The 55,554-nt window shown below is 46.0% G+C and overlaps 1 protein-coding gene and 1 pseudogene across 1 annotated transcript; one reads left to right on the top strand and one right to left on the bottom strand.

Moving 5' to 3' along the window:
* The first annotated feature begins 15,283 nt into the window (after positions 1 to 15,283).
* On the top strand, positions 15,284 to 25,661 carry LOC120694335 (annotated as a pseudogene).
* A 6,254-nt stretch (positions 25,662 to 31,915) lies between these two features.
* On the bottom strand, positions 31,916 to 35,769 carry LOC120694334. Its single transcript, XM_039977474.1, has 2 exons — positions 32,587 to 35,769; positions 31,916 to 32,475 (listed from the first exon to the last, which is right to left on the bottom strand). The coding sequence occupies exons 1-2, from the start codon at positions 35,514 to 35,516 to the stop codon at positions 32,472 to 32,474; spliced, it is 2,934 nt and encodes a 977-aa protein (XP_039833408.1). The 5' UTR covers positions 35,517 to 35,769; the 3' UTR covers positions 31,916 to 32,471.
* Positions 35,770 to 55,554: the final 19,785 nt, after the last annotated feature.

Here is a 55,554-nt window from a genome sequence, read left to right on the forward strand (position 1 = left end):
CAAGATGCTCGACTACATGAAGAAGGGATAATGGATCCCGCAACCCAACTTCGGCTACGGGCAAGGCAGACCTCAATTTAATGTAAGCTCTTCCATTCAAAACTCGGTTGCCTCTTCGTATACAATTGAAGGAGTTCATGGAGGAGCAAGGCAAGATCAACAATGACACCATCACCAAGTTCAAGGCTATGGACAAGATCTTGGAGAACATTGATGGCAAGGTGACGAAGGTCGGGAGCTCTAACCTTCAAGTACTCAACATGATGAAGATGACTAGAAACGCAAGTAGCCCAGCTCGTCGGACGCTTATCTAGCAACGAAGGAAAATTGCCCGAGCAACCTCAAGGTCCAGAGACAGCAAAGGCAATTCAAACTCGCTCGGGAAAGGAGACCGAAGAACCCGAACATGCGGCGGGAGCAAGGAAGCCTAAGCCAAGAGTTGAAGTGGAGACCATCATCAAGGAGAAGGCGCCTACTCCTACGCCAGAGATAGTCACCGAAGAACCAGAGTTTGAAATAGATGGTATAGACACTAAGATTCGACCGCCAAGGCCACGATACTGCAAAGGTAAACATGAAGATGAGCAATTCAACAAATTTGTTGACATGGTACACAGGTTGAGCATCAACATGCTGCTCTTGGACGCTCTACAAGTTCCAACATATTCTCGCTACTTCAAAGACATCATGGGAAACAAAGCGCGAGATACCACCAAGCACCGTCAAGCTAACCGAGGAGTGTAGCGCGGCAATCGCTAATGAAGCTCCTGAGAAGAAGAGGGACCCCCGATGTCCTACCATCCCGTGTTCCATTGGATCTCTTATATTCGAAAGAGCACTTTGTGATCTCGGCGCAAGTGTGAGCATCATGCCAAAGAACGTGTACAAAAAGCTAAGCTTACCGGAGCCGGAACCCACCGCCATGTGCCTAGAGTTAGCGGACAATTCCGTTCGCTATCCTTTGGGAATCGCCAAAGATGTGCCCGTGAAGATTGGAGAACACTTAGTCCCCGTTGACTTTGTGATTCTCGATATGGGAGAAGGGAGCAAGGCGCCTCTCATACTTGGGAGGCCTTTCCTCAAGACCGTAAGGGCGAACATCGACGTTAGCAAGGGAGAGATCAAGTTCAACATCAATGGCACCACAAGCGAGTTCAAGTTTCGTCCACGCCTCGAGGTATGCAACATGATCAATGTCAAATATGTTCCGCCTCACCGCCGTGTCACAGAGGAGAAGCTGAAGAAAGAAGAGGAGCCGAACAAGAAGGAAGCGAAGAAGGAGAAAGAAGTCATCGCGTCCATCGCGACAAAGAAGATCGCTGCACCCATCAAGATAAAAGCTAGAAGCACACCTGTGAAGACCAAAAAGATGACTAACTTGGAAGACAAACCCGCACCAAGGATTGTGCGGAAGTGGGTACCCAAGACTGCAGCGCCATCACCAAGCGTTGGTCCGAAGTGAAGAAGAAGAAAGTCTAGCTATAGACTATAAACGAAGCGCTTTGCGGGAGGCAACCCGTTCGTCGAGTCAATAATAAAGCTGCCGGGAGTTCAACCCATTCGTCGAGTCAAGAATAAGCTGCCGGGAGGACAACCCGCGAGAGATTTGGGTAAGTGAGTCAAGAATTTTGCTACGCAAGAACATGATAAACTTTTGAACAACTGGTCATTCGGTCAAACAATTCGATTTGGATTTTATTCACTCGGTCATTTCGATGTTGTTTCTTATTTTAAACCAATGACATGAGCCATCCTATGATTTATTTGCCTCTTCTTGAGAAAGCCACATCCAAAATTCCATACCTATTTTTGGTGACCGTCCTCTCCATGACGGCCGGACCAAGTTGAGATAAAAGACAAGAGTAGAGCCGCGCTATGTTTATATTATTTAAATTCTTGATGCGTAGGCTCGCTCAAACATAGAGAGAATTTTCAGTTTCATAGGACTAGAATTTTCCTAACTTTAATTGTTCCCTTTTTCAAAAATTTCTCTCTCATTTTGGCAAAAATTAGAACCTACATCCAAGACTCACGGTTGAATTCGAGATTGTTCGCTATCAATTCATGAAAGTGAATGGTTTCGGTGCAACCAAAATTAATGTAGTCAGAAAATAGTTTTCGACTTACAAATGTAAAGATGTTTCGATTCCCCTCTGATTATTCATTTAAGCTCATTGCATGCTTTGAGTTAATTCTGAAATTTCGAAGTTAGAGGAGGATTCAACATCTAAGCATGATTTGGGGAGGGTTTATGTGCTTGATTAACATCTATTGATCAAAGTGAGTTCACGGGAAGGAATTGTGCTCTCTACCTACCACCACATGCAAATGATCCAAAGATGGGAGCAGCCATGCATGGGAAGGACATGAAATTTTTAGCAAAGATGGCACCATGTGATGAATGATGAAGTATGGGACAAAGTGAATGACACAAAGTGAAGAAATAATGTTGCAAGCGAACAACAAGGACAAGGAAGGAGTGGTGTACGGGTTTTGGACGGTGCAAAGCATAAAAGATGTACTGGACAGAGGCAAGAAATTGCGCCAGGAAGTCACCAGAGAAAGATGAAGTGGAGGAGGGCCAGGAACACCCTAGGCCGGCCGGCCTGGCCTCTTTTTAAGTCCCCTGGTGCTCCCCTTTCACAGGTATGCTCCTCACTCAATTCCTTGTTCGTGTTCTTCAAGTTCTTCACCCAGAAACATAAGTTACAGCTTTGAAAAATTTGTCCACCAAAATCAACTCCAAAAATCTCAGAAAATTCACCACAAATCCTAGTTTGCTCCACTCTTCGATATATTGCTCTTCAACTGGCAAGAAACCCCCGGTGTGTTTATTTTTGAGTGTGTGCAGCAAAGAGTCACCATGAGTGGCTTCATGAAGTTCGTTACTAGGAGGAGAAGGACGCGTTCATCAACACCCGACGCATCGGCAAGTTCTTTGCGGAGGCACTCGGTCTCCGGGTCTCCGCGGAGCATGGAGGAAGAGAACCCCGCACCGAGGAGCGACATGTTGCTCCTTGGTGGGATGAGAGACCCAAGAAGCTCCTCCATGAGATTCACCGAAGGGATGCCACCTCCTCCACGGCGTTCGACAAGGTCATCCGCACCACCGCCATACAAGCCCAAGCATTCCGAATATGGGTTTACCATCTTGTCAATAGAAGAAGAAGAAAGGCTCAAGATCATGAAGGGAAGGCTGCGAGCAAACTATGATTTTGATGATGAAGCATTGGAGAAGTTGGGATTCCATCATGACATCTACAAGCTCATGGAGAACATCGGTTGGAAGTTATTTTCCGACGGTGTTACAGTAGACATGCAAGAAGAAGTGGCTTTGGAGATGTTCATGACACTAGAGAAAATAACAGAGGTGGTGGATGATGAAGAAGTGCCATGTCTAAAATTTTGGCTCAAGAATGAAGAAAAAGTCATCACCTATGGAGAAATAGGGAGTTTGCTCGGGTTCAAAAGCAATGCAAATGAAATGGTGGAAGTCGAAGATGGAGAGCTCGATGAGTTTTGGACGAAGATAGCAAAAGATGTCAATCACCAAAGGAAGAATATAAGTAATGTGATCCTCCAAATATTCCACTCTTGGGTGAGCAAAAGAATTCTCGGGAGGATGAGAGAATCAAAGGTCACCGACCAAGAATTGAATTGGATGTATGCAGCATTGGTGAAGAAGCAAGTGATTGATCCCACCTACATCATGGTTGAAAGATGGATTTGTGAAGCATCATCCGGTATGGGAGAAGTTGGTTCGGGGTGTTATCTTACACTAATAGCCCGAGCCATGAATCCGGGGTTAGCGATGATCCAAAAATATTATATCCCGGGAAGAGATATAGGGATTGAACATTTGAGGCAAGGCCATTATATCGGAGGGGATGAAAAGAAGGGATTCACTATTTCCGAGATGGATATTTCCCTCCCCGATCAAAGGCTTAAATTATTCGCAAAAGGAGGACCGATTGGCGAGTTGAAAACATTGGAGCAAGGGTGAAGAAAACAAAAAGAGGAAGGTTGATTGAAGAAACATCAGCGTCGGCACAACAAGAAAATTTAGAAGTAAAGCTTCCACCACCAAGTTCCGCTTATTGGAGGAATAAATTTCAAGGTGCATCAAGTGGACAAGGACACCCGCAAGGATGGACGAGTCAATGGGAAGGAAACCAAGATCAAGCATGGGGGTATGGTGTGGCGGCGCCCCCACCATTTAGCAACTATGGCTACCCACCCCCATCATACCAAGGAGAGATGCCCGACCCGTCATTTAGAGCACAATTTTTTTGACCTCCCTCAACCGGAACAAGGAATGAGAATCATGGGTGCCTATGCAAGAAGAAACATAGAAGACACAGACGCCATCCGGAGGCACACAAGCCAACTAGAAGATGGAACCGCGGGAATTGCACATCAAATGAGACTTCTAGGCCTAGCGCCACCGGAACAATTTGATGGAGGAGCATTTCAACAATATTATGACCAAGGATACAACGCAAGAGGCAATCAAGAAGAATGATCGAAGACAAGACCATGAATAAAATGCTGCACGTGTGGTTTGATTTTTTTCTATTTCTTTTTATTTATTTTCAGCATGTGTGCAAGCTTGTGTGTGAGTAGCAATTTTCTGTTTTATTTTTTTCAGCATGTGTGCAATTTGCTTTCTTTCGCTTTCATCACCATGATAAATAAATGCACCACCCACGCTTTAATGTTATGGTTAGTAATGATGATAGAAAGTTTGTGCCATGTTAAAATATGATGATCGTTGCCTCCTTGTCTACTTTCTTGTTCTTGGTTTGTGCATGTTTAAACTAATGCTCTCCCTAACATGAACTGAAAAATTAATTAAATGCTGGCTAATTCAATTGTGGAGGTTATGATAAATTAAGACCCACATCTTTCTATTCTTGCTCTCTTACTTAAGTTTGTCAAGGAAAATTTAATTCAGATTTAATTTTGAGCTAACCTTGTCAATTATACCTTTTGCAATTGCTCTACCCTTCTAAAAGCCTAAATGTTATATCAGGACAAACCATAGAGCAAGATTTATTTTCAGGTGAATTAATTCAAGATTTATCTTCTTTGGTACGGGACTAAGAAGCTGACCATTCTGTATTTTTGTGTACCTCTCTTTTGCTAGCCATTCTATCCATGCATTGTGAGTTTCTATACCGGAAACATCGCTGGATATCCACCCTTAACCAAAAACATCTCTTTGTGAAACACCTCCTTGACCACAACCTATATATTGAGTATATATTTTTATTTCGACAGCAAAACAATGGAATCAAGAGCAAAATTCAGTAAAACATAAGCTTGGAAGCATCAAAGAGTTCGCAGCAGAAAAATCTGAAGAAGTGGCGGCCTACAAGCAGTAGGCCGGCCGGCCCAACAACCCTAGGCCGGCCGAACTGAGCCTTTTCCTCCTCTGTTGGCTTCAATCTTTTATGAGGAGATGCCCCATTGAATTCCAAAGTTAGGTCCAGAGAATTGATACGAGTTTTGTGCACTTACTCCACTAGATTATCATCACTTCATTGCTTGAGGACAAGCAAACATTCAAGCATGGGGGGAGGTGGAGTAAGTGCATTGTGTTGCCAACGGTTCTTAGGAGCAAAAATAAAGAAAAGAAAAGGAAAAAAAGAGAAAATAAAAAAAATGATGATGAAAAGCTCCTCGGTTCCGTTTGCTTCATTAAACTCCAAGTACTTTGAAGATTATTCTATACTCAATTATTCCAACCATGTGCAATCCGATAACAAGGACTTCAGTTGTGCCTTGGGATCAACCGTTGCCATTTGCACATGTCCAGCATCTAAAGTGTGTGTTCCATTCTCTCCCTCTCCACAAAGAAATTATTTTCCAATGGTCTTTTTGACGAGTCTCAGTAAATCCATAAGAAGTATTTCTTGTTTTGATAATATCTTGATTAAAATATCTTTTGTTAGAACTAACCTTTCCAGAGCTCCAGATAAAGCCTCACACATATATATGAGAGAAAGAAGGGAGAAAGTTCTAGCAAGTTTGAGAGACAAGATGAGCTGAGAGTTTCCATGAGCAAATTGCAATGAGGTTTAAATTATTGATCTTGGTTTAGCATTATTTATGGAACTTACTTTCTTAATTCTGAGACTTGTTTAATTTTGAGAGCATGTGTTTAATAATTGTGGTGAAGCATTTAACTTGTATCTACCTTCCACATTGAAAAAGCTGGTTACAACTTGAACTATTAACTGCAAAATATTTTTGGGAGCATTGTGTTTTCTCATGTATGATCAAGTGCAGGGATTGGACCCCGAAAGGCAATACTGATTTTTATCAAAGACTTACTCGAGGACGAGCAAGGTTTAAGCATGGGGGGAATGTTGGCGCTCCTTAAGTATCCATTTTATCCCCTGTTTAACTTTGATAATGGCATGAATTTAATATCAAAATCACTAACCATCCTAACCTCGGCCCGATTATTGGTCGTTTTCACATTTGCACATATATTTTGGAGGTACTTCGTTTTTGCAGGTTTTTGACCAATTTTGGAGCATGAAATGACGAGGCCCATGATCACGCAATAACACGAAGAAAGATGAAGGCCAAAGCCCAAACAAAGGACCAAAGGCCATGACGACTAGAAGCCCGTTCATGCACATCCACCCTCCAATGAAGCCCAAAGGACAAAGCCCACAAGATGAGATCGACATACTTCGGGGCTAAGCAAAGAAAATAGAGATTTAAGGAAGGATTCTCCGTCCTATCCTTTCCCTCGAAGAAATCTCGAAGATAACGACGTCCAACTGGGTGCAATCGTGAAGGGTATAAACTCCAGAAGACTCCAGAAGACTTGGGGAGAAAGGAGGACGCGAGGCGGCGAGAAAATGGGCCAGGCCGGCCTCCACTTCGACCTAGGGTTTCCTGAGGCTATTTAAAGACCCCTCCCCCAGGCTCACGCAGAAGATCATTCGGGAGACGACGCCAAGGAGCAGAGAAGATAGAGGGACACCTCTCGGAGAGCCGAGGGTCGTGCTAGTTGTCTAGGGGCTTCCCTAGCCGACGTGGGAACCTTGCAATGAAGACCACGTCGGAGTTCTAGAGCTAGGATTATCAAGATCAAGGTAGGGCCCCGGTTGTGACCTTGTGATGTACAATCATTCATGGTGAAGTTACTTGTGATTCCAAATTTTTAGCGACCATGTTCTCTCTTTCGATTTCGTTCTTTTCTTTGGGTTTGCTTCATCCTAGATCTATTATCGAGATAGATCGCTTAGCATGATCTTGTAGTCATGGTGGCTAGAGGTTCATGGCGGAACTACCAAAGGGGGTTCGACTTGCTTCAGGGTGCTTTCGTTCAAAGGGGGGCGTCGTGACAGGGCGTTGCTTTAGTAGATGGGGTATCGAAGGTTCGGATTAGAGATTTTGGGTTTAAAGATGCTTTTCATTGAGATTCACATCTGTCTTGCTTCGCTACATCTGGCTTGAACTACAACATATGCATGATTTAGGTGATCTAGATTGGTTATCTCTAACTTTCTCTTGCTACCTTCGGTGTTTGCTATTTTTGGTAGATTAGATTCATTTTACACCATCTCAACACAAAGGATTCTCTATGTTAGTAGATTGTTTCTTGTATCTTTGGTTCTATGGATTGATAAACCTTGGAGGAATACTCTAAGGGAAAAGCTACGCGATCACGTGTGCTTGCAGTATGTAAATTGGGGCGCTAAGGAGCGTCAACAATCCCGCCGCGCAGACCCGTCACCGCCATGGCGCGCACCGTTCCAAGCCCTGCAGAACCCCACTAACCCCCAGGTGGATTACGCACGTCGCGTACTCCACCCACGACCAAACCACAGGCCGAACCGAGCCCTGGAGCGCTGGATTAGCAAACTCCGGCGACCCGCTGCCGTGCGCCGCCGCGCGCAAGCGCTTCCGCCGCCGCTCCCGCACCCAACCTTTCCTGGCCGCGCGATCTAGATCGAACGGCACAAAACAGATCTAGTCCAAGCCAACTCAGGCAGATAACAGTCAGCGCCAGCCCCTTTTGCAAAAGAACCCCTGCAGTTTCCAGTAATCAAGCCGCGGTCCTAGACAGTTCAGAAGTAATTACAGTTAGGCCCAGTTTTTAGCGTTTAGGCCCCTGACCTTTCCAGAAATAGAACCCGCCATCCAGTCCCTATAGTTTTGCGAGTTAGACTCTAGATCTATCCTTTAATTATATTTTAGCCCCTGGTTTTTGCACAGAAGCCCCTAGAACTCTATTTTTCTTGCAGAAAAGCCCCTAGATCTTGTTTTAGCCCTAGTTTTCGCGTTCTAACTCCGTTTTAGGTGTTCTTTATGTCCACGCGATCGTTGTAACACATAGAATAGTTTTAGCCTAGTTTTGTTTTCTATTTCTATGTAATGATATACTGTTTCTTAGCTTTCGCTTTTGTTTGCATGTATGTGTATGTGCTGGACTTGTTTTGGCGTTGCGATCGTCAGTAGACGTTGATCAGCCGGAGGAGTACCAGATCCCATCTTCCACAGGACAGTTTGAGCAGCAGGAGAACTTTGAGGAAGGCAAGTATAACATGAACACCACCTTTCACTTTTAAATACAATTTCATATTGAATTTTAATACTGTATGCCTATAAGGACTTTCCTAGCCACTTTATATCCTTTATATATATATATCCCTTGGGTTGCATTTTGGTTAGTTGTGCTAGGTGCTGCGCTCTCACACATGGTCATTGTTAATTAAATTGTTAATGGTCTTATGCAACTTAATTCTGAGCGTTACCCTCTGTGCTCTGTACTTGAGTGGTTTACGTCTCCTTAAAACATGTTTTTCTAGAAACTTGGTTTAGGGGGCTCGCACTGTGTTTTGTGCTAGCTACTCTCCATAAGGACTGTACGTCATTAGAGCGACAACCTGGGACAACCACGCAACCACAAGACTGGAATGGGATGGTCTTGGCTTACTAATTAGGTCTTGTTTGTTTGGAGTAACTTACCTGCGGGGCAAGGGTGGTAAGCTTCTATGGCCCTCGTACTGAGTGGCCTCATCTGTGCTTTGTGTCTTGACGCCCACTAGACCTGCTCCATAGTCGCCGATCCAACCCTCGCGGTTACTCCTTACCAACGAGATTCTTTGTAACGGCCTCGTAGTGAGTTTGCTAGTCATCTCACCTACGGAAGTGTGATGAACAACTAGCGTAGCTCACGACTTGTGGATAAAGATGTGCAACCTCTGCAGAGTGTAAAACTGGTATACTAGCCGTGCTCACGGTCATGAGCGGCCCGGATCCTCCTTTTGATTAGTGGCGTTACCTTGGTGGTTTCGGTGTGGTTCTCAGATGTTCTTAGTTAATTTGATTAATTTCTATGCAATTGGGATATGGTAATTTCATCAACTTGTAGTAATTTGCTTTAAATAAAATTTTGCCAAGATTAAAAGCTAATGCAGTTGAGTCAGCCAACCTTAGAGCCTCATAGTTTGTGTTATACTTGTTGAGTACAAGTTGCGTACTCACTCTTGCCTACTCTACTCTTTTCCTCTTGTTCTCTTTGGGGATACCCTACTGCTGCTCAGTTCCCGGCGACGCGGAGGAGTTCACCCGGAGCTACCAGGAGTACGAGGACTTCTAGGCGGTCGTCTCCCAGTTGACGTCCATGTGGCGCCCAGCTTTCGAGTTTCGTACTTGTTTTACGCTTCCGCATACTCTGTATCAGATATTTGTCATTTATGTAATAAATAACATTCGTACACGCTTTATTATATCTTTTTACGTGATATGTGTTGTGATATATTGTTCATTCTGTTGTATATACGTGTGACTTGATCCTGGCACGTATATGATTGCTCGGTTTATGTCCTTTTGTAAATCGGGTGTTACAGAGTGATGTGACACCCCGTCCTACATATAGTATAGGAGAATTTTTCAATCTCTCAAATGAGGCAGAAGAGTTATGCTATAGTTCCCGTGTACGCGCGCACACACGGCAGACACCAAGCAAGGCCATGGCGGGCCCGTGGGGGAGGAACGGGGCAAGGCGAGTGGCCTCCGCGGCGGCGCCATGGCACGCCAGCGGGGCGAATCAGCGAGGGTCCAAACAAGGCGAGCAAAGGCGTCGCCTTGGCGGCCTGGCTGTGGTTGTGCGCACGCGCGCGGGCATCGGGTTCGCCCGAGCCGCGGCGTGGCCGTGCGCTAGGCACGGCGGCACTAGGACAGGGGAGCGGCGACGGAGGCTACGGGCTACAGCGGCGAAGCAGCGAGGGTTCCTGCAGGCGCACAACCAAGGAAACGAGGCTCCTAGGGCTTCGCTACCGATGGCTCAACGGCGGCCGAAGCACACCGGACCAAGGGAAAGCGGGCGAGGCGAGACAACGGCACTCACTCGTTGGGCTTGACGTCGGGGTGCTTGGTGCGGCGGCGATTCGGTGCAGGGAGCGGTCGAGGCTGTGCCGTGCCGAGCTGCAACATCGATGCAGGGGTACGGGCCGCCGGCGTGGGGGAGCTCTGGTGGCGGCTCCTTCTCCCTCCTTCTTCTTCTCCCCTCCTCTATTTCTTCCCCTTACTTCCTCTCTCTTGGCTGCGGCGGCAGAAGGGGAATTCCCCTGGTGGCTAGGGTTTTCGGGGTGCGGCCGTGGGGGTTTTATAGGCGAGGCACTAGGGTTTAGGGGTGGCCCGGACGCCGGGGAATGGCCGTGATGTGATGGACGGGCCGGCACGCGATGTGGCAGCATCAGGGCTCCGCGGCTGGGCTTTCGTGCGCGAGGGGAAAGGGTGGAGCGCGCGCGGCAGGTTATCAGGGCCGACCGCGGCGGCAGCAGGGCAGGTGGCCGGCGGGAGACGAGCTCCGCGCATTGTCGCGGAGTGCCGCGGTGAAAGCAGAGGTGGGGCACGGCTGCGGGAGGAGAAAGGTAAAGCTGACAGGCGGGACCCGCCTGTCAGTGGCTGTTGGCGGCGAACGGGCGTGCGGGATTAGCTGGGCCGGTGCTGGGCGGAGGCGATGCGGGCCGCGGCAGGGGTGCGTCCGCGCGCGGGGGTTGGGCCGCGGCACGGCTTCAGGCCGGGCGGAGCAGGCTGGTCGGGCCGGCGGGGTTAGCTGGCTTGATGGGTTTAGGCCCGGCTTAGTTAGGGAGTAGGTTAGCTTTTGTATTTGATTTGAATGGTTTTAATTCAAATCAAATACCACACAATTCAAACAAAAACCATCCCAATGAATTTGAAACAAGTAGAGGCAATAAACTCCAAATCAAATGTAGCACACTAACATTTAGGTCCTTGTGTTAGAGTTATAGTTTAAATTCTAAGAATTTCGGACAGAATAGCATTATCCCTTAAGTGATCCTAACTACTAACGCTTCCACGCAAAAAGTTTTTCAAATTCTGTATTTTTGAAGAATATAACATTCCTTAAAATTACGGGATGTTACATAATTCCTGTCTCCGAGCCGCGTTCCGGTGTCGCTCTGCGCGCGCCGCGTTCCTCTGCGTCCGCCGCTCCCGGTCGTTTGCTTGTTCATTAGGATCCGTCGGCTCGTCCTCAAAAAATCTGGTTGTGGATTGCGACCATGACTTCTCGGTAAGGAGAAGAGCTTCCGGTGCTTGATGTAGCTGGGAGCGTCGAATCTAGCGAGTAGCCGGGTTGGTAAGGAAGCGGTTCGATGACTGCAATGATGCATGAGTGCTCCTGCTTGATCACTGGGTTGTTCGAGTGGACTGGTGTTCTCCCCGGCCAGTGTACAGCTTTCCCCCACGGTGTAGATGAAATTACCAATCCTTTGTGTTTGCCGAAGAGCGGAGCTTCCTGATAATAGGAAGAAAGCTTCTCGGCAAGGAATTCTTGGTAGGCTACCGCCGAGTTCTTCAACCAATATGGAAACTGGATTGAAGGCGTCGTGGCCTTGTGCCCAGAAGCCTTGCTTTTAAGGGCTTTGGGTGGGTTGGGTGTCGGAAGATCTGATGGTTCCATCACCTGCTCAGATTCCTTCTTCCAAAGTCGCTAGTTCGAGTTGGAGTTGGGCTAGGATTCAGAGAGTTGCGAGGCCGACTTCAAGTCAAACTCGGCTTCCGAGGTCGAATTGCGATCTCCCTCGGTAGAGTCTCCTCACCGGACTCTAAGCGATCTAAGTCTTCTCATGGATGTAGTAGTTGAAGTCGCCGCCGCCCATCGAGACTCAGATCCACGATCCGAAGACGAAAGCTTGTCCGGCGGGAATCGTCGGAGTACCGTCGGGAAGCTTGATAGATGCCATCGAGCTTGCTTGACGATTGTTGGCGAAGGCCCCTACCTGGCGCGCCAGCTGTCGGTGTTTTTTTACCGACAAAGCTACCTAGGGGTATCTGCGTAGGCGAGTAGTTCAGCGGAGCCTCGCCGTAATCTGAAGAGCAATGGTGAACACGAGCAATTTAGATAGGTTCGGGCTGACTCAAGTCAAGATCGTAATACCCTACGTCATGTTTGTGCTTGATCGTATTGATTGTGTATGTTTTGGAGGGGTCCCTGTCTCGCCTTATATACTGGGGAGGCAGAGTTACAAGATCGGTTACATGGAGTCCTGGTTTGAGTACAATCCAAGTTCTTTAGTACAAGTTATCCCTAAAATCACTCGTAGTTGACTAAGCCTTCCATGTATACACCTTGCCTAGAGTCATAGTCCTGATTACCCCCGTACCCGAGTTGTAATAGGCATCTGTGATGACACCCATGTGTCCCGGGCCGTCAGCATCCTACAGTTTCCCTACCATCAAGGCATAATAAGATGGTGATGTCTCGCTATATAGCATGATGTTTAGTGGATAGCCAAGAGGTGAAAAATTTAGAAGAAAAGGACAATAATACAACCATGGCAGAGTGGTGAGGTGATCTAGAATAAAGGAACTCGAAAACCGATGTTTAGCATGCATGCACATCCATAAAAAGTTTCATGTAGTATGGAAGGCCAGGCCCATTCAAGGGTACGTCTTTGTTGACCTTAACATAGTGGGCAGATGGTGTTGCTACTCGAACCGTCTTTCCCCTTCTATAGTAAAATAGGGCGATTTCGAGGGCGACTTGTTCTTCCCTCCGTCGGTCTGATGGCCCCTCCACTTCGGCGTCCTTGCTAGCGGCGGGTATGAGAGGGGTGCCCGGCTCCTTTGGCAGGAGGGCCTATATAGCTTTAGGCTTTAGTTCTAGTAGGTCCTTTGTCCCACCGGCGCCTTTTATATCGCTGGCTAGGGTTAGGGTACCTGTGCAACTTTCCGGCGATGATGGCAACGGTGGTGTCGTCTCCGGCGAGATCTGCATATGGTTAGTACTGGTCTTTATCTTGGCGTTAGGGAAGGATCTTATGTGCTCCACTGTGAGCTTTACCTACCGGGCTGGTGGTGTTGTCGCCGGCTGCGGTCTTCCTGGTGGACTTCTTCTTCGATCTGGAGGAGGTGGCGCCATCTTTGTCTCCGGCAGCCTGGTGTGCCATCTCTTGGAGTCTGCTCATCTTTCCTCTCCGTCGATCAGATTGCTGATACTCTTTCAGTGGTTTAAATCCATCCTGATGGGAGATCTGGGACGGTGGTTTTTGCGGCTTAACCATGCTATGGAGTCTGATGATGGAGGATTTGGAGGATTCAGCTTCGATTCTGCTCCTGCTGGTGATGGATCGAGGCTTCTGCTGCTGACCGGAGCTCCTAAGAAGATGAGGATGATGAACATGAGTTTTAGGGACTCCTTTGTAATTTCCTTTTCTTTCGGGGGTCTGGTTGTAAAATGGGGGATGTACTATTTCATGGTTTAATATATCTTCCCTTTCGCAAAAGAAAAAACATAGTGGGCGGATCTCCTTTGGAGCAGAAGTGGGAGAAAGAGGATGAGCAAAAAAGATAATGTGATACCTTGCTAACCTCAACAATGAATTTGTTAATAATGGCACACAGTTTTGGGCTGGGAAAAGTTACAACAGCCATAAGACAATATTTTTTTTGATTGCCTCAACCTTCCAGTACAAGTTGTAGTATCTAAACTCACGCACTACCATACATCCCACACGTACACCAACCCACACACTCACACCTCTAGTGCGCAAGCTAGACCTACATCTTATACCTAGGCTCTGTACCACGGCTGATAGATGTGACAATTGTACCGCATCCGTAGGCTCGGTACCACGGCTGATAGACATGACAGTTGTACCGCATCCGTAGGAGGCAACGAGATTTATTAAGAGATATATTGTTCCTACACACCTAGTGAGGCACGCGTTGTCCGATCCCGGGATCGAACCCGTGCCCGGTCGCTCGTGCACCTGGCGAGCGAGCCAACCGAGCTAAGCTCGGTCCTCAGCCATAAGACAATATGTAAGCATAATGAATGGGGCGGTAACAACCAACGATTAGACAACAAAGAAAATAGGAAAGCAATTTTCATATGATGAGAACTAAAGAGGACGCTTCCACTGCTCATTAATGTTTCATTCAAAATCAAATTCGAATGATTACTTCTGGTGATATATATTGGACCACTCATCTAGATATTTCACTAGAAATCTAACGATAGCTTATCATGTGTCCATAACTTACAAAAAAATGTACATCTCCAATTAAAAATCTAAACAAAATTATATTTCTTTAAGTAAATATAACAAATATGTTTCTAGATAGGGTATATTCTTCTTTCTAAATTAATGTTCAATAAGATACACCACATATATGATGATGAAAAAAAGCATAGATATACCATGGTCAGTTACAATGAAGACACGACTAAATACAACTATTTGCATCTATTTATTTTAAAATAAAAATAACCAAATACTGACATAGAAAAGACTAGCTACCCGCGCTAATTGTGTAGGCCACCTTGCTAGTTCGTGTGACTGTAAGGCCGTCTCAATAGAGGTTGAGAGTTTCATCAGATGAGATGAGAGTTCCATTCCCATAAAACACAGCCGGTATAGTTACCAAGTTCTTAGTCTTGATAACTGTGCAATGAAACTGTATATTGAGATTGGCCTAAAACATTGGCACTTTTAATTCAAACAAGTTTTCAGACACCACTGCATTCTCTCTGCTAGCTGATTTATACATACACCAATATAATACCCATAGATTCATACACCCCTACCTGAGCATGCATTCGTATCGGATTAACTAATTGTTAGCTGAAGCTGCAATGAATTAATGTGGCCTCACCTTGTTTCCTGCTTACTCCACTGCAGGGTTTCGATGCAAGAGACGTTGGCGGTGCTGGAGAGAAAATATTTTATTATATTCGGCGCTACAGAGACAAAAAGGTCATCTATTTTAATGGTTGGAGTGGCCCCGGTCCTGAGATCCATAGAACAAGAACTTCGGTCAATCAAAGCTAAGAAAACTCCTCCAGAACTATGCCTTGACAAAATAGTTTACATAGATTGCTCAGCGTGGGAAAGTAAAAGGGTGATGCAAAGGAAAATCGCAGAGGAGCTAAAACTTGGCCCTGAAACAATGGCCGTGCTTGACATGCAGGATGAGGATGATGACTTCAATGGTGTGGACCATGGCTCTAGGGATGTGATACCAAGTGTTTCGCAAGTGATTACCCGAACCCTGGTGGACAAAAAATTTATGATGATTTTTCTTAATGGAAGTGACGATGAGGTTGATGTAACTAGGTTTGGTATTACTCCTGGCTATTGCGACCACATAATGTTATGAACGTTCAAAAGACGGTCTTTGACCATACATAATCGCCGTGAGGAGATAGGAAGGAAGCTCAGATACACCCAAGTTCTTCTTTATACCAGGTCGCTGGCCAGCGAATTAACAAGTTCGCAGTTTCAGTCACTGTTGCGTGAAGAAGCCGCCAACATAGTCGCTCGCCAACCTTGGGTGCGAGGCATTGACCTAATAATGTTAATGGAAAGTTGCCTGTATGAGTTGTTCTTGCAATGTAGTTTTCACAGAATCACTGGATTTGCTTGGGTGGCTCATGCTCCAAACTACTGGACCTGCGATGGGATCATTAAGGCCGGGGACGTAACAAGGCAGATTATTGATAGATTGCATCAGGAAATACTTTGGGTGTGCGATGCTCCTTTGCTTGGTTCAGTGTTTGCAAAACTCATGGAAGATCCGGAGGCTCCATTTTTTGTATTCAAAGATGATATCTCCTTCCCCAAAAAGAGGCCACATCGTTGGGTTTGTGTAACCTCGAAGAATATTACAGCAATAGATGATACAAAAGATATATTGGAAAGTGCATCGTCTTTGTTCGTAGCGTTTGAAAAGTCGGATAACCTGCAAGCCTTACCAAATGGATTTCTTACACATTGCAGCAACCTTGGCGTGGTAATTCTTTCTTGGTGTGCATTCTGTTTTATATCACCTCCTTTCCTTCAGTGCCACAGATTGAGATTCCTCGGCTTGGATCACTGCACAAATGTCAACACAGTTGGGGTAGAAAACAATACAGATTATTGGGTGTTTCTACAAAGCCTATGGGTCCTTGACTTACGTTACACTGAATGGGACGATATCATATCTGAAGGAAAGATGGAGATCATGGCCAACCTCAGGGAGCTAAATATCGAGGGACTCATGTGTTGGAAGTTAACAAGTAGATTATTGAGAAGGCTCCCTTACCTCCAAAAGCTTCGGATAATAAAACCTACTCACGAAGCAAAGACAACAATAGATTACTACAATTCATTTGTGGACAAAGTAGATCTGGAAATACTTGATTTGTCAGGTAACAGAGATATGGAAAATCTACGGACAAGCTTATCAATGGCAAAGAGCCTCGAGATGCTTATCCTTGATGGTTGTGACGGCCTAGAGAATGTTGTTGTGCCGAATGGGCTTCCCTCTTCCCTAAGGTCATTTAGCTTTGATGGATATGGACCAGCAACCCATTGGACATCATCTTTATTTAAGTTGCATCTAGAATCTTCTGAGCCAAAGCAACTGCCTCATGCAGATAATAGGGATGTCAAAACCTCCAAGATATCCCTACAAGGATGCACACAGTTGGAGAATTTGTTTATACGGGGGCTACCGAATCTTGTGGAGTTGGACCTCTCAGAATGTCCAATCAAGGTACTTGACCTTACAACAATGGTGGCAGATGTCCCATTGCTCAAGCGGCTCTTCCTTCTAGGTTGTGAGAATCTCCGTGCAATAATATGGGCCTCGCATGATCCAATGAAATGGATAAAGCTAGAGTTATTGTGCATAGACACACGACCTAAGAGGGCACATGGATTTATCCGGCCATCTCTTGCCCAGTATGATCCAGAGAAACGACAAAAGCTAGAGTTGCATGCTATTCTTGCAGACGCGAGGCTTGGTAGGTCCTTGAATCGTCTTGTGGGTCGTTATGCAGGTCGTTCAGTCTACAGGGATATTTATTTTAATATCCACTTCACTTCTCCGGCTGAGTATAGTGGAGGTGTTCAACTTGAAACGACCGGTAAGAAGATGATTGAACACAGTAATCAGCAGCACTTTGCTGTAGTGAGCCGGTATGGTGATGTACTTTCCAAGATTGGTGATGCCCCGATGCTGGTCTTCCCGCAGCCTCCCACTCAGCAGTTTGGTCATCATATTGAGATTAGTAATGGGAGCCATAGCTTGGAGAATGAATTGGTACGTTATGATAATTTATCTTACCTAATGGCAGAGCTCGCTAGATCGTTGCATGTGCATGATGCCTCGACGAGCGCTAGCATGCCTGAACGGTACAACCGGCATCGCCTGAAGTGGTGCCGCATGGAAAGGTGCCCCAACATTGACACGGTCTTTCGCTCGGCTGCTCAGGATTACAAAAATGAACTGGATACTGTTTGGATATCAGATCTCCAGAAGGCCCGCAGCATCCCGGTCACCTCCATCCTTTGAAAATCTGCAGCACTTGCACCTGCGCTCCTGCCCAAGGCTCCAGTTCGTTTTGCCCGTGTGGGTTGCCTCCTTCCCCAGCCTGGAGACCCTCCACATTATCCATTGCGGCGACCTCACACTGTTGGAAATTTGTGATCTCAGGATAACAACCTAGATCTGCATGGCAAATAATTTCCATAAATTAGAGATAACATACCAAATAAGTCATGTACCGTGATTGGCAGGTACACCTAATGTTTCCATCTATAAGTCGGCCCCGGTCCCACAGTGCTGTCTATAAATATGAGACGGAGGGGTACCCTCTGTAACCCTAATAAGCTAATCTCGCGATTAGCAAAACACCAATCAATTAGGGCACTGGAGGGACTGGAAGCGCGACTTCCTCATCTACTTCGTGGCAGGCACCGACAGGAGTTGCTGGTCATCATCGACATCAAGATCTTCATCAACAAGAGATCTAAATCTCTCTAATTGGTGAAGATTAAACTCTACTTCATCTACATCAGCCCTACTACTACAACTACAGAGGCGTTCATGGATTCAAAGGTTCTGGTCAGTATTAATCTAATTAATTCCGCATTAAGTAATTAGTGATCATGATTAGACTAAGCTAAGATCCTGTTCATGGATAATTAAATCTAACAATCGGTATCAAAAGCCTACTTAGTTCTATCGTGATCCTAATATCCAGAGCCATCAAGTTTTAAGCCTCTGTTAATAGCAGACTAGATCTGTTATGCATAATTACTTTATATGCAAATCAGTATGATGCAATTAGTAGATTGGATCTACTAAGCCTCTGCAGTGTGAAAATGTGCAAATTATATAAGTAATCATCTTGATTGAACTAAGATTAGTCCCTGCAGTAAGGTTTTAATGGGCGAATTAGATTAAGATGCATGTTTACGAAGTCATTAGTCTAATTATGTTCAGATTAGACACTGATTAATGCAAATCTTAATCTGATTAGACTAAGTACTTCGGTTTAGATCTAAACAATTATGTTAATGCTAAGTTATGAATAAACCTAGGCATGATTAAGTTAATTTCATGATTAAGTTAAGTAATTAGGGTTCTAGGGTTTCGGCTACTAAGTTTTCCCCAAAATTAGCCCACTGTTAATGTTTATTCCGCAAAATTGAAGTCAAATCCATAAGATTAGTTGCATCAGTCAGCAATTAGAAGAAGGGGAAAGAAAATTTCAGATCGCATTAAGAAATCCCAAAATCCCTCATGAATCCTAACCCTGAAAATTGAGAAAATCTTACCTTGGCTGCTGGGACTGTGTGTGGCATGATGTCACCGCCACACATGCTCACCAGCACCCACGGATGAGAGCAGCACCGCCAGATACGTGCATGAGCCAACCGCGTCAGCCATGCGCATGAGGAGCGCATGTGCCCGGCCATCTGCACCGCTAGGATCCCTCGACGGCTGTGCGCGCGATCAGTACGCACGCACTCGCCGACGAGGGGCCCAGTAGGGCGCATGACCAGGACATGCAGCCAGCGGCCTGCAGGCCCGTGCTCTCGTGGCACACGGCCCTTGCGACACGCAGCCAGCAGTGGCTTGGCTGCAGCGCCCAGCGCACCCTGGAACCCGTGCGGCCTACGCACGCGTTCGCGAGGCCCCGTGTGGCGGCGCTCAGCGGCATGAAGAGAGCCGCGCCACACCCACGCGCATCAGGCGCTCGGCGGTGCTACCGAGCGTGGCCGGCGGACGGCGCTTGGGCCCCGGGCTGCGCATGACGGAAGGCGCGCGGCACGCGGCGCTCGCGGCGCGGCGTAGACGCACCGACCAGCGCGCGGGCATCATGCGGCCGGCGAGCCGTGCCAGTTGCGGCGGCTGCTCAAAGAGTGAGGAGGAAAAGGAGTGACGCTGGATTAGAGTTCTCAGACAGCAGCTCAACCTTTTATACGGCACCAGATTAGCTCCTGGCCGCCGAATCCTGATAAACGGTCCAGATTTCTTCACATTAGGGTTTTGTGAGTGAATGGGCCAAATGGGCTGGCGCTCTGCTGGGCCGAGCCGAGCGCATGGTTTTGGGCCGAGCCGATTTGAGTTTTTTGAACTGGTTTATGAGTTTTGAGCCCAGTTTTAAGATATAAAGCCTTTTTTCTTTACTGTTTAATGTTTTAAGCTTATTTCTTTACTGTTTTAAGCTTAATTTCTTTATTGATTATGTTAAAGGCTTTATTTATTTTTCTGTTGCACTTAAGATTACCAGCCTTGTGTTTATTTAATGCCCATGAGTATTTCATATTTGAGTTATCTATTGTTTATAATTTTTGCAAATAAGTTTATTGCTTATTTTATTTATGGTAGATATTTCTCAATTATGAATAGTGATATTTTTCATAATTTTGATGTTATAAGGTTAATTTAAGAATAATTATGAAAAATTATCACTGATAATGAGCTTAATTTTAAGCTACTGAGGAGTCTTATTTTTCGGCACAATTAATTCATAATGTTAGATGTGCTTGCTAAATGAGAAAGAATCTAAAGATTAATGAGCTTTATCTTTTGTAAGTGCAATAAAATTTCAATTTTCAGTGCAATTAAGTTTAATAATGTTTTATGCACTGATTATATGGTAAAGTTTAAGATTTTATTAGGCTTATATTTACAATGAAATTTAATCTCTTCATGATTTATGTGTTATTTCACTGCTTAAGTTTGAGTTTAAAATTCCAGAATAAGTGTATTTGTCTTAATGTTTTCATTATGATATTGATGAACATTGCATTAGTTCGCATTGTTTAATCTGAAAAATTATTTGTTTTCCACCATGTGCAATTAAGATGCTCTCTAATCAAATGGAACCATCGAGAAGTTTGATTAGAGTACACTTGTAATTAATTCTGACCATCGTTGTTTTAATTATGAGTTAATGATAAGTTTCGTTTGTTTTCCCCATCGGTGATGCAAATTGAAACTTATGGCATGATTTTAATCAGACCATCGTAGGGTTAATCTTGTGCCTTTATGTGCATCTTGTTGTATAAGATTATTGAGACTTCAATTTTATGATTTTTCAGTGGATTATAAGGACTTACTAAGTACCATTGAGCCCTTTTAATGACACCAATTTTCCCAAGCGGAATAAAGAGGTGCATGCTGTTCTCAAGGTTCTGGACTTTGGTTACGCACTTTATGAGTATAAACCTGTTAATCCTTCTATAAGTACTTAGAATCATAATGAGCAATTAAGTTGGAGAAATGGTAAAAATCCAACGAATTTGCAAAATTAGTTATAAAACATTCGATCTCAGATGCCATAAGGGGAGCATTTCCTTATAGGAAGGATGATAGGGAACTAAATGTTAAAGAGTTTATGAACTCCATTAAGGAATGTTATAAAATTAATTATTTCAACTTCCTCATATATAAGTTGTCTACCTCACGTTATGATGGGCGCAATGGACTAAGTATACACATTAAGAGCATGTACAACATGGCTGCTGAGTTGAAAGCACTGGCAGGATCATCTCTGATGATCTGCTGGTGTCATATCTTATGGCTTCTCTACTAGAGAATTATAATAAGCGTGCTCAAAATGTGGATACTCCAGTAAGATATAAGTTATGTGAGTCACTTCATCAAGTGCAAAGGAGGGATAATAAAGTTGTCTCATAAGCTCTTTTAAGTTAAAATTTCCCCTAAATTTTGGTGGATTGATTGAGATACATTCCCAGTAGGTCATTAAGTCTGACCCATAAGATCAGGGGAGTTCAAGGGGAGCAAAGTTTAATGATGATGATGATGAAGAAGATGTTAAATGCTTCGCATTAGTTTTATATATTTAGCCATATTTGTTTTCAGTAATAAGTGATTCTGAACATTTGTTAAGTTTTGAGATAATAAGTATATCATCATTGTTGATTTTGCTATCTTGTCAAGGAATTATTTTATTTATTTCTTGCATATTGTGTAATGTTTCAATAAGTTGTTGATGAGACCTTGTCGAAATTGTGATATTATTAGTTAAATCACATTTCGAAGGGGAGAATTGGAATGTCTCATCAAGTATAAGAGATACTCCAGTTGTAATGTCTCATAAGAATGAGAGATACTCCAGTCATTAGATGTAAGACTATAAAGAGTTATCACCATATTTTATTTGCCCATAAAGATTGATATTTAAAAGGCTGAATTAGAAAATCGGCTCATATAAAGGGTGAATATGATGGAGAACGCTCTAAAAAAAAACCATTGTGACAGGAGAATTACTCCATAAAGCCAATTGTCTCAAATAAAGTTAAGTGTGACTTTATTCATTATTCTGGCCATCGCTGATTAATGGATACATGTTCACAAAGTTTTGTTGCTCTAGTTCATTTTAGCCATCGCTATTTGACTAGTTCAATGAAGCTCGAGACTTTTGAAGTATGGCTTATATTTATCATTTCTGGCCATCGCTGTTTGGTAAATATTTGACCATAAACTTTGCTGCTCTTGTTCATTTCTAGCCATCGCTGGTGTGAGCTTGATTAGTAAAGGAAATTGATCAATGGTATACTAAAGATAAAGAACTTATGTCATGATGAGCTACCATTTATGGATATCCTAATAAGTCCGAGGGTATCATTTCTACCACTATAATTGTCTCAACTATTGTGTTTCTAAAGGAATGCAAAGATCAGTTGTTTCAACTGTTGTGTTCTTAAAAGAATGCAGAGATTAGTGGGAGTTAGTGGGAGCTCACAAAGGAGGAAGAGATGATTTGGAGAGATGTGGGCTTAGTTACCCCACATCGATGATTCAAGTAGCAGAATCTCATAATATTTAACTCATGCCATTAGTTAAGTAAACCTCCATCTTAAGCTACCATATATTTTGTTGAGGATTCTCATAAGTTGATTAATCCCAACATGAATATGTGATATATAATAACGGTTGATGTTGGCATAAAAGAATGACCTCATTCGTTTTGAAGGTCACTATAAAGGAGGCCATAAATTGAGTCTATGAGCTTTAGTATAAATTTGTGATGGAATCAAATTAGTATCTTGCCATGATCATGATTCCGAAAGAAAATTAAAAATACTGAGCTTATAGCTTACCATGATTAAATGTTCATGGATAAAGGTATGTACTGAGATTAAGGTGGAAAAGTTATTATCTTAATACTTAAGTGGATGATGCTCTACTAAGTAAAGTGGCGATTAGAATATGCTACTAATATTGTGAGATTTCCTATCATCATTAAATTAAATTTAAAGTAATCTTGGTGAAAGCCTCTTATGTTTTTTGGGCATCAATGTACACTAAGATTGGACCAAGAAAGTGTTAGGATCATCACTTGAGATGTAAGTTGTCTAAAGTGATACAATACAAATAAATATTAAGATATGCTGTTCTATTAGCAAATTATGTCTAATACTCTGAGAATAAAGTTGAGATAAAGTTAAGGAAGACGTTCCTTATGCTTCAATCTTTTGAAGCTTATGCATGAGTCTCTAAGTGATTGACTTTGCATTTGTAAGCCGGAAATCCTTATGTGTTTAATATTATCCAAAAGAGGTCCATTGGATAATGTACAAGACACCATAGCATGCTTGTTTATTATAAATCATTTAGCTAAGAGTTCTGTAAGAGTGCGAGGATGTAAAAGTGCACATTAGATTATGTCCTTCACTTTCGCAGAAAAGAGCAATTTTATTGAGAGCTCTAAGCAAATTTGGCATAACAAAAGCTGAGATTGCATAAGCATGTTTTAACTTATCAAGCTTCAGAATTATATTCCGGTGTTAAGTTTATGGACAGCAAATTGATACTGCTATGATTGCGGTATTCATTCGAGTAACAACATAATTTTTGATGATGTCTAGACTACTGATGATTAAGTATTATGTTGTGAAAGAAAGGTCCCAGGATCAAGTTATTAAAGTTAAAGAAATAAGTTTGAGTTTATGCTAGCAAATATTATTCAAGACTTGTCACTCATCCCATTTAATTTTTCGCGAAATTAAGTATGGGATTTGTGAACGGTCTTGGACTTGATTCTGGATACATGATCATTCCCAAATAAGTAATAAGCGTTCTATCGAGGTATTGCAGTGAACTGTGGGTAATGGAGTCCCGGTAGTGAATTAAATACTACTGACGACGCATTGGTCCGGTCTTACTGTTGTACTGAGTGTGAACATAAGTTTAAAGCGAACCTAAGTTGTTAACCGTTCAATCAAGTGGGAGAATGTTGGAAATTTGTGATCTCAGGATAACAACCTAGATCTGCATGGCAAATAATTTCCACAAATTAGAGATAACATACCAAATAAGTCATGTACCGTGATTGGCAGGTACACCTAATGTTTCCATCTATAAGTCGGCCCCGGTCCCACAGTGCTGTCTATAAATATGAGACGGAGGGGTACCCTCTGTAACCCTAATAAGCTAATCTCGCGATTAGCAAAACACCAATCAATTAGGGCACTGGAGGGACTGGAAGCGCGACTTCCTCATCTACTTCGTGGCAGGCACCGACAGGAGTTGCTGGTCATCATCGACATCAAGATCTTCATCAACAAGAGATCTAAATCTCTCTAATTGGTGAAGATTAAACTCTACTTCATCTACATCAGCCCTACTACTACAACTACAGAGGCGTTCATGGATTCAAAGGTTCTGGTCAGTATTAATCTAATTAATTCCGCATTAAGTAATTAGTGATCATGATTAGACTAAGCTAAGATCCTGTTCATGGATAATTAAATTTAACACACACATGTCTTCGTGCTGGACGAGAAGTACCCGGAGGAGATCGTCACCCACGGCGTACCGTTCCCGAAGCTAACCACCATCCACTTCCACGACCTGCCGAAGCTGCAACAGATCTGCGAGGTCAAGGTGCTCGCTCCCAAGCTCAAGACCATCAGGATCAGAGGCTGCTTTGGCCTGCGCCGGCTGCCGTTCTTGCAGGGCCGCGAGCCCGGCCTCAAGAAGCCGACCGTGGAGATGGAGAAGGACGTGTGGGACGCGCTGCAGTGGGACGGGCTGGCCGCCGGCCACCACCCGGACCTCTTCGAGCCGCCCGTGCACTCACGCTACTACCGGCCGAGGCGCCTCCTCAGAGGCACCGTCCTCAGGTACCTACTTTCACAAACGTGCTCTGCATTATAGCATATCGGTTTGCCCAAACATCCATCCATATCTTTCAGCTCTGCCACTAACTGACGGCTTGTTGTCACATTGCCTAGGTGAACCCTCAAGATTTGGGCGCTGGGTTTCGTTCGTGACTTTGTGTCATGGATCAAAGTGGATTGCTGGTTTGGTTTGTTCGTGATGGCCGTTGATTTGGTTTGTTGGTTTCAGCTACTGCCTTGGCTGATTTGTTGTGTGAGGCACGGGGCCTCAGGTTGGCTCCTGTCTCTGCTGCTGATGGCCGTGTTGGCCTAGCGGTTGCCGTGTGGTTTGGAATAAAATTGCGGCATGGTTTGTGCGCCTGCACGCATGTTTCGTTCAGGCAGTCAGACCCGGCCGGCGTGTGGCTTGCGGTTGGAAGTTGGAACAATGAAGCAGCAGCTGGGTCTAGGTGCACGGTGTGCCACTGTCCACCTGCTGCATGTGTGATTGTTGTGTGGGTTTGATTTGTTTGGATTGATGAGCGCCTGGTACGCCGTCAGGTGTATGCAGTAGCTAATGAGCAGCAGCTGTGTCCTCTGTGTGTGTTTGCTGGTCGTGGCTGCTCTCAGTTTGCTATGTACTGTCTGATGAACCAAGAGACGGCTGGTTTGAGTGCCTGATGCAAGACTCTTGTGATTTGTGAACCTTTTATTATGATTCAATGTATGACGTTTGTGGTGTGTGAGTGTGAATTATTCTTGCGAGCTGGTGCCAGGAGCTGTTTGTATTCATTGCATCTGTTTCTATCGAACAAAAGAACCAACTTGTGATGCAACACGCACTGAAGTGCCACCACTCTGACGAATACTGCATTTTGCTAGAGTACGGAGACAGTTCCTGTTTCCATATGTTCATTGAGCTGATGCTGGGAGATGTTTGCCATGCATCTGTTACTACTTGGTAAAAACGATATTGATAAGGCTCTATATCGAGCAGCACATGTTTTGCCATGGCCATCACAAAAGAATTTAGTTTGTGCTGCAACACTGAAGTGCCATCGCACTAACGATTTCTTGATTTTGCTTGAGAAGGGGTACAGTTTTTGTTTTCTGATTCAGCAAGCCAAGCAAGCAAGAAAACGAATCTGTGAACCAGGCATGGTTCCCACTGAACCCCCAATTCTTGTGAGCTGCATCGTTTATTTGTTCCCTCTTCCAAGGAAAAAAGGTTACACTAGTGAATCTTTGTTATGATCCTTTGAACCAGACAAGGTTTCCTCTGAATCCACAATCAATGCTCTTTTAAATTTTAATGATCCTTCCGAAGTAGAAATAGCGATGGAAGTTCACAACGATTGAGTTCAGTCTCCAGTCATCTCCAGTCCCAACATGGGGGATCATCACTACACTAATGAGCATAAGCACAAAACAAAAATAAAAGGTCCCACCGGATTCAAAGTCTGCAGTGCTAACCCCTACACTATGGAGACGGCTAACGTTAATTTTCAATGTTTAATGTATCTGCAAGTAGCACATCATAGCAGTTCTCGAATCCAGTAGAATTCCGATGTGCACAAAATCTGAAACTGTAGGATCAAGAACACCGACTAGAGGGGTGGTTTGAATATGCGGTTTAAAACTAAAAACACCAACACTAGAGAAATATAATTAGTAACAAAAAAAAGCCCTATGTCATGCTACAACTATCTCTAGTTTGGATTTGCAACCTAAAGTGACAAGATACAAATCAAGCTCTAGTAATGTAAATAGCTCAAAGTAAAGCAAGAGAAGTAACCGAGCTTGACACAAGAACTTTTTCCCGTGGTGTCGATGACTTGCCTGTCACCCCTAATCCACGTTAAGGTGGATTCCAAGAATCAACCGCTCCTCTATCAAGAACTCTCTTGATCTTGAGCCGGCTTGAATCAAATAACCGCTCCACACCTCGATTCCACTAGAGTTGCTCTTCACCACTCCGGTGAGGTGAGCACAAGACCTCTCACAATCGAAATCGGTGCTCCTCAACAATCTCCTTGGAGGTGCTCCACGAAATCCGCTTCTCCAAGCCGTCTAGGGAGCGGCAACTCCCAAGAGTAACAAGTCGATGACGCTTGCTTAAAGTTTTCTTAGCGCCACAAAGCTCAAACACTTGATGCCGTGCACTAGGATGCTCTCACACTCTCAAGAATGCAATCTCTAAGCAAGAATGTGTGAGAGAGGGATGGCTCAGTTCTAAAGAGTCAAGAATGTAGTCCAAATGGCCAAGAGAGCCTCCCAAAGGCCGGGCATTGAGTATATATAGAGGTCCCCTAAAAAACTAGCCGTTACACTCTTTTCTGCGTAATCGCAGACCGTCCGCGGTTCAAAAACCGTACCGTCCGCCGTTATAAGCCAGTGAGTCAGAGTGCATTTAATGCGTGTCAGAACTAGCCATTACAGCCCTGGCGGACCGTCCGCGCCCTATGGGCAGATCGTCCGCATTTATAAGTTCCAAACCACTAGAGATGAAAATCGTCTCTGGTCTTTTTTCAAACTGACCGGCGGACCGTCCGCGCCCCAGGGGCGGACCATCCGCCGTTCATCCTCAAACTCCACTAGAGACCCAAAATGTTTCTGGTCATTTTCTCAAGTGACCGGTGGATCATCCGCGCCCCTTGGGCGGACCGTCCGCCGTTCAAGCCATCAGCACAACTAGAAAAAACACGTCTCTGGACAAATTTTACTTAAGCCGGCGGACCGTCCGCCCATCAGGGCCGGACCGTCTGCCCTTCAATCCTTTTCTCACCAAAGACAAAAACATGTCTCTGGACATTTTTACAATTGTATGGCGGACCGTCCGCCCCTCTAGGCTGGACCGTCCGCCCTTAAACAGTTAGCACAAGTTTTGATGCTGTTTTTCAAACTTTTCAAAACGAAGTTAGCCCTCATGCATGCATCTAGATATTTTGAGCAAAATGGCACTAGAGACCCATCAAGCACGAGTGCAAAGACCCCTCTTGATAGTACGACTATCTATCCAACAAACCCGGTCATTTTTCATCCACTGATCGCCTTATGACCGGCAAAATGCAAAAGCCCTATATAATATACATTTGCCTTGAGCCTGAGCTTTGCACATCAACTCCAAATGTTCCATAATCATCCTTTGAACCTCATTCATCCATGGACTATCTTATGCACATCATCTCAAATGCAATTGTTAGTCCATAACCGTTGTCATTAATTACCAAAACTCGAATTAGGGGCCTAGATGCTTTCAATCTCCCTCTTTTTGGTAATTGATGACAACACTAATTTTGGAGTGATAAAAAGCTTCAAGTCAACTTTATACACAAGGCATAAGGTAGACTTGGAATTGAACTTTGGAAGAACTTACTCATTTTTCTTGAAAATTTTAGAATATGATATGAATAAATTCACCTAAGTTCGATGAGTAGAGAGAACTCCCCCTTGATATGTGCATATAATTTTGAATGAAATCCATGAGCACAAATATATAGATTTTAAAATTTTGACGGAGTTTCCCCTACAAGTGGAAATCGAGGCATACAACATACAAGATATATATGATATGAATTAAAAATAATTAGCACAACCTCAACAAGCCACAAGAGTAACCATAGTGATAAAGAGTTTCACAAGCCAATATAGTTCACCACAAATTACAAACCAAGGGTGAAAATTGCAACTAATCTGGTGCAACATTCAAGAATCAAGCATATTGATATCCGCCATCATTTTCTTAGACATCATGTGAACAAAGGTGATATCAAGATTGATGGAATTGGCACGGATGATCAATTGGCCGATATATTTACCAAGCCACATTTCAGAAGTCAATGATGTTTAGATCATTTCTCAACTTACAAAACCGAAATTTATCCAATGGCTTGGTAAATATATCGGCCAATTGATCATCCGTGCCAATTCCATCAATTTTGATATCACCCTTGTTCACATGATCTCTAAGAAAATGATGGCATATATCAATATGCTTGATTCTTGAATGTTGCACCGGATTAGTTGCAATTTTCACCCTTGGTTTGTAATTTGTGGTGAACTATATTGGCTTGTGAAACTCTTTATCACTATGGTTACTCTTGTGGTTTGTTGAGGTTGTGCTAATTATTTTGAATTCATATCATATATATCTTGTATGTTGTATGCCTCGATTTCCACTTGTAGGGGAAACTCCGTCAAATTTTTCAAATCTATATATTTGTGCTCATGGATTTCATTCAAAATTATATGCACATGTCAAGGGGGAGTTCTCTCTATTCATCGAACTTAGGTGAATTTATTCATATCATATTCTAAAAATTTCAAGAAAAATGAGTAAGTTCTTCCAAAGTTCAATTCCAAGTCTACCTTATGTCTTGTGTATAAAGTTGACTTGAAACATTTTATCACTCCAAAATTTGTGTTGTCATCAATTACCAAAAAGGGGGAGATTGAAAGCATCTAGGCCCCTAATTCGAGTTTTGGTAATTAATGACAACGGTTATGGACTAACAATTGCATTTGAGATGATGTGCATAAGATAGTCCATGGATGAATGAGGTTCAAAGGATGATTATGGAACATTTGGAGTTGATGTGCAAAGCTCAGGCTCAAGGCAAATGTATATTATATAGGGCTTTTGCATTTTACCGGTCATAAGGTGATTAGTGGATGAAAAATGACCGGGTTTGTTGGATAGATAGCCGTACTATCAAGAGGGGTCTTTGCACTCGTGTTTGATGGGTCTCTAGTGCCATTTTGCTCAAAATATCTAGATGCATGCATGAGGGCTAACTTCGTTTTGAAAAGTTTGAAAAACAGCATCAAAACTTGTGCTAACTGTTTAAGGGCGGACGGTCCAGCCTAGAGGGGCGGACGGTCCGCCATACAATTGTAAAAATGTCCAGAGACATGTTTTTGTCTTTGGTGAGAAAAGGATTGAAGGGCAGACGGTCCGGCCCTGATGGGCGGACGGTCCGCCGGCTTAAGTTAAATTTGTCCAGAGACGTGTTTTTTCTGGTTGTGCTGATGGCTTGAACGGCGGACATGGGGCGTGGATGGTCCGCCGGTCACTTGACAAAATGACCAGAGACGTTTTGGGTCTCTGGTGGAGTTTGAGGATGAATGGGGGACGGTCCGTCCCTGGGGCGCGGACGGTCCGCCGGTGAATTTGAAAAAAGACCAGAGACGATTTTCATCTCTGGTGGTTTGGAACTTATAACTTCGGACGGTCTGCCCATAGGGCGCGGACAGTCCGCCAGGGCTGTAACGGCTAGTTCTGACACGCATTAAATGCACTCTGACTCACTGGCTTATAACGGCGGACCATCCGGTTTTTGAACCGCGCACGGTCCGCGATTACGCAGAAAAGAGTGTAACGGCTAGTTTTTGAGGGGACCTCTATATATACTCAATGCCCGGCCTTATGGAGGCTATCTTGGCCATTTGGACTACATTCTTGACTCTTTAGAACTGAGCCATCCCTCTCTCACACATTCTTGCTTAGAGATTGCATTCTTGAGAGTGTGAGAGCATCCTAGTGCACGGCATCAAGTGTTTGAGCTTTGTGGCGCTAAGGAAACTTCAAGCAAGCGTTATCGACTTGTTACTCTTGGGAGTTGCCACTCCCTAGACGGCTTGGAGAAGTGGATTTCGTGGAGCACCTCCAAGGAGATTGTTGAGGAGCCCCGATTTCGATTGTGAGAGGTCTTGTGCTCACCTCACCGGAGTGGTGAAGAGCAACTCTAGTGGAATCGACGTGTGGAGCGGTTATTTGATTCAAGCCGGCTCAAGATCAAGAGAGTTCTTGATAGAGGGCGGTTGATTCTTGGAATCCACCTTAACGTGGATTAGGGGTGACCGGCAAGTCATCGACACCACGGGAAAAAGTTCTTGTGTCAGGCTCGGTTACTTCTCTTGCTTTACTTTAAGTTATTTACATTACTAGAGCTTGATTTGTATCTTGTCACCCTAGGTTGCAAACCCAAACTAGAGATAGTTGTAGCATGACATAGGGCTTTTTTTTGTTACTAATTATATTTCTCTAGTGTTGGTGTTTTTAGTTTTAAACCACCTATTCAAACCCCCCCTCTAGTCGGTGTTCTTGATCCTACAGTTTCAGATTTTGTGCACATCGGAATTCTACTGGATTCGAGAACTGCTATGATGTGCTACTTGCAGATACATTAAACATTGAAAATTAACGTTAGCCGGCTCCATAGTGTAGGGGTTAGCACTGCAGACTTTGAATCCGGTGGGACCTTTTATTTTTGTTTTGTGCTTATGCTCATTAGTGTAGTGATGATCCCCCATGTTGGGACTGGAGATGACTGGAGACTGAACTCAATCGTTGTGAACTTCCATCGCTATTTCTGCTTCGGAAGGATCATTAAAATTTAAAAGAGCATTGATTGTGGATTCAGAGGAAACCTTGTCTGGTTCAAAGGATCATAACAAAGATTCACTAGTGTAACCTTTTTTCCTTGGAAGAGGGAACAAGTAAACGATGCAGCTCACAAGAATTGGGGGTTCAGAGGGAACCATGCCTGGTTCACAGATTCGTTTTCTTGCTTGCTTGGCTTGCTGAATCAGAAAACAAAAACTGTACCCCTTCTCAAGCAAAATCAAGAAATCGTTAGTGCGATGGCACTTCAGTGTTGCAGCACAAACTAAATTCTTTTGTGATTGCCATGGCAAAACATGTGCTGCTCGATATAGAGCCTTATCAATATCGTTTTTACCAAGTAGAAACAGATGCATGGCAAACATCTCCCAGCATCAGCTCAATGAACATATGGAAACAGGAACTGTCTCCGTACTCTAGCAAAATGCAGTATTCGTCAGAGTGGTGGCACTTCAGTGCGTGTTGCATCACAAGTTGGTTCTTTTGTTCGATAGAAACAGATGCAATGGATACAAACAGCTCCTGGCACCAGCTCGCAAGAATAATTCACACTCACACACCACAAACGTCATACATTGAATCATAATAAAAGGTTCACAAATCACAAGAGTCTTGAATCAGGCACTCAATTAAACCAGCCGTCTCTTGGTTCATCAGACAGTACATAGCAAACTGAGAGCAGCCACGACCAGCAAACACACACAGAGGACACAGCTGCTGCTCATTAGCTACTGCATACACCTGACGGCGTACCAGGCGCTCATCAATCCAAACAAATCAAACCCACACAACAATCACACATGCAGCAGGTGGACAGTGGCACACCGTGCACCTAGACCCAGCTGCTGCTTCATTGTTCCAACTTCCAACCGCAAGCCACACGCCGGCCGGGTCAGACTGCCTGAACGAAACATGCGTGCAGGCGCACAAACCATGCCGCCATTTTATTCCAAACCACACGGCAACCGCTAGGCCAACACGGCCATCAGCAGCAGAGACAGGAGCCAACCTGAGGCCCCGTGCCTCACACAACAAATCAGCCAAGGCAGTAGCTGAAACCAGCAAACCAAATCAACGGCCATCACGAACAAACCAAACCAGCAATCCACTTTGATCCATGACACAAAGTCACGAACGAAACCCAGCGCCCAAATCTTGAGGGTTCACCTAGGCAATGTGACAACAAGCCGTCAGTTAGTGGCAGAGCTGAAAGATATGGATGGATGTTTGGGCAAACCGATATGCTATAATGCAGAGCACGTTTGTGAAAGTAGGTACCTGAGGACGGTGCCTCTGAGGAGGCGCCTCGGCCGGTAGTAGCGTGAGTGCACGGGCGGCTCGAAGAGGTCCGGGTGGTGGCCGGCGGCCAGCCCGTCCCACTGCAGCGCGTCCCACACGTCCTTCTCCATCTCCACGGTCGGCTTCTTGAGGCCGGGCTCGCGGCCCTGCAAGGACGGCAGCCGGCGCAGGCCAAAGCAGCCTCTGATCCTGATGGTCTTGAGCTTGGGAGCGAGCACCTTGACCTCGCAGATCTGTTGCAGCTTCGGCAGGTCGTGGAAGTGGATGGTGGTTAGCTTCGGGAACGGTACGCCGTGGGTGACGATCTCCTCCGGGTACTTCTCGTCCAGCACGAAGACATGTGTGAGGTCGCCGCAATGGATAATGTGGAGGGTCTCCAGGCTGGGGAAGGAGGCAACCCACACGGGCAGAACGAACTGGAGCCTTGGGCAGGAGCGCAGGTGCAAGTGCTGCAGATTTTCAAAGGATGGAGGTGACCGGGAACCTTTGCTCCAAATGCTGCGGGCCTTCTGGAGATCTGATATCCAAACAGTCTCCAGTTCATTTTTGTAATCCTGAGCAGCCGAGGGAAAGACCGTGTCAATGTTGGGGCACCTTTCCAAGCGGCACCACTTCAGGCGATGCCGGTTATACCGTTCAGGCATGCTAGCGCTCGTCGAGGCATCATGCACATGCAACGATCTAGCGAGCTCTGCCATTAGGTAAGATAAATTATCATAACGTATCAATTCATTCTCCAAGTTATGGCTCCCATTACTAATCTCAATATGATGACCAAACTGCTGAGTGGGAGGCTGCGGGAAGACCAGCATCGGGGCATCACCAATCTTGGAAAGTACATCACCATACCGGCTCACTACAGCAAAGTGCTGCTGATTACTGTGTTCAATCATCTTCTTACCGGTCGTTTCAAGTTGAACACCTCCACTATACTCAGCCAGAGAAGTGAAGTGGATATTAAAATAAATATCCCTGTAGACTGAACGACCTGCATAACGACCCACAAGGCGATTCAAGGACCTAGCAAGCCTCGCGTCTGCAAGAATAGCATGCAACTCTAGCTTTTTTCGTTTCTCTGGATCATACTGGACAAGAGATGGCCGGATAAATCCATGTGCCCTCTTAGGTCGTGTGTCTATGCACAATAACTCTAGCTTTATCCATTTCATTGGCTCATGCGAGGCCCATATTATTGCACGGAGATTCTCACAACCTAGAAGGAAGAGCCGCTTGAGCAATGGGACATCTGCCACCATTGTTGTAAGGTCAAGTACCTTGATTGGACATTCTGAGAGGTCCAACTCCACAAGATTCGGTAGCCCCCGTATAAACAAATTCTCCAACTGTGTGCATCCTTGTAGGGATATCTTGGAGGTTTTGACATCCCTATTATCTGCATGAGGCAGTTGCTTTGGCTCAGAAGATTCTAGATGCAACTTAAATAAAGATGATGTCCAATGGGTTGCTGGTCCATATCCATCAAAGCTAAATGACCTTAGGGAAGAGGGAAGCCCATTCGGCACAACAACATTCTCTAGGCCGTCACAACCATCAAGGATAAGCATCTCGAGGCTCTTTGCCATTGATAAGCTTGTCGGTAGATTTTCCATATCTCTGTTACCTGACAAATCAAGTATTTCCAGATCTACTTTGTCCACAAATGAATTGTAGTAATCTATTGTTGTCTTTGCTTCGTGAGTAGGTTTTATTATCCGAAGCTTTTGGAGGTAAGGGAGCCTTCTCAATAATCTACTTGTTAACTTCCAACACATGAGTCCCTCGATATTTAGCTCCCTGAGGTTGGCCATGATCTCCATCTTTCCTTCAGATAAGATATCGTCCCATTCAGTGTAACGTAAGTCAAGGACCCATAGGCTTTGTAGAAACACCCAATAATCTGTATTGTTTTCTACCCCAACTGTGTTGACATTTGTGCAGTGATCCAAGCCGAGGAATCTCAATCTGTGGCACTGAAGGAAAGGAGGTGATATAAAACTGAATGCACACCAAGAAAGAATTACCACGCCAAGGTTGCTGCAATGTGTAAGAAACCCATTTGGTAAGGCTTGCAGGTTATCCGACTTTTCAAACGCTACGAACAAAGACGATGCACTTTCCAATATATCTTTTGTATCATCTATTGCTGTAATATTCTTCGAGGTGACACAAACCCAACGATGTGGCCTCTTTTTGGGGAAGGAGATATCATCTTTGAATACAAAAAAGGGAGCCTCCGGATCTTCCATGAGTTTTGCAAACACTGAACCAAGCAAAGGAGCATCGCACACCCAACGTATTTCCTGATGCAATCTATCAATAATCTGCCTTGTTACGTCCCCGGCCTTAATGATCCCATCGCAGGTCCAGTAGTTTGGAGCATGAGCCACCCAAGCAAATCCAGTGATTCTGTGAAAACTACATTGCAAGAACAACTCATACAGGCAACTTTCCATTAACATTATTAGGTCAATGCCTCGCACCCAAGGTTGGCGAGCGACTATGTTGGCGGCTTCTTCACGCAACAGTGACTGAAACTGTGAACTTGTTAATTCGCTGGCCAGCGACCTGGTATAAAGAAGAAGTTGGGTGTATCTGAGCTTCCTTCCTATCTCCTCAAGGCGATTATGTATGGTCAAAGACCGTCTTTTGAACGTCCATAATATTATGTGGTCGCAATAGCCAGGAGTAATACCAAACCTAGTTACATCAACCTCATCGTCACTTCCATTAAGAAAAATCATCATAAATTTTTTGTCCACCAGGGTTCGGGCAATCACTTGCGAAACACTTGGTATCACATCCCTAGAGCCATGGTCCACACCATTGAAGTCATCATCCTCATCCTGCATGTCAAGCACGGCCATTGTTTCAGGGACAAGTTTTAGCTCCTCTGCGATTTTCCTTTGCATCACCCTTTTACTTTCCCACGCTGAGCAATCTATGTAAACTATTTTGTCAAGGCATAGTTCTGGAGGAGTTTTCTTAGCTTTGATTGACCGAAGTTCTTGTTCTATGGATCTCAGGACCGGGGCCACCCCAAAGCCACTCCAACCATTAAAATAGATGACCTTTTTGTCTCTGTAGCGCCGAATATAATAAAATATTTGCTCTCTAGCACCGCCAACGTCTCTTGCATCGAAACGCTGCAGTGGAGTAAGCAGGAAACAAGGTGAGGTCACATTAATTCATTGCAGCTTCAGCTAACAATTAGTTAATCCGATACGAATGCATGCTCAGGTAGGGGTGTATGAATCAATGGGCATTATATTGGTGCATGTATAAATCAGCTAGCAGAGAGAATGCAGTGGTGTCTTAAAACTTGTTTGAATTAAAAGTGCCAATGTTTTAGGCCAATCTCAATATACAGTTTCATTGCACAGTTATCAAGACTAAGAACTTGGTAACTATACCGGCTGTGTTTTATGGGAATGGAACTCTCCTCTCATCTGATGAAACTCTCAACCTCTATTGAGACGGCCTTACAGTCACACGAACTAGCAAGGTGGCCTACACAATTAGCGCGGGTAGCTAGTCTTTTCTATGTCAATATTTGGTTATTTCTATTTTAAAATAAATAGATGCAAATAGTTGTATTTAGTCGTGTCGTCATTGTAACTGACCATGGTATATCTATGCTTTATTTCATCATCATATATGTGGTGTATCTTATTGAACATTAATTTAGAAAGAAGAATATACCCTATCTAGAAACATATTTGTTATATTTACTTAAAGAAATATAATTTTATTTAGATTTTTAATTGGAAATGTACATTTTTTTTGTAAGTTATGGACACATGATAAGCTATCGTTAGATTTCTAGTGAAATATCTAGATGAGTTGTCCAATATATATCAACAGAAGTAATCATTCGAATTTGATTTTGAATGAAACATTAATGAGCAGTGGAAGCGTCCTCTTTAGTTCTCATCATATGAAAATTGCTTTCCTTTTTTCTTTGTTGTCTAATCGTTGGTTGTTACCGCCCCATTCATTATGCTTACATATTGTCGTATGGCTGAGGACCGAGCGAGCTTAGCTCGGTTGGCTCGCTCGCCAGTTGTGCGAGCGGGTGGGCACGGGTTCGATCCCGGGATCGGACACCGCGTGCCTCACTAAGTGTGTAGGAATAATATATCTCTCCTACGGATGTGGTACAACTGTCATGTCTATCAGCCGTGGTACCGAGCCTACGGATGCGGTACAACTGTCACATCTATCAGCCGTGGTACAGAGCCTAGGTATAAGATGTAGGTCTAGCTTGCGCACTAGAGGTGTGAGTGTGTGGGTCGGTGTACGTGTGGGCCGTGGTACAGAGCCTAGGTATAAGATGTAGGTCTAGCTTGCGCACTAGAGGTGTGAGTGTGTGGGTTGGTGTACGTGTGGGATGTGTGGTAGTGCGTGAGTTCAGATACTACAACTTGTACTGGAAGGTTGGGGCAATAAAAAAAATATTGTTTTATGGCTGTTGTAACTTTTCCCAGCCCAAAACTGTGTGCCAGTATTAACAAATTCATTGTTGAGGTTAGCAAGGTATCACATTATCTTTTTTGCTCATCCTCTTTCTCCCGCTTCTGCTCCAAAGGAGATCCGCCCACTATGTTTTTTCTTTTGCGAAAGGGAAGATATATTAAACCACAAAACAGTACATCCCCCCTTTTACAACTAGACCCCTGAAAGAAAAGGAAATTACAAAGGAGTCCATAAAACTCCTGTTCGTCATCCTCATCCGCATAGGAGCTCCGGTCAGCAGCAGAAGCCTCGATCCATCACTAGCAGGAGCAGAATCGAAGCTGAATCCTCCAAATCCTCCATCATCAGACTCCATAGCATGGTTAAGCAGCAAAAACCACCTCCCCAGATCTCCCATCAGGACGGATTTAAACCGCTGAAAGAGTATCGGCAATCTGATCGACGGAGAGGAAAGATGAGTAGACTCCAGCAGATGGCACACCAGGCTGCTGGAGACAAGGATGGCGCCACCTCCTCCAGATCGAAGAAGAAGACCACCAGGAAGACCGCAGCCGGCGACAACACCACCAGCCCGGTAGGTAAAGCTCACAGGGGAGCACATAAGATCCTTCCCTAACGCCAAGAGAAAGACCAGTACTAACCTCATGCAGATCTTGCCGGAGACGACGCCACCGTTGCCATCATCGCCGGAAAGTTGCACAGGTACCCTAACCCTAGCCAGCGATATAAAAGGCGCTGGTGGGACAAAGGAGCTACTAGACCTAAAGCCTAAAGCTATACAGGCCCTCCCGTCAAAGGAGCCGGGCACCCCTCTCATCCCCGCCGCCGCCAGCAAGGACGCCGAAGTGGAGGGGCCGTCAGATCGACAAAGGGAAGAACGAGTCACCCTCGAAATCGCCCTTTTTTTACTGTAGAAGGGGAAAGACGGTTCAAGTAGCAACACCATCTGCCCACTATGTTAAGGTCAACAAAGACATACCCTTGAATGGGCATGGCCTTCCATACTACATGAAACTTTTTATGGATGTGCATGCATGCTAAACATCGGTTTTCGAGTTCCTTTATTCAAGATCACATCACCACTCTGCCATGGTTGTATTATTGTCCTTTTCTTATAAATTTTTCACCTCTTGGCTATCCACTAAACATAGTGCTATATAGCGAGACATCACCATCTTATTATGCCTTGATGGTAGGGAAATTGTAGGATGCTGACGGCCCGGGACACATGGGTGTCATCATGGAGGCCTATTACAACTCGAATACGGGGGTAATCAGGACTACAACTCTACGCAAGGTGTATACATGGAAGGCTTAGTCAACTACGAGTGATTTTAGGGATAACCTGTACGAAAGAACTCGGATTGTACTCAAACCTGGACTCCATGTAACCGACCTTGTAACTCTGCCTCCCCAGTATATAAGGCAAGGCAGGGACCCCTCCAAAACATACACAATCAATACGATCAACCACAAACATGACGTAGGGTATTACGATCTTGACTTGAGTCAGCCCGAACCTGTCTAAATTGCTCGTGTTCACCATTGCTCTTCAGATTACGGGGAGGCTCCGCTGAACTACTCGCCTACGCGGATACCCCTAGGTAGCTTTGCACGTAAAAAAACACCGACAGCTGGCGCGCCAGGTAGGGGCCTTCGCCAACAATCGTCAAGCAAGCTCGATGGCATCTGTCAAGCTTCCCGACGGTACTTCGATGATTCCCGCCAGACAAGCTTTTGTCTTCGGATCGTGGGTCTGCGTCTCGATGGGCAGCGGCGACTTCAACTACTACATCCATGAGAAGACTTTAGATCGCTTCGAGTTCGGTGACGAGACTCTACCGAGGGCGATCGCAATTCGACCTCGGAAGCCGAGTTCGACTTCGAGTCGGCCTCACAACTCGCCGAATCCTAGCTCAACTCCAGCTCGAACTAGCGACTCTGGAAGAAGGAATCTGAGCAGGTCATGGAACCATCAGATCTTCCGACACCCAACCCACCCAAAGACCTTAAAAGCGAGGCTTCTGGGCACAAGGCCATGATGCCTTCAATCCAGTTTCCATACGGGTTGAAGAACTCGGCGGCAGCCTACCAAGAATTCCTTGCAAAAAAGCTTTCTTCCTATTATCAGGAAGCTCCGCTCTTTGGCAAACATGAAGGATTGGTAATTTCATCTACACCGTGGGGGAAAGCTGTACACTGTCCGGGGAGGACACCAGTCCACTCGAACAACCCAGTGATCGAGCAGGAGCACTCATGCATCGATGCAGTCATCGACCCGCTTCCCTGCCAACCCGGCTACTCGCTAGATTCGACGCTCCCAGCTACATCAAGCACCAGAAGCTCTTCTCCTTACCGAGAAGCCATGGTCACCATCCACGACCAGATTTTTGAGGACGAGCCGACTGATCCTAATGAACAAGCAAACGACTGGGAGCGACAGAGGCAGAGGAACGCGGCATGCATGGAGCGACGCCGGAACGCGGCTCGGAGATAGGAATTCCTAGTTCGCAATCTAGAACAAGACTTCCTGATGGTCTCAGGTAACCAAGTCTTTAAGGATCTCACAGCGAACATCCTTGCAGCAGCCACAGGATTGCAGAGCCTAGAGCAGACACCTCAAGTGCAGTAGATCGCCTCCCTCATTGAGGCAGCGGAAATCTAGAATGAGACTCTGCGACCAGGCATATCAATGACTCCATCAAGGAGCCATTACTCAAGCAGCCGTGATCGGTATGATCACGGCTACAGATGAGAGCCTCTGAGCCACACCAGCGGCAGCCGCCACGGTGGCGGCTCACGATTTGACGGAGGAGCTCGCCAAGAGGATGGCAGAGCCATGGTCTAGCACCAACCCCAACAAAGCCGCCACAATGACGGCAATAGGCAACTCGGTGGTGGTCGCCAGGACTCCGACGGTCGAGACCACAGAGCCCGGCCACCCCGCCATCATCGGCAGCGCGACGACGGAGCGAATAGCAGAGACTTGCGAGAGCATCTCCGTGGCCGCGATGCCTGGGATACAATCGTCTCCAAGTCCAAGGCCTGTGAAGAAGATGAAATCAAGAGGCGCCGGGAATACGACGCCATCTATGGACCTCCAGGCTAGGATCACCACAACTTGGGGAAGTATGTGGGTTTCCCCATCTTCTCCTATAGACTCCGATCAACAGAGTGGCCTGACAAGTTCAAGCCATCTGGGATCGAGAGGTACGACGGCAAGCGCTATCCCGCTCAGTGGCTATGCAACTATGCTACGACCATCAAAGCTACCAAGGGAAGCACAGATACAATGTGCACCTACTTCCCGGTCTCCCTAGCACCATCGCCACTCACATAGTTGGAAGGCCTTGAACCTAACTCCATCGACAACTAGGATGACTTGTGCAAAAAGTTTATTGACAACTTCCAAGGCACATGGCAGAAACTGGGGACCCGCTTTGATCTCGCTCAATGCAAGCAAGAGCAGAATGACACCCAGCGGAGCTACATCCGCAGATTCTTCGAGAAGAAAGCCACTGGCATCAACCTCCCAGAGCGTGACGTCATCGACTGCTTCCATAATGGCCTTTATGACCATCGAGTTCATCTTGACTTTGGCAGGAATAGGCCGCACAACATCAAAGAGATGCGGGAGCTGATCAATAAGTGAGCCGACGCGGAAGACCTTCATCGTGAGAAATTTAAAGGCAAGTAGAAGGTCGGCGACGGCAACAACAAGAATCAACAGGGCAAGCGCAACGACGGTGGTAAGCCACCATACGTTGAGTCCTCGAAGAAGCGCAAGTCGGATGATTCAGTCAACGTCACCGACAAAGGCAAGCCCAAGTCCAAGTTTGACAAGATCATGGACAAACAATGTGTTTTCCATCCAAAGGACAAGCATTCCTCATAGAATTGTCATGGGCTCCACAGCCTCTTCAAAACCCCCAAGAAACCGGACGACAAGGATGGTGATGAGGGAGACGATAAAGACAAACAGGCCGCCGGGTTTCAGCCAGCCAATAAGGTGGTCAACGTCATCTTCGGAGGGGTTGCTCAGGACGAATCAAAGCGGAAGCAGAAGCTCAACCTCTATGAGATTCTTTCTGTCAAACCATTAGTCCCAACCTACCTCAAGTGGTCAGAAACTCCCATCAGCTTCTCAAGGGAAGACCAATGGACCAGCTACTCAAATCTGGGCCTTTATCTACTGGTTTTGGATCCAGTGGTTGTCGGCGCAAGACTCACAAGACCTCTGATTGACGGCGGCAGCGGACTCAACATCCTCTTCACCAAGACTCTCAAGAAGATAGGGCTGGACATCACCAATTTGCTCAAGCCCATGGACTCCCCATTCTACGGCAATGTCCCGGGCAACGCAGTAGTCCCACTCGGTCAGGTAATGCTACCAGTTACTTTCGGTACTGAAGCTAACTACCGCACCGAGTATCTCAGGTTCGAGGTCGCCGACTTCGATTCTTCTTACCACGCCATCTTCGGGCGACCGGCGATCGCCAAATTCATGGCAGTTCCCCACTACACTTTTCTCGTACTGAAGATGTCGGGCCCTCATGGAGTTCTCTCCCTGAATGGCGACCTGAAGACGTCTTACGACTGTGATGCCGAGGCAGTGACAATTGCTTCTGAACTACAGCAGTTGAGCCAGGCACCTCTCGTAGCTATGGCAGCCAAGAAACTCTCCCCAGAAGAGCTTGAAATCCCAATGAAGAAGTCGGCCTCGCTCGTGATGCCGCCCGGGGGATTGTAGCTCAAGACGATCGACCTCGGCACTAGCGATCCATCCAAGACGGCGACAATCGGTGCCAACATGAATCCCAAATAGGAATTCGTGCTCACCAGTTTCTTGAGGGACAGCCGAGACATTTTCGCCTGGAAACCCGCAGACATGCCGGGAGTCCCAAGGAAATTGGCTGAGCACAAATTGGATGTTGATAGGACAGCAAAATCGAACAAGCAACGCCTCCGACGATTCTCTACAGAAAATAAAGAGGCCATTCGCGCCGAGTTGGCAAAACTCCTCGCGGCAGGGTTCATCAAAGAAGTTCTCCACCCAGAATGGCTTGCAAACCCAGTTCTAGTCCGAAAAAAGCAATAACCAATGGCGGATGTGCGTCGACTACACCAATCTGAACAAGTATTGTTCAAAAGACATGTTCAGACTCCCGCGCATTGACCAGGTCGTCGACTCTACTGCCGGTTGTTCTATGCTCCGCTTTCTTGACTGCTATTTGGGCTACCATCAAATTTCCCTAGCAGAAGAGGATCAGATCAAGACCAGCTTCATCACCCCATTTGGTGCCTATTGCTACATGATCATGTCGTTCAGGCTCAAGAACGCAGGCGCCACCTACAAACGGGCAATTCAAAATTGCCTTCAGATACAGATCGGCCGCAACGTCGAAGCCTATGTAGACGATGTGGTCATCAAGACAAAGGACTTGGATGATCTTATTGCTGATTTGACCGAGACCTTCAACAACCTCAGGCGGTTCCAGTGGAAGCTGAACCCCACAAAGTGCGTCTTTGGCGTACCCGCAGGAAAACTGCTAGACTTCATTGTCAGCCAAAGAGGCATTGAAGCCAACCCGGAGAAGATCACAACGATCCTGAAGATGGAACCTCTAAAGTGCATCAGGGACGTCCAGAAGCTCACAGGTTGCATGGCGTCCCTGAACCGATTCATTTCAAGACTCGGTGATAGAGGACAACCCTTCTTTAAGCTCTTGAAGAAGCAAGAAAAATTCAGGTGGACCGAGGAGGTGCAGAGGGCATTTGATGACCTGAAGATCTTCCTCACTACTCCGCCAGTCTTAACAGCACCAGCTGGCGAGGAACCACTACTCCTCTACATCGCCGCAACTACCCATGTGGTCAGTGCCGCCTTAGTAGTCGAGCGAGAGGAACCCCGCCATGTATTCAAAATACAGAGGCCTGTCTACTTTGTAAGCGAGGTCCTATCAGAGTCCAAGATGCGGTACCCGCAAGTACAGAAGTTGCTTTATACAGTACTACTTTGTTCTCACAACCTCCGTCACTACTTCGAGGCTCATCGCATCAGCTTGATCACATCCTTTCTGCTCGGAGACATACTTCACAATCAGGAGGCCACAAGCAGGATCGCAAAATGGGCTATCGAGTTGGGCGCTCAAGCCATCGACTTTGTCCCACGAGCGGCCATCAAATCGCAAGCCCTGGCCGATTTCGTCGTGGAGTGGACGGAAATTCAAGCCGTGCTCCCACATGAGAAGTCAGAACACTAGATTATGTATTTCGACGGCTCCATGAAGCTGGAGGGCGCAGGCGCAGGAGTGTTGTTCATATCTCCCAAAGGGGAACAGCTCAAATACGTCCTGCAGATACTCTAGAAAGCCACCAACAATGAAGCCGAGTACGAGGATCTACTGCACGGGCTCCGCCTGGCTGCCTCGTTCTCGATAAAGCACCTAGTTGTCTACGGAGACACCTCGGTGGTTGTCAATCAAGTCAACAAAGATTGGGATTGCACCAAGGAAATGATGGACGCATACTGTGCGGAAGTCAGAAAACTCGAGCGCCACTTCCATGGCCTCGAGTTCCACTATGTGCCACGGGAGGATAATGTAGCGGCTGATGCCCTGTCCAAACTCGGGTCGCATCGATCCGAAGTACCCAGCGGCATATTTGTACAGGAACTCCACACGCCATCCATTAAGGAGCAGACCGAGGAGCAAATGACATCAACACTCAAGGACCGCCAGGTCATGGTCATCGACCCTGAAGAAGATTGGATGAAACCAATCAATGACTACATCTTGCATCAAATCGAGCCAACGGACCAGGCGGAAACAGATTGGATCATTTGACGCTCCAAGTCATATGTAGTGGTCGATTCCGAACTGTACAAGCGCAACGCATCCTCGGGTGTGTTGACGAAATGCATCCCCCGAGCTGAAGGCAAGGAGGCCCTGGAAGAGATCCACGAAGGAACCTGCGGAAACCACGCGGCATCTCGGACCATAGTGGGCAGAGCCTTCCGCTCCGGGTTCTATTGGCCAATAGTAGTGAACGACGCTGAGGAAATCGTCAGGGCTGCCAATTCTTCGCCCGACGAGCTCACGTTCCTGCTCAAGCACTACAAGCAATCCCACCATCATGGCCTTTCGCATGCTGGGGGCTGGACATGGTGGGGCCACTCAAAACAGCGCCCGACTGCTTTAACCATATCTTCATAGCAATTGACAAGTTTACGAAGTGGATAGAGGTCAAGCCACTGGTCAAGACTACCGGAGCCAAAGCAGCTGAGTTCTTCGACGACATCAAACACAGATTCGGCATCCCCCATCACATCATCACTGACCTGGGCTCCAATATCACTGAGTCCGAGTTCTTTGATTTCTGTGAGGGCCATGGGATCGAAGTCTACTACGTGTCAGTCACCCATCCACGGGCCAATGGCCAGGTTGAACGCGCCAACGGGATGATTCTTCAAGGCCCGAAGGCGCGCCTATACGAACCATTGAAGAAATAAAGTGGCAAGTGGGTTCAAGAGCTTCCAGTTGTGGTCTAGGTGCTACGGACTCAACTAAGCTGGGCTATAGGGCAACACCCCCTTCTTCCTCGTCTATGGTTCCGAAGCAGTCGTACCAGTCGATGTAGCTCACAGAGCTTCGCGCATCGCTAATTACTCTCAGGAGGCAGCTAAGCAAAACAGAGTGGAAGACATCGACATGGTGGAAGAGGCAAGGCTCACAGCCTTAATCAACCAAGCACACTATCTCCAGAATCTCCGGCGTTACCACGTTCAGCACATCCAGCAGCGGTCGTTCAACGTCGGCGACATGGTACTGCGTCGGATCCAGAACACCAAGGACCTTCACAAGCTCTCTTCTCCATGGGAAGGGCCTTGTATAGTTTCTAAGGTCTATCGACCTGGATCCTATAGGCTAATCACTCAAGACGAAGGCAAGGTTCTGAATTCATGGAATATCAAGCCTCTGCGCCGCTTCTATCCTTAGAATATTTTTACAATACAGACTTAGCTCTGATATGTAATAAGTACATGGCTACATGCTAACATACACAGTTATTCATTAATAAAAGTACTTTTCGAGTTCATTTGATCTGAGTACTTTTTCTTTCGCCTGTTAAAATACACAGCGAAAGCCTAACGATGGCTGAGTTGTTCCCAACTCATTACACGGCCAAGTGTTTGTGACTCGCTCACTATACAACACAAACCCAGCGATTTTGCCACGGCATAACAATCTCAGGGAATAAAGATATATGAGCAATAAGGCTAAACATACTGAATTTGTATTAATACATACATACGAAGTATATACAGCCAGGTTGATACCGTTTAGCCGTGCAATATCCTTCTCAAGCCACCATGACTTGACCAAAGCCAGTACCTGCACAGTGCAGGACGTGGCGATGTCCTTGCAGTAGGGCTTGAATGCAACCATCACGCGATGAAGACATGTAGCCATGCTCGGGCACGGTGTAGGATCGTCCTTCTACAGCGGGACGAGGAGCCGGCAGAGAGGCCTTGCGGCATCGGTAAGGTCCTTCACCTCCTCCCTCAGAGCATCGCGCTCTGCAGTGAGGGTTCGGACCTGTTCCATTGCCTTGACGAGCTCCCTCTCGCCGTCTTCCCAGAGCTTACGCTCCTTCTCCAGGTCCTTCTCCACCATCTCGAATTGGCCTTGCGCCCGAGAGTGGGCGTTCTTCCATTCGAGTATGGAGCTCTTCTGCTCCCTGATCATACAATCAGACCCTATAAGAGCACCGGAGAAAAAATTCAGATGGTGGGGGAGGGGAGAGCAAGGAAGAACTCGGGAAAATTAACTTGGCAGGTAGAAAATAGAATACTTACTAGAGACCTCCATCGTGAGATCTTGATGTTTTGCTACCAGCGCTTCCTTCTCCGCCTGGATCTTGTTGTAGCACTCGTCAAGCTCGCTCTTCTTCTGAGCTCGCTCGACAGCCCACTCCTCCTCTAGGCGGGCCAGCTTAGCCTCAGTAACCTCTGCGCGAGGCACTGCATTAGACATCCGGCTCAGGATCTCGCTCTTCTGAGCGGACCTGCACTGGATGCTCTACAAAGACAAAAAGGAGGAAGAAATAAGATCAGGGAGAAATTTCTTATTTTGAAACTATTTCCTAATAATTACAAAACTCTTCATAAGTTATGAGCTTTTTTGCCAGCTCCTGCATCTGTTCCACCTCCTCATCATCAACCTCCGAGTTAAAGAGGAACGTCCGGTCGTCCCCCCACGCACCCTCCTCAGGCGCAACGCCAATGGCGAAGGGCTGGGTGGGCAGTGTAGGGACAACTCAGGCGTGCGGGATCTCCTCAATCTCGGCGACCGACGGCTCTGTAGCAGTACAGGCAAGGTTGGAACTCGCCTCCGCCCGCGGCCATGCGGGTGCGGGGGCTGATGGTGCATCTTCTTCGACGGCAGCAGCCGGGGCGGGCCCCATCCCTAACTACCCTTGACGTCCGCTGCTGCCGGGAGCATCTTCGGGTACTCGGGGGCCTCCTCCCCTTGGGGCCCCTCAGCATTGGCTGTGGTGGGCTCTTCCTGGGGCCCCTCGGCACCAACCACTTGGGGCTCTGCCCGTGTACCCTCAACGCCCCCTATTGGGGGCTCAGGCGGAGCTCCCTCCGGTCCCTCAGTGGTGGCACTGAAGGCGGGGCCCCACCACCGACACCGTGTTCTCCCTGGCCGGCGGCTCCTCGCGGGCCTTGGGCGAAATTGGCGGGGGTGGATTTGGCACACTAAATCAATAACAGAAAGGCGAAAAGCATGAATCACTGGGAGAGGTGATCAAAGATAACCGACAACGAGTTTAATAGTTATCGGGCGGAGAATCGGAGACCGAAGGCCGGGCGGCGCAAGCCGCCACTTTCCTCCTCCTCTTCCTCCTCTTCCACAACTTTGGGTTGCCCCTGTGGCAGCCCAGAGGGCGGAGCACTTCTAGTGGCCACCCCGGAAGAACCCGAGGCGGCAGACTCTTTGGTCCCGGCTTGCCTGGTTGATGTGCCGGTGGCCGGGACCTCTTCGGTAGCCACCCTGGCAGAGCCGGGGGGCGGTAGTGCTTTCGGTGGGTGGCTCGTCAGCCACCACATTATCCCCAGCTTGTTGCTAGGGGCTTGGGGAATCATCAATCCTGATGCTCGTGCACGTCCGCGTGAGCATCTCTTTGTTGAGCCGTGGCAGTTTGGTCGACGTGACCGTCCAGCACGCGGACCTCGCTCCTTTGGCAACAGGTGGGACCCACTATCCGTTGATGGGCTTCTCATGAGCCCAGAACCCCCTGACCATTGTCCCCCAGATGGCGGGCTCTGAACTGGTACTCCGCGTCATCAGAGTCGAAGTCTTCTTCGAACTCTGGCTCAGCAGGAGGAGTCGGGGCTTTCTCCTTGTTCTTCTCCCTATCCCGCGACTCCAGCTTGGGACTTGAGAGCGACGACAGCTGCTCCTCGGTCAGCTGCTCCGGGAGTGTTGGGTGACTCACATAGAGCACCCGCATGATCTGCCAAAACTTTAACAGATTCAGAACTAGATGAGCGTGAACTCGGCTAAAGAAGCAAAAAAAAGCTCGAGCGGGACACTTACCTTGTATGTCGGCTTCTGCAGACTGAAGCCGATTACGGCCGGTGGCAGTGACTTGACACTGTGAAACAACCTCTTCAAGCGGTCCATAAGCTTCACTCCCATGAGCAATTCTTTCTTGAAGCTGGTTGGATCGTTGATGCCCAAGTACTCGTACCCGGCATTCGTCTGCTCCTGACACCGCTGGACTCATCACCGCATGAAGCTAGCGGCGATGCTCTCTACCATCAAGCCTTGCTTCTGCAGAGACGAGATCATTTTCAACAACTCAGGGATTTGCAATGCCTCGTCGCTTGATAGAAGGCGAGTATGGTTTGGGTGCTCCCGAGCTGTGTGGCCCATGTGCTGAGGAATCTTTGGTGGTTGATTCTCAACATAAAACCAACAAGGATGCCATCCCTTGTTGGAGTCGTGGAGCTTGTAATCAAAATACTCCAACTTCTTTCCCTGTCAGAGCTGAAACGTAGCGCTGCCGAAAAGGGTGTTGCAGTCGACCTTGCACCTAAACAGGTGCATCCAGAAGCCAAAGTGGGGGTCTATCCCCAAGAAAGCCTCGCACAGGTGGATGAAAATGGAAACGTGGATGATGGAATTGGGATTGAGATGGATGAGGTCAAGACCATAGAGGAAAAGGAGACCACAGAGAAACCAATGATAGAGGTTAAGAGAATATCATATTAATATAGATTCTAAATAAAGTAGTATATGTATTTGATTAGTAGTTTTATTTGAAATAGGTAGGAACTTCTTTATTTATTTCTATTGGAGGAGTCTCGATTATGAATAGTGTTGGCATCTCTTATAGACACCAATTAGGTGTTGTGTAGGTGGTGTTTTTGTATTGATTTATATCCTAACCCACTACTTGGCACCTGAAATAACCCTATATTCATATATGTGTCGCGTTTTGGAACATGTTGTGAATTTGCAGGAAAAGGGACATAAACAGAAGGTTTTTTCATATGAGTTTTGCATGGGGATGGATCATGGACACCATGGGGAACTACACGAGGAAGACGGACACGTGGGACCGCAAAGTGGCTATGTGCCGATTGGCACAGGCCCCCGTGCCGATCGGCATGGGCCCACTTCGGCTAGGTTCAGCCCGTCTTCGCTGCACATCAAAGCTCACATGATTTCTAGGATTTTCCACGACGTCAATTTGCCTAGAACCAACTCCAAACAACTATAAATACCCCCTAGATGCAACTCAGAGAGAGGCATATAGATCATGCAGAGTTGACCTAATTCCACGCTGCCAATGTCAGAATCAATGCCACCACAAGTCGAGGAACAAAGGGAGGATTGACTCGGAGAAATAGGGGCACCAAAGGCCTCCGTGCCGATAGACACGAGGCTCTGTGCTAGTCGACACAGATGAGTTTTTTCCTCCGTTCACCACCCCCTTCGTCGGAGATCTTCACCAGGGACTATATGACACCTTTGTGCATCAACATGCATAATATTATCGGGTAATTGTCGTTGTTTGTCCCTCAGATCATTAGGGAGATCTTGATATGTAATTGCTATGCTTGTTATTGATCTATGTGTTATCTTGGTACTGCATTGATGAGTTCTTTATGTTTTGTTCATATGGTGGCCATTGTTCATAGTAGGATTGCTTTAGCCCTAGTTGTTATTTCTTTCTTACCGATAGCTTTGTAGTGTGCATAGTCACTTGTTGGTTGATTACCCCTGTATAGTGATAGTATGCGAGAGGGAAAAGGTTAAGCGCATGCATAATCCTTGAGAAGCATGTTACATCAGTACCATTTGCTTAGTAGATGCGTATTCGAGTGATCCTGATCCGTGGGATGAATGTTCTCTCTATCTTGTCGGCTACCACTTTAACTTCGCTTGCTAATCTGGTTCATATCTTGTATTAGTTAGACTTTCATACACAAAACCTTTGCTTAAGTTAGTAGAATTAGTGCATAAACATAGCGATAAACCACTTGCTCTTTGGATTGATAAACCTTAGAAGAATACTCTAAGGAAAAAGCTACAATTGATCTGTGCACTTGCAGTTCACGATTGGTGTGCTTAAGTGCTGTCAACAAGCTTTTCTGGAGCCATTGCCGGGGAACAAGTCAGTTCTTGTATTAATTTTATTAGCTACTAACACTTAATCTATTGTGTATATTTTTCTTGTATTTTTTAGTTAGCGTTTTCAGATAGATCTTCTCGTCTGGCATATGAAGCATGAGGAGAAATCACTGAGGGATTTTGCAAGCCCTTCGAATGATCAATTTTATTCGCAAAAATCAAATTCGGAGCTTGTTGCCACCAAGTATGAGTTGAAGCATGGGATCATCAGAATGGCAGCAGAGAAACCTTTTAGTGGATTGAAGGACGAGAACCCATATCGACATATCGAGAGATTCACAAGATATTACAACACAGTGAAGTTTGAAGGAGTACTACTAGTTTGGTTCAACTAGAATCTTTTTCTATTTTTTCTTGCAGGTGAAGCGGAACGATGGTATACGTGCGTGTCATTGGAGGTGAAAGGCAATTGGGCAGAGCTTATGAAGGCATTTTGTGCAAAAAAATTTCCCATGGGCCAGATCATCCAATGAGAAAGCAAATCATCAACTTCAAGCAAGGAGAAGATGAAGGAATTGACCAGGCATCAGAGCGATTCAATGAGCTTGTAGAGAAAGAACCAAAGCTAGTATTTACAGGAGATTCTGTAAGTATGTCTGCAGGAGAAGATTTAATGGATAAGACACTCACAGAAGCTACCAGGATACAATAGAAAATTTGCAAATGGACAGAAGTCGAATGGGATTGGATAGACCGTCGTTCTAAAGAAGAAATAGCGGAGAAAGAAATCGAGAACCTTGCTGAAATTTCTGAAGAAGAAGCACCAAAGCATGTAGAAGTCAAATAAAGTACACCAGAGCATGAATAATCACTGCCTAAGGTAAATCAGGTCATTCGACGGAATAAAAATTATGAAACTAATAATTTTGCAGGCCGAACCCTAGTGAATGCCACAACGTTAATGGAGTTTGAACCAATGGAATGGACACCAATTGGTTTTGGAGCAATATTCAGTAGTTAAAGGCAGTTGCCTAAGCCAGGAGGATCAGTAAGAGCTGTAGAGATACATTTTCCACCGGAGAAGCATAGTTCTTGATCATGAGGCGACAGGGGAAATAATTCGAAAGCTGTTCAATGAAGACAAAGAAATTGGATCCGGATTACATCGCCGAAGTGAAAAGAATAATGGAGTGATTGGTGAATGATTGGTGGACGATTGGTGAATGTCTATGCAATTGGAATTGATGTAGAAGAAACACTGCCACCTATGCCATAAATCAGTTGAACAATAAATGGTGAAATATTTTGCAATGCACTCTACGACATCGGAGCTCATGTAAGTGTTATGTCTAGCAGAATTTATGATGAACTCTATAGTTATTCTTGAATCTTGCTCTTACTTCTGTTGAACTTTTTTTGGGAGATGGTGAAATTGTTAGACCTTTAGGGGTGCTTAATGATATTGATGTTGCTATCTCTGGAAAAAATTATACCAACTTATTCTTTGTTACCGATGGTTGCCATGACGAACATGATGATATAATCTTGGGTAGACCTTTTGTTAAGTTGTTAAATGTTGTTCTTGATACTGGAAAAGGGAAAGTCACTATTAATACTGATGGTACAAATTATACATATGACTTTTTGCCTACTTCTAGACAATCCTTGGCTCTATCTCCTGATAACGAGGAGGTAGAGGATGTGTATTTTGCTGAATCTTTCAGGGACCCTTTGCCAAAGAGCTATTGTGAATGCACATAACAAAGATCCTAGCGAGGAGTTAAAGGAAGCCGCCGAGGCATTGGCAGCATTAGATGGAATTCTTGAAGAGGAGAGTAATGAGCAAATTGCAGACATGCATCAAGAAGAACCAAAAGCACCAGTGTCACACCCTATTTTGAACCTTGCTAGGATTTTATAATTTTCTAAAATTTTGTTAGAGTTAATCAGGAAGTGTGTGCAATTATTTGTAAATAAGTATTATTTTCTAAATATAAAATTTAATGAATATAGGTTAAAAAAGAGTTTGAGTGTTGCATTCATGTTGAAGTGCATAGTGTTTCTGCGTGAAAAATGAGTTTGTTTTCAAAAGCTCGAATATGTCTCATTTTAGGTTAAACCTAGTGTTCAAAACCCTAGAACCCTTTGGGCCCAAACCCTAACCCTCTTAAGCCCTTCTAAGCTTAAACCCAAAAACCCACCTAAAGGCACTGCACAACCCAGCCTAGCCCGCAACCTAGTTCAGCCCAGCTCTTCCTCAGCCAAGCTCGCTGTTCCTCTCTCCCCACAGCCCAGCTCCTCCCCGCCTTCTCTAATTGGGCCGAGGGCCACGACCCCACCGCGGCTCACTCTCCCACGCCCTCTCCCCCTCACACGCCCGCCTAGGCCTCCACCAAGCAGTCGAGCCCAGCTGCCCCACCAGCCCAGCACGCACGCCGCCCTCCGTCCTCTCCCTCTCTCTACCCGTGCCCGCCTGTCAGCCCCATCTCCTTTTTCCCCCTCCCTTCCTTTCTTCCTTCTCCGCTGCCAAGCAGGCCCGCTCACTGGACCCCACTCGCATGTGCACACCCGTGTCCGCCGCCGCCGCTCGCACCCGCGTTCAACGTCCCCAGGCCTTGTAACACCCACCTTAACCCCCTTTCAATTGCCTTCAATGGCAATAACACCATTTCACCGCCACTGCTGGGATTTCCGTGCCCGCCCTTCCTTCCCGAGCGCCTCCCCCTCTATGAATGGCCGGCCCGTGCCCCGCCTCTCCTTTTACCCTCCCTCACCACCGCCCTGTCTCTCCCGTCCCCGGAGATGCCCTGCCTCTGGAGGCGGCCCAACGGTAAGCTCTACCGCTGTCATCGTCCACCGCCGTGAAGGCCTCCCCTCTCCTCTTTCTACTCCCTAGCTTGCACAAGTGCCTAGGAACCCCACCCTAGTGCCCAGCTGCCCCGGATCGATCTCCAGCGCCGTCCGTGCCACTCGCTGCCGTCCGCCGTCACCCCTCTCCGCCGCCCCAATCCACATCGACGACACTCTAGGTGAACTACCCGTGCTTCCCTCTCTCTCCCTGTGCAGCCCGCGCTCGTTTTGGGGAACCATAGCACTGCACAGCCCATTTCCGGTGATTCCTCACTGCGCTAGTGACCAAAGCCGTGCAAACACCCAATGCCGTCCGGTCCGCAGTGCGTGATCAGGATTAAAAGGCCGCATACCCTTTGTGTTTTAGATCATGGCCGTCCATCATGAAACGAACGGCTCCAACCCGGTCAACCGAGTCAGCTGTGCGGTTTTGCTAAAGAGCCCCCGAAGAAGTTGTGAATCAACCCGCTGTCCGGACCGTGTCTCTTGGCAGTTTTACAGAAACCCCCTAGAAAGATTAGATGGCTTGCAGTTCAGCCCTAGTCCTGCTCTTTTGCACTTAAGACCCTCGATTTTGACCTATTTATGATCGTAATTTACTGTGTATTGTGAATCACTAGCTAGCCCCTAGAAGCTATAGTTAATCACGTTTAGGCCTCTGAGACCTTTAGAACCTTGAAAACAGATTTTTCAAGTGTTAGTAGCGGGAGTATCTCTTGCGTTTTAGCTCCATTTTAGCCCATTCTTGTTTCATTAGTCTCCGCTTAGAGCAAGCTATCGTTAGTAGTGTTGTTCGCATAGTTCATGTTTCTGAAAATTAAATAAAATGTTAAATTGATTAAGGAGCATTCAACTAGTTTTCAAATTAAAATATGATTAGGCTAACAACGGTATTTCATAATTTCATGGTAAATTGACTAATGCCAATCTATATACGTTTTCAATAATAATTTTTTTTAGTTTAACATGATAAGTGAAATAACTCGATAGATGCTTTCACATGTTCTTTATTTCAAAGTTAAATATTTAAATGGCTTAATTCATATGGCAATAATTATACCTCGCTTTTAAATTTGAAAATAACTTGAATAATTCCAACCTTGGCGCACATCGAAGCCCACATGATTTCTAGGGTTTTCACGACGAAACCCATAACCGACTCCAAGCAACTATAAATACCCCCTGGATGCAACTAAGAGGGAGGCACGGAGATCATGTAGAGTTGACCTAATTCCACCCACCAACACTAGAACCAACACCGCCATAAGTCGATGAACAGAGGGAGGATCGACCCGGAGCAATAAAAGCACCAGAGTGTATTGGAGGCCTCCGCGCCGATCGGCACAGTGGAGTTTTTACTCCGTTCGCCGCCCCCTTCATTAGAGATCTTCACCAGGGACTGTATGACCACTTTTTGCATCAATATGTATAATATTATGGGGTAATTGTCGTTGTTTGTCCCTCGGATCATTAGGGAGATTTTGATATATAACTGCCACGCTTGTTATTGATTTACGTGTCATTTTGGTACTGCATAGATGAGTTCTTTATGTTTGATCATATGGTGGCCACCGTTCATATTAGGATTGCTTTAGCCCTAGTTTATTGCTTTCTTACGGATATCTTTGAGGGAGGGAAAAGGGTTAAACACGTGCATAATGCTTGATAAGCGTGTTAGATCAGTATCGTTTGCTTAGTAGATGCATATTCGAGTGACCCTGATCCGTGGGATGAATGTTCTCTCTATCTTGTCAGCTACCGCTTTAACTTCGCTTGCTAATCTAGTTAATATCTTGTACTAGTTAGACTTTCAAACACAAAACATTTGCTTAAGTTAGTAGAATTAATGCATTAGCTTAGCGATAAACCACTTGCTCTTTGGATTATAAACCTTGGGGTATACTCACTACACAGCCCAAAATCCCATCGGACGTGTGTTGGCAAAAGTACCAGAATAGCGACGAACTATCAGTCGGTAAAACTTTGTAATAGTCTATCAGTCGGCAATTTAAGTTTTAACGACTGACCATCAGTCGGTGTTTCTATTCAGATATATCATCGAACGGAGTGTCGGCAAAAGCTAATATGGGCCTCAAACCATCTGTCGGCATACATGCAGGCCCATCGTCTGCTCTGCGCAATTTTTCCTTGGGAGCCCACCGGTCAGCTCTGCAAAACCCTAATCCCCGTACCCTCGCCCTGTCTTCCCCAAATTTCCCCACTGCCGCACACCCAACCAAATCATCCACGCGCGCTCGGCGCTCTCCCAAATTGGTGCGCGCGCTCGACTCCTCCCCGTAATCTTCACCTGCCCCTCTGCTCTCCCAAATCTCACGAGCCGCCAAACTGCTCCTCTCCCAAATCTTCACCGCGCGTAAGACCTTGCACTCCTGCCGGCCGTCCATCCCGGTCAGGAGCCGCCGCCCACGGGAGAGAGAGCAGAGACCGAGCCGCGAGCGCGTCCTAGGGGAGAGGAGCTGCACAGCCGCGTGCCCTGGGGCGGGGCCGCACGCGGGAGAGGATGCGGCAGCCGGGCCTCCGCGCCGCGAGTGCGTCCAGGAGCCGCGCCGCCGCGTGCCCTGGGGCGGCCTCGCGGGGAGAGGACGCAGTAGACCGAGCGGCTCTGCACCGTGAGTGCATCCAGGAGCCGCGCCGCCAACCCTAGTCCACCACCCAGCTACATCCACCACCGCCAACCCTAGTCAAGAAGGGTAATCCTGCAACTTGCAATATTTTTCAGAGTTTATCCTGCAATCTTCCTATACTCGGTTGGCCGCCACATCCATCACCACAAGTGTCAGTACTCAATGTGAATCCTGCAATCTTTAGTCCTAATAAATTGGTTCAGTCCACATACATAGTTTACTAGTATCTTGTTCATATCTTCACAGAGTTACTAGTATCTTGTTCATATATCATACATCTATATCAACTGATAGTCCGTCGGTATAACGGCTTTTTACCGACAGATCATCAG

This window comes from Panicum virgatum, unplaced genomic scaffold, assembly GCF_016808335.1.
Source record: "Panicum virgatum strain AP13 unplaced genomic scaffold, P.virgatum_v5 scaffold_5043, whole genome shotgun sequence".
NCBI classification, from domain to species: Eukaryota; Viridiplantae; Streptophyta; class Magnoliopsida; order Poales; family Poaceae; genus Panicum; species Panicum virgatum.

Coding starts and splice junctions, on each gene's coding strand:
- LOC120694334 (XM_039977474.1), bottom strand. CDS start 35,516: ATGCAAAGGAAAATCGCAGAGGAGCTAAAACTTGTCCCTGAAACAATG.